General features: G+C 42.8%; 1 long non-coding RNA gene across 1 annotated transcript; it reads left to right on the forward strand.

Annotated features, from left to right (window-relative positions):
- The first annotated feature begins 14,850 nt into the window (after positions 1-14,850).
- Positions 14,851-58,989, forward strand: LOC142050366 (uncharacterized). The gene is made up of 5 exons (XR_012658002.1): positions 14,851-15,046; positions 40,864-41,423; positions 44,151-44,371; positions 54,196-54,263; positions 57,480-58,989. It is a non-coding gene; the product is annotated as an uncharacterized LOC142050366 (long non-coding RNA).
- Positions 58,990-72,089: the final 13,100 nt, after the last annotated feature.

Consider the following 72,089-nt stretch of genomic DNA (forward strand, 5'->3'; position numbering starts at 1 on the left):
CTCCTTAACCCTCCCTAGCTGAAATATTGCTGTTGTTGCTCCTCAACTCAATTGGCTGAGAGCAGAGCTCACAAGGCTGGATTTCCATATCTCTGCCCAGGCTGTTATTCATTAATCCAGGCTGCTGTTGAAGGACCTCTGGGAAGTTTTCTCTGTCATAACTGCTATGCAGAACAGTGTGAAACACCATAGCACCAAAAGGAGTTATTATGGACCCCTTCCCATCCCTCAGGGTGGACCCTCGATTGGTTTGTTATTTGAGCAGTCTGGGGAGCAGCCGATCTCTGCAGGGTTCACAGTGCCCTGTGGGCCTTCCCAGACATGATGTAAAAGGCAAGAACTTCCAGAGCAGGTCCTCTGTCCTCAGAATAGATCAGGAAATAAAAATCCTTTGTAGACAGGATCCCATTTTACACTTCTTTTTCCTGAGCTTAGGAAACAGAGGTGCCTTCTGGAGGCTGAGTTGGTAGCTTGCAATAGCTTTGAGAAGAAGGACTCTTACTCCGTCCTGTGGGGAATGAGCACGGCCCATTTCAGCATATTCCCATAGTTCTAATCTGTCTGTGAATGGAAAAAACAAAAATAAAACAAAATTTAACAGATTAAATTGCTGGCAGCAGTGGTAGGCAGTCTTGGCAGGAGGCAATGGGAAGATGAGCAGGGAATTGTGGGGACAGTTTACCTGTCATAAGTACGGTCTTCCATGCATTTCCATTTGCACTGCAAAAAGCAAAATGTGAATTTCCAGTTTCTACTTGAAATGTGACCATTTATTTTTTATGTTTATATTTGAGATCACAGAAACAAGATCTGAAATGAAATCATGTTTCTCCACACCCCTGTAGGGTGCTCCCAGGCAAATACCCTAACCCAGTCTGGAGTGAAGCCAGGAGCATCCTAATGTATGAGTTGTTCAGGACAGGGGGTCTGTACTAATAAACTAAATAGGGCCAGACACAAACCTGAGCAGCAGCTTGCAACTGTCCATAATATTTAGCCATTAGCAGAACCCTGGTAGTATTTTGGCCCTTGAGAGCCCAGGCTGCAGCAGACGAGGGGCAGGAGCAGTTCAGGGTTAGCCTGTGCCAGCCACTTTCTTAGGAAACACCTTGAACATGGCCACTTACCTATGGAGGCAAGCGGGGTGAAGTTGTATTAGTGCATGTTGTGCCATGCTAGCTGCCCTCAGGGCTACAGAAACCATTTTCTTCACTAGAATAAATATAGCCTCGTGGTTTGTCTTAGGTGTGTTCTGGTATGCATAAAAAATCATGCTCTTCAGGGGATTTAGGCACAGGGGCATTTAATTTCTGAAACCTAAAGAGCCATAGGCAAGGAGATAGGTACCTAGATAGTCACACCAGCCAAGAGAGCGGTGCTATTGGGCATGCAAGATAGCACAGTTACTGTTGCCTAAGGATGTTTTTGCCAGAAAATGTAAGTGCTTTTGGTACTTCAAGTGCCTCCGCAGGTTAGACAGGTTTTTTGGAAAATTGTTCTCTTGCAGATAGGCACCTGAAACTGGTGTATGCAGCACTGAGCCCCCTCAGCACTATTTTGGGTCTGCTTTGGGTATATTTGGTGAGTGGACTGATCAGTTCACATTTAGATCTAGCTGGAAATTCTGCTTGCAGTATATTTCCTGCACAGTGCACATCTGGGATGATGGCAGCTTGTCTCTCATGGTAGCATTAAACTGGGGCCTGTTTTGACCCTTGCAAGACCCTTGTAGAGTGGCTCTGCATGCTGCAGAAATAGGTGGTAATTGGGATTTCCCAAAACGTCCAAAGCAAGTTTTGCAACAGCCTCTGGTCCTGATCTGTCCCCTCTCTGCACTAATGTGGCCATATTTGCAGGACAGAGCTCACTGGGCATCCCCACATGCAGATTCATAAAGCAATTTCTCTGTTGCAGTTTACACCACTTCATCCACTTGCTGGTTGTGACTGGACGGAGCTTATCAATTTTCACACGGTCAAAGTCAAATAAATCTCAGAAATCTTGTGAACTGTAGGCATAACATGCTATTCTACCTATATGCAAACTTTTTCACCACAGTTGATTCTTGACCTACCCAGTTACCATGAATACTGGAGTCCTTTGTAAAATGTCTGATTGGTTTGCACATTGTCAACATCTAACTTCATGATGTGTGGTTGTTTTAAAGACAGTATTATATGCTGTGGAGGATTTTGTTCAGATAATTTTTTCCCCCAGTTTTCTTGGGGGAATTTGAAACCAATAGTCATGTCTCATTTAGGAGAGATGTTTAAAATCTCACAGACTGAAACTCAGACGAACCCTTCATTATCTTACACAGACTTCATGAGAAAAGGGAAGCCCTGCCATACAGACAGAAACTGGAGACGGAGAAAAGCCAGCATTTCTGCCAAAAGTGTTGATTCTGCCCCACTTAGGCTAACAGAAGTTTTTCCACTGCCTGAAGGGGGATTGAGATCAGCTCCTAGATGAGAGATAGTACGTTTTTTATGTTTAGGTTTTCTAATAGCACTTTTCAAAAAACAGCATGTTATTTAAAGTGTACTTTATCTTCATGTTGAGCAACATTGGTGAAAACCAAACAGGAGACCTTTCTTTGTTGATAATGCCCTTGTGGGTAAGTGCGCAGAATACAGACCTTCTCTATGTATTTAGGCTGCAGACAATTAGTCAGGGGGAAAAGGAGGAGACACACTGGATTATCCTGGGAAAGCAGAGAGAATTGGAATTGGTATTTGTGAACAACCCATAAATTAAATATTTAGATAATTTAAATATTTATCTAGTTCATTTGTAAGCCTGTCGCAGACAGCATCTCACACATACGTGAAAATGGTTTATGAAAAATGCCCTGATATAGTCTGACACCATGGCAGAGCATATTAGTGGTTTAAAGAAATACTCTTTTTTCAGGGAAGCAAATGATCAGGTTCCTACTCCAGACATGTCTACCCTACCCATGTCAGGTAAGTGTCATAAGGTAGAAGTTGCCACTGTTTTTTCCATGGTAACATAGCGGTCTTGCATTCCCAGATATCCAAATCTGAATGAGATTGCACTGTACAGGATAGGGCAAATTATTATCTGAACATATTCATATACCTCTGCCTTTCTCACCTCAAATCGAAAAGGTCTATGCAGGGTTAAAGCAGAGGAGAATTTAGCTTTCTGAATTTCCTATTTTTATCTTACCTCATCTTTGTATGCTACCACCTTTTTAAGTGCGAGCAGCTGAAGAGGACAATGGCTCTTGTTTACCTCCCTAAACATTGCTAATTCTCTTATGGGAGAGAGGAAACAGTGCAGTGTGTTACTACAAAGCAATTTAAGCTATGCATTTCAATGTGGACATCTAACAAGCATTCAGGAGCATGACGAATGATCTGTGGAATTGTGTTGCCCAAGTTCAGCCTTTCGTTTGGATATTGGATAATGTATCAGGTGCAATATAAATATTCTCCCCTTGCAAAAAGAAGTGCTGTAACAGTCAAGGGAAAAGACATTTTCTGTGTTTTTATGGAGGAGGCAAGGGGTGGTAAGTAATCCTCTCTAAACCACAACAATTATACAGCAGGTGAAAGATGAGGAGCAGAGCTGGTTAAATGAGATCTTCGGTGGTGTAATATTATAGAAATAACAGAGTAATATGTTATTTATTAAGGGAAGCAGAATTCTGCACCCCACAGACCTCTTCAGAGTTGTTAGTAATAAGTACAATATTTTCTCCTTAGCGATGTTCTGCTTTATTATTAATAGACAATCTCATGAATAAACCATATCTGTAAGTGCATGCAACACAACTGCCTTTAGGATGTTACTTCCTTATTCACAGAATTGGAGAGCCGTGAGGCTGGAAGGACCCTGGGAGGTCATCTGCTCTCTCTGTCTGCTACAGACATGTCAACATTTTCAAAGGGTCACACTTTACCACCAATGGCAAAAAAAAAAAAAAAAAAAATTGACTTAAAATGGCTGTGATACACCAGCTATGACTGATGGCAAAGTGTTTTTATTTTCCTCTACCTCGATTATACAGCTATAATAACTAAAACATCTGAAAAGGAGTGCAGGTTTGCAAGAAACACAAGCAGCAAAACCAAAAGCTTGTTAACCTTACCATAAACTATATCCAGGGCATATTAAGCTGCCAGCTCTTGTTGGTGCCTCTTTGTGGGTGAAATTAATTGCCCATACATGCTTAACTACCATGTGGAGGTTGTCTGAAAGCTAGGGAAATGCAACAATAGGGCTAGAGGAGAAAACACGTTCAAGAGAGGTTTTTTGAGCAACCTAATGGTGAGTTCACATAGGGCAAAATGTTTGCACCTACCGCTTGGCACTTCCCTAGCCAGCAGGCTGGCTTCAACGTGGGATATGCTTGTACTAAAGGCAAATTTTGCACACCCACAACTAGTGAACCACTTGAAAACACTGTTTTGCTGTTCCCCTGGTTCTTGTGAGATCTTTGATTTGCAACAGCATCTGAGGTGAAGCACCCGCACAGCAGATGGGGGTCTTTGAGACTAGACTTTGCATTAATGTACTGTGCAAGCATAGGAGACCCCTGCGGTACAGGGAGGCTCAGGCTCCAGCCCACAAGGATTTCAGCAGTTCCACATTGCAACTTTGAAAAGCAGCCACTCCTCTGTCCAGAAGCTGTCTTTCCAAGGTAAGTCTCTAGCACGTCTGCTGCAGGGTGCTCACTTTTTATGCAGACACAGAGCCAGCTGCAATTTGCCTTGTGGCTAAGAGCAAGCAGCCTGCAGAAACCAGGTTCCATGGGCTGGGCAACTGCCTGCAAAAGAATAAACCAAATTGAAAAGACATTATTGACTCAGCTGCAATGTTCAGGTCTTCAGCAGAGGCAGGGCGGCATTTAGCCTTAATGTGGTATCCAAAAACAGCTTGCTCCATTGTTTTCTCTAGGTGTGTCTTTCTCCTTTGTTAGCAGGGATGGACTGGGGGAGCTGGATTTGTCTAGCACTAGCAGCCAAACATGGAAATGTGATAACTGCATTTTGCATGTTATAAGCTGCTCTGTACCTACCACATTAAGGCTGTAACCTCAGCACTGTTGTCAGATGGTAGATTTTTGGAGTAGACCCTGATCCACCAGTGCCTCCACCAGTTGTTAAATCAGTGCAAAACAGGAGTCAGATTCTGCCACCCAGACATTTTACACTTACTTTCAAAAGGAGAAAGGCAAGAGGATAGTTTTAGCTGGATTTTAGGGCATCTGGATGCAGGCACAAACCACATGAGCACTACAAGCGGGAAAGGACTCTACTGACATACTGCCTTTCTCTGCATGTGCCTCTGTCACCAGTGGAAGTTCCTCTGTCTGTACACATGTATAATTCCTGCACTTGTGAAGATGGACTAGTTAGTTGGTAGAGCATGTGCCCTGGTGCCAGCAGTGGACTCCAGTTCCAACATTTCTATGATTTATGACCATGTCTCTGTGACGCAAAGTGCAGCCAGTGGGAGCAATAAGGCTTTCAGAAATGGGACTGGACTGGGAAGATTAACTTGGGCTCCTGTTTTCGATAATGTGAAGCTTCACCTGCTGCTGCTAAAGACGCCAGGGTTATTGTGCTGTTTGCACTCACATAGGGCTGGATAAGCCTGAGCCTCAGCATTGAAGTGGGGCATGGACATGGACAACATTTTGCTCCCTGTCCAGCCCTGGTACCCAGCCCCTGGGTGAATGGGGCACCCAACAACCCCCACTCCCTGCCCTGGGATGCAGAACTGGAGGATTCTTCCTCCCTCTGGGAGTGTGGGCTGTTTCCTGCAGTAACCTCTATAGAAATTAATGATGCTATTATGACAAGTCTGTTTTGGGACCAGTCCAGTCATAGCTCCCAAAAGGGCACCTTGCAAGGCAGCTGTGCCAGGCTGAGCCATAATGCAAATGCATTGGCATGAGAGAGGCTGCTGCCCTGAGAGTGAGGGATGAGCCACAAGGTTTTGTTGTAAGGGGGTGGAGATGGGAGTCTCGACACCTAAACACCATGTGGGAGTCTGAAAGGGGTTAAAGACACAGCTAGCCCTGGAAGGGGGCCAGTCTGAATCTAGGGCATGTTATATTTAAAATTCATTGGAACACCCTCACATTCACAAAAACGAACTTAAATATTATGGGACTGTGGAAGTAACAGCCACCACAGTACAAGAGCATTGCAATTAAGTACACAAACAGTAATGAATTACTTCAACTGTTTATTTGTACCTTTCTTTAAGGGTAAAATATGATGAAAATACAACGAAAGTAGTCCTTGTTTTCAACATGGCAATAGGTGTTACTTTAAAGAAGTATTATTGTGTGTTCTTCGTCCCATACCAATATAACTTTCTTTGCCATGATGAACAAATTAAGGACATATGATGTGTATTAAGTTTGATTCCTAATTAGTGAAAAAAGTTGTATTCAGAAAGGTGACATCAATAATTTGATGTTCTGTTGATGCCTACAATGGTCTGTGCTTGAGTACTCTCTATGTTCAGTATTTTCAGTTATAATTTTGATGAGGGAATAAAGGATGTACCTACAAAATTGGCTGAAGAAGATTGCCTGGATTTTGGAGGACAGGATAGGAAAAAAGGAAGGCCTTTCTAGATGGGGAAAAGGACTAAAAATGATCAAGTGACATTTAATAAAGACAGATGATATACTATAGTTAGGTAAAAGAGGTCAGTGTAAAATGCAATATGCGAGGGCAGCGGTCCTGCTACAGGGTGTCAGCCGTGCAGTGGAGTGAACAGGGCAAGGCTATTGCAAAAATGACAAATGTTATGCTGTTGAATATTAGCAGCACCATCATGTGAAAGTCATGGGAGGTAACCCTGCTGTATTTGCTTGGGTGAGGCCTCTCAGCTGGAGTGAATTTTCTGTACTTGGACTCAGCACTTAAAGTTGTGAACAAATAAGAGAAAGTCCAAAGAAACTCAGAGATAACAATGAGAGAAAATGCAGCTTGTGAGGAGCTGGATTTACCCTGACTCGAAAAAGAGGACTGATAATGGACATACGAGCTGTGCCTAGAACAAACAACAAGAATACATTGCTTGCCAAATTCAGAAAAAGTGCGATAAGATGTAATTAAGTTAATTAAAGGTCAGCACACTTAGATAGGAGGAAAATTTTTCTAACAGCGGAGGTAGTTAGTGTCTTAATATTGCTTAGGATCATGTGGCAACTCTGTCTTCCCTATCCCTATGTCCCTGTTCCCACACAAATACTGTCTGGGATGCCCTGATTATGCTTTATATGGCTTTATAGCAGGGGAGTGTAACTGAAGTCCTTTCCAGCTCTACTTCTCTATGATTTTATGTCAATTGAAGTGTTACTGTGCAAAACCTCCTCTGTCATGTGATCCAGAACACTTCATCCACTAAAGCTTTTATTCAGAAAATTTCCTTCCCACATCTATTGCAACTGGTTTTGGTTTTTTGTTTTTTCTTTTTAGTAATAACAATGGTAATCTATAGGATGAAGATAACACCTTTTACCCATCACTCTCCAAACTCCTTACAAAGCTGAAGTTATTACTGGCCTTATTCATAAATCAGAAGACAGAGGCACAGGAATGTTATGGGATTGCTGTGTTCATAAAGTGCACTGGTAGCAAAAATGGGCATGTAAACCAGGAGACATGTCTCCCAGGCCTTTCCTTAGCTGCCAGACCACATTATTTATCCAACAAATTATGCTGATGAAGTTGGAGTACCAAATTCACAGCTCTAACACAGCTTGTTTTCTTTTGTAACATGAAGAAACCATAATTCTCTGAATGCAGAGGAAGTCGTGGCTGGTGGAGGTCCAAGGTAAGATCCATTCCATGAATCTCTCACAGAATACAGGTTGATACAACCTGAGAACTGGGGTCACAATGTTAAAATATAATTACCTATTTTTTCCTCTGGTGAAAAACATGTTGTTCAGATTGTGAAACTGTCTATGGTTTGATTTGGTGAAGTAAGAATACTTGATGTCATTAGAAACTAATATTATTTAATTAATTAAACCACCTCATCTTGCAATATGTAATAGAATATGTTTTCTCATAGTGTTATGTTTTCACAGGGCTCTCACTCACTGTAAAGGTTACTATCTTTCTTTTCTTTTCAGTACAAAAGCTAACTGTAAAATTTGAAACCTTTCTGGGAAATTGCTTGAATACACAAGGAACATATGAGTCTGTTTTTCAATTTTCAGTGCTTTCTGAACTTCATGTAAAGAGGTTTTTTGTCAGCTCCCTTCAGTTAGATGTGCAGCACCAGGTCCTCCAGGGTTGCAGTTTATTTTGCAGCTTTCTCACAGCCTTTATAATTGTAGATGAACATTAAGATAAAGTGTCAGTTCTTTTGCAAGAGTCTGTTACAATTTGTAGATTCCTGTGGTGCTCACTTTGCTGTTTTATAAAGAATGCTGTATGTTCAAGAGCAAACCAGGTGAATGCCATGAAAGTGTTGCCTTTCAATGTGTTCTTGCTGTGTTTTTTACAAAGTGCTGTGTAAACAGCTATCTCTCACTTTCTAAATGAGTAAGCTTGGCTACCTTCATTAATTATTTTTGGTTTGTTTTGTCTATCAGTGTTTGTACTGGAAGAACACCTGAAATTCACACGAAGAGATGAATGCCTCATCATGCTGTATATTCTTTCACATATCCAAAAGCTCATTTGGTGCCCCAGTGACCTTACCATGCTGTTTTTCCTTCCTTCTATCTGCTTCTTTTTCTTCCTTTCTTTCTGTATCAATTGCAAGCAGACTGTGCTTGGCAATATTAAAAAATAATCATACATGACAGTCCAGACAAAACAATTGCAGAGACTTCAAAGAATAATTTCTTCAGTCTTCAATTCAATCTGCAACTGCAGCCTTCAGCCTGCAATTAGATGCCCAACGCTTCAGGGAAAACATCTGTAAGAGAAGATAGTAATCCAGTATGCTATTGAGCAATCTGGTAGTATCGCCTGCACCTGGGACACTGCCTTCCCAGAAGTGTTAGAGCAGACAGTGACAGCTAAACCCAAATGCCTCATTCAGGATAAACAGACTCTGGAATGGCCACACAGCTGTGTTCACACCTCTTAGTAGTGTCAACCAGCTAATAGCAAGATTAGCATAAACATGGATCAATATAATATGGAGGGAAAGAGAAGCATAAGTATCAGCACCGTTTAGACTGATTCGACAGCTTTCAGTGTGTTTATGGCAGCAGGAGACGATGTGCCATGCAGGATGTGCAGGGCAGTCATGCGTGTTTGACAGCCATGAACATGCCCACAGCAGAAGAGCTTCAGTGCTAGGCATAAATATGTTTAAGAAATAAGTGACACATTTGTGTACTGTTTAACTGTGATCAAATAATATCCATAATTTGTCACTCAAATTGTTTGAGTAATAACGTTTCATGTTATAGATCCACCTCTATGAATTAGTCAAGGAGTATTTGTTTAATAGTTTAAATGCCTCAATGTTTCAGGGAATCGCCAGTTAAATTTTTGATGGTTGTTTCTGCATTATTCACTCAGCTTTAATAAAGCACCTGAGGTGTTGGTCTGACTAACTTTGCTCCAACTGGTACTGTAGCAGTGTACTTACTCATGCCTCAGTCCTGTTCGATGCACCTTTCTGACAGTATTTGGATTCACAACATACCCAACGATGGCCTTGTCACCAAGTGCGCTTCTTCTTAGACTTCCCCTTCCCTGCTTTGTAATTAGTGCCTTGTGAGCAACTGTTGTTTTCTGCACTCATTAATGAAGTTTTACACATGATCTAAATATTAGCAAGAACTAAATGTGATACAAGTGTGAAATCACCCATGGTACATATAAAGCTTGATCACGAGACAGTCTAATCAGAGGCCAGTTTAAAGTGTGAAACTGCCTGCCACTGCTTAAATCAGCTTGATTATTTAGTGAAGGGAAATGTCCCTGTGTTTTGATAGGCTTCTGTCTGCATTTATCCATTAGTCATCCTCCTGCAGGTCACCCCATTGCTTCCTAAACACTGCAGCCCATGACTTGGGAGAAGCTGGGGGATGTCAGGAAGCAGAAGAGGGTTCGGGGCTGGGGCAGGGTAGTCCTATGGAAGGTGCTGCTGGGTCAGGACACAGCGAGGGCACAGCTGGGTCCAAAGCACAGGAGGACATTCCAGGTCCAGCTGTGCCTGGGCACACATGTCCTGGCAGACACAGTCCCGCCAGCCCTGCTGCTGGATCTGGGAGGGTGGATCTGCTTGGAGACAGTGTGCAGGGGAGGGACCCTGAGGGTAAGTGAGATGCTTTTATCGAAGTCTCACACAGACAGGTCTCACCCCCTCCTCCATGTAGGCCAGGCTCTCATACAGGACTCAGCAGAGGTACTGGGCAGACAGTGGTTTTACCATCTGTGCCTCTTCTCAGCATCAGTAGCCAGCTGCATCTGTTTTTCTGCTGCTAGGCAGCTGCAGGAGGACGTGGTCACAATTTGCATTGCTGTCTGATCTCTTGCAGTTTCTGTAAGCCACCGGGAAAGGAACCAGAACAGGAAATATTTTCTTGAGTGCAAGGTGCGTTTTAGCAGCAGAACTGAAACCACCAATGTCAAGTCTGAAAAACAGATGGCTGATAAAAGTAAAATATAGTTCATTCAGGAAGCACATAAATTGATGCAGCATGTTAATATTTCAGAGGCTCAGGCAGCTGCACTATTTCTGATACAGTAAGACCACCCCTTTCCTCCAGTGCACAAGCTAAGCTGCAGCTCTTGTGAGCCTGGAGAGGGTAGGATTATTCCTCTCAGCCTCTTCGTCTGTAATCTGTAGGTACCTTGGGAGGCTGTGGGCTGGCCAGCACTGGGAAAGGAAGCAAAGAATATTGTAAGGAAAACTGGTTTTGACACAGGGATCTTTATATAGCCAGCAGTACGAATGGGACCTATTTGGCCTCATCCTGATAACATCACTTATGTGAGCAATTGCATTAAAATCAGTGACACTCTGTCTACTTGCATGGGCCTGGTAAAGGGTGGCTCCAGGGTGCCCTGGAGCAAGATGCCTTCTTGGTCTTCTTGCTGCGGTGCAGGGGCTGTCTCAGCCACTCTGGGTAAACTGGCCCTATGGTACACCTCGGGGGAGGCTGCAAACCCATGCACCCTAGAGGGCATCATCCGGCCTCACCAGCAGGCTCACAGCACTGAAGAAGCAAGATGAACGTAATCTCAAAGTCTGTCTTGAATTTGCCCTTTCTGCAGAATATCCACCTAAGCTGTGACTCCCTTACCTCTAAGCTTTATGCAGAGACTTGCTCTTCAGATTTTTCCAGCAAAAACCTGACCAATTTTTGACAAAACAGCTCTTTAAAAAGTCATTTGTTCTTCAGTTAGAGGAAATTTTCTCTTAAGGAAAATATCAATTCCTGATTTGTTCTGCTAAGCAGCAGAGATATGCAGAGCACAGCAGAGATCTGCAGAGCAGGAGTGTGGTCAGCAGCTTCCTGCAGTGAAGTCAAAGCACCAATAGTTCAAATGTGGGAACTAGGCTAGGAAGCCAAAAGTATATTCCCGTATCCATGTGAAAAATCCTCCTATCACATAACAGGACCTATTAAAAAACATCTACAGGGAATCACAAATTTAATGCGGCTTCTGTAATTAGGAGTTGCATGGGTATAAAACATCTCAGATTTAAAGGATGAGTAATATTCCAAATTCTTGCAAGTAACTACAAGTCCAAATTCCTCAGCAATCTCTGAGCAGTTGCAGCCTGCTTTGAACGTGCCTTGCTTAGGATGATGAAACCAAAGAGGGTTACAGCATATTTGACTTAAAAAAAAAAAAAAAAAGTACTTTTCTTCAAAACAGTAAATGTGAGCAAACACCACAGTTGTTTGGATCTGCTTTTAGACACGAGGGTTTCAGAGTTTGGGGAAGAACGTGGCCCGTTGGGGTTCACTGCTGACAAATGCTCTCCAAGGCCTGCACCGAGGTTTGGCTCCCAGGCACCTAGGGGCAGGCAGTGCACAGAGGCAGGGGCTGGTGCTCTGCGCTGCACCTCTCTGCGGGGTGACTGCTCCAGCCCCCCCGCCGGCTTCTCGAGGCTTGTTTGGTTTGGTTTTGCTAAGCACTGCTGCTTTCGGTTCCTCTACAATAGCGGAGCTTGTGTACAGAAGGGTCAACCTCAGGTCAAGCCAAGATCTTTTATCCTTTTTTAAACCTGGTATGCAGACAAGTGTTATCCTGTAGAGATAGAGCAAATTTAGGCATTTTGAAAAAGATGCTGGAAAATGTTAGAAATAATTATTGGGTCATAGCATTTGGATCCCTTATTTTCATGTGAGCATCATTATCGTGTTGTAAATGCAGACTAAATGCCCAGCATCCCCGAAAAGAACACAATAACATACCACATCTGGATCAGAGTGGGTTTATAAAAAGCATTATTAAAATGAGCTGACAGGATTAACCACTGTAACTGAAGAAAATAAAACCCACATTTTCCCACTGAATGTGAGCTGCACTTTTACCATATAGGGCAGTATGTGTCTCTCTTCAGTTGCTAGCAAGAATCGATCCAAACATTTTTTTTTTCCTGATTTTAACTTCAAGGCTAATCAGTGCAATCATCTCCTGTGATGATCCACAGAGCTCTGTGGTGGTGATGGTTGTTGTTTTGTTGAACACTTCCCTGAGAAATAGATTTCAGCTGGGGGCAATGTCATGTGTTGTCCCCCCTCCTGTGTCTCGTTGTTGTGTATCTAAATTCTGTGCCCAAGGGCAACTTCTTTCTCCCTGGGTATATGGGTATTTCTCTGTGTCTTTCATGCTGGGCAAAAAGTATTAAATAATTCTGACTTTGCTGCTGCTATGCTCTGATTAGGCAGCTAAAAAGGGGGGTAGCAATGACATGGAGGATTTGCTTCAGCTGCCTGCATGCTTGCTGGGAAGCTCTCTTGGTCAGTCTGCTCAAGTGCATTCAGGAAACCTCTGTAGATTCATTCCCATCATGGTGGGCACCATGCAAACACGCAATGAGAAAGGGTGCTTGTTCTGAAGATCTTTGGTTCTGCAGAGAAAAAAACAGATATGGACTGAAGTGTGCTCAAATACATGCTGCTTTAAGTGAATTCACCCCAATAGTGGGTCTCAGAATGGCAGTCCCAGATGGCATTGGGTTTGCCAGGCCATGTTGGGCTGCTCTAAGGAGACCGCCCACTGGGGCGGGAGGTTAAGACAAAGACCCCAGATACAGAAATGGTGGTTCCAGCAGGGTACACAGTTTGATGTCCAGCTTACTGTGCTCAAGCTCATCAGCTGAGAGGAGGTTCTCCATGAGCAAGGGACACATATGAGAGGTGATTTGTGACAATAGCCCAAGCCCACAAGCCCCTCTCCGGCTTCGCCCCAGCCCCCTGGTCACACTGTCCCAGTGATGCCTCTATCTCCTGGTAGGGTTTAGTGACAGAGGGGGAAATCTTGTGGAAAGCCCCACTGCCTGCCCCACTCCTCCCGGCATCCAGCTTGGAGATGGCAAAGCAACCACGCTGCAACCCAGGTCCACCATGGCAAAACAAAGGGACACTCTCAGCTGTAGGAGGAGATGGTGTGGTGCTCCAGGAATGCAGCCATCAGATAACCTGCAGGGACTCTTGGTTCAGCAGCGTAAAAAAGGTAAATTATTTCACTGGTTTACCACCACACTTTATTTTTTCCCAGTAATCATTGGTTTAAAAAATGTCCTAGCTTGCTGAGGTTAAACTTTTGTGGCAGGTATCTTTTGTTGTGAGAAATGGAAGCAGCCTGCACTGGTACCCAGTGAAAAGATGGAAGTCTGTTGTGGACTTCCATGCAAGCTGGGATGAACCTTAAGGCTGCAGCCCATCTGTCCGTTTTGTCTTAATTTACCCAAAACTGGGGGTAGTATGACCAGTCCTGGGGTGGCCTGCTGAATACAAAGGCATTTTGAGGGCCATAGAGGACCTCAGATATGACAGGATCAGGCCCTACAGCTGCAATAGCTGATGACCAAGTATAGAGAAATTTGCATGGCTCAAATAGGTGAGAAAGGAAAGGGGACTCTAGCAACATGATACCAGGAGCTGTGTAATTTGAGTGAAGGTAGAGAGAGAGGGAAGGTGGCTCACTGGCTATGATAACTGAGTAACTCCTCTCTTTCTGCAGCTGAACTCATAGGGGACAAGGCACCCATAGCTCATCATCTTTTGAAGATGGCAGTGAAGCATCCTCTGCTGACCAGAAAAAATAGCAACTTGCATGTCAGATCTGACTTACCTGCTGGGGAGGATCAATGGGATACTGTCAGAGGGAGGAGGTAAGTACTGATTGTGAATATCATACAACCACCCTGGCCATGCAGTCTCCCCAACCAGCCCCACAACAGTGGACAATTTCTGAGTTGTGGTCAGAGCCTGGCAGGCCCCAGCATTTAACTGCAAGGTAGAAAAGGCAGCTGGCTGCACTGCCAGGCAGAATAGGGAACCTTTGTTCCCTACCCATGATGTCCTCAGCCTCAAAATATGGGTGGTTTTCTGGGGAAGGAAAATGGCAGGGTGCTACACATTTACCCCGGCCAACTCCCCCACTGCCTTTGCTCTGCCCAGATCCTGCGCGCTCTTTCAATGGGGCAGTATTTGTCTCCTGCAATAAGCATGAGCACACCCATGGAAGTGCAGTGAGTCAAACCACTATCCACCTTCTTTTGTAATTACCTTGATTTTCTGGATCTCCAGCATGCCTGAGCACCTGCTTATACACTGCCAGAATTCGTCATGGGAGTGTAAAATGATGGATCCCTTCTATATCTCTGGGCTTCTTTACAAAGTGCAGGGAATCTCTGCAAAATGAGATCATTCAGCCAGAGACAGTGTGAGAGACAGCTGAAGTAAAGGATGTACACCTGCACTAGGCAGTTCAGCAGCAAATAATGAATAATTAGCTCTCTGCCTGCTGATTATCTGCCTCTGGCATGATGCCCAAGAGGGACAAGGGGAATATTTCCTTCTGCAGGTTGTTGGTAGCCTCTGAAGACTGCAGATAAGGTAAGAAGCAAAGAAAAATGTTGCTTTCCTAGACATCAGAAACGTTTCCCTTGGATCAGCCTTCTTTGTAAAAACACTGTTGTGCCTTTGATTTGCTAAATTGCAGACACCAACAAACCTGTAAAGTAGGTTTGTAATGTAAAACATTGAAAAAAAATTATGTGAGCCAAAAGTCTAGCTGTCTCTGGTGTAACTCAGCTGAATTAAGTGGAGTTACATGGGCAGAGGGTGGAGGCTGTGAATTTCATCAGTCTGAGAGATCTCTTTGAATCTCTCACATTTTCATAATAGAAAAAAGGAACATCTGGACATATTGTGCAAGGGCCACATTCTGCTTTCAGTTGTGTTGAGGCAAACCCAGTTGTCCCAATGGGACTAATCAAGATTTACCCCAGGACAAACAAGAGCAGGAACTGCCACCATAGATTTGGCTTTGCTGCTTTGCTGTCTAACCTTAACCTGTTTGTGTCCAGCTTACACTAATTTTCTGTATTTTCCTCTTCCTGAATGAGGCACAGGAGGAGGGAAGGCAGAACTTAAGAAACCTCCAGTTTTTCCTTTGAGTGAGTTTTTAATCGTTCTTAACATTCTCCAAAAACCTCTGTCCTGTATGTACTCTTTCAAAACGTCTTTTCTCTCTCTGGCAACCTGTAAATTACTCCTGCTACCTTCCTCCCCCTCAACATTGCTTATTCTTCTTTACTTTTCACTTCCAGTAAAGAAGAGTGAGCAACTGAGAGTTTTGTTGTTGTTTTTCTTTTCCCACTGTCTCCAAAGGTCTCAGCTAAGAAAACAAAACAAGGCAGCTCACTCAGGGTCGTGCTGGGAATTGTACTTTTCAACTGTCTCCACTGTATGCCTCTGACACTCTTCAGACTATGAAGAGTTTAGGGAACAGGAAGAGGCTGTCAAATGCAGCAGTCTTACACTTGTTTGATTTATCTCTTATTCCTTTCCTTACTCTGTAACTACACCTTCAATTCTGTCTTCTTCTGGTCAGAGCCAAATCCAAAGCTGTGATTTTTTGAGAGTAACGAGTGAATTCAGGTGCCCAAGCGAGACTCGCAGGCAGGGCATGATTTCTGGAGATGTGCTCTGAAGACATAAGCTCAAACTCCTTCAGCAGGGCAGCTCAAACACTTTGTGAAGGCAGGGCCTCAGTGTAAGCATCCCAAAAAGAAGGCACCAAAAAGCCCTGTGGTACAGCTTTGCATCTGGAGATGCTTGGCAGTCAGAGCCAGCCTCACTCTTTGCTGGGTGCTGCACACGGGTGCTGCCTTCTACATTTTGCTGTGACACACGAGGGCTCAGATTGTGCCTGCTCTGCTTTTCCTTCTGGAACGACTATCACAAGTCCCCTGACACCTTTTTGCTGCTGCTTATATTTATAATGGGGAAAAGCGGGTATTTGCTGCTGAAGTCCCTAGAAAAGTGTCTGCAAAGAATACAGGCAGCAGCCTTTCCTACTTGCTGTTGCCTTTCCTCCAGCTCCCTGTGCTGCTTTCCCCGGAGGCACCTGGGAGCTTGTGACATGTTGTGCTTGATGCCACTGCAATTTTAAAATAATTGTATTTGTTCCTGAGAAAGAAATGTTCTTGCCCTGGTAGACATGAAAAAGCATCTCCACACAGACATTTCTTGATACTTTTTGCCAAAACTAGACCAGTGAAGCAGGAGTTGATGCTCGAATAGCCTTGGCATAAGGACAGGCTGATGCATGTAATGCATATCATTAAAAATAGTTAGCACAAAGAAATGGTTGTTATTTCGCTCAAATTGAGCTGGACTCAGTAGCTAATTAAGTACAGACTTTTTCCATGGTTATATGCAGTTTTCAAATTCCTATAACACAAACTGTTTTAGAGGATAAGTTAAATACAGAATGCATTGAGTTTGGTAGAGAAAGTTTAAAGGTCTGCATTTTCCCACCAAAGCTATTTGATATCAGCTACATAGTGGGTGTGTGTGTGTGTGGAGGGGTTATGACCTCTTGTATTTTTACAACCATTGCCATGATTTCATAATACTGGCAACGGTCACTTCAAGTGAGGGACTAGACTTTATTACTATAATTATATGCTAGTATGTGGGCATAAAACAGAAAAACTTTTCTGTAGATAAATGCCAGTAGCAAAATCCTTTTGTCCAAAAAATATTCCTTTAGTAGTGTTATGAATATTATATTAACCTCAATAAAAGCTATGCCAGAAACGTCTAGTGTACATGGCACAAGTTCTGTGTTCTTTTCAGCAGCTGTGTTCTAAGAAATGAATATACTCAGTGCTGAGAGCATGCAGCACCTTTCCTTCACAAAGCATGTCAGAGATGTTCAATCATTACTTATAATGGCCTATTGTGGGAGATAGTAACACCATTTTAAATGGGGGAAACTGAGGCAGGGAGGGTAGAGTTGCATGTAGTGAATGAAATTTTGGGTGCCCCCACTGCAATGTTGTGGGTATGTCTGGATAGCGTGGTGCAGGTGCAGGGTGACACAGGGCGAACCACAGGGATCCAGCCAGACCAACGCTGTTTGAGTTTCTGGGGAGGTGCAAAAGGGAAGGATGAATCCTGCAGAAGAGATGTGGCGCTGAGGTCCATCCCCACTGCCCCCAGACAAACCCCTTCTGCTGCAGGGCAGGTCATTGCCCTTGGATCCCATCCATGTGGGAGCTCCATCAGCAAAGATGAAGGAGGGGATGAGAAATCAAAGAAGACAGGAGAGTTTTGTTGAGATCCATCACTCTTCAAATATACTTGTAAGGCCTTTCGCCCAGCTATAAAAGCTGCAAAGCCACCAATGAAAGCTGCCTGCTAGTCAGCTAAGCCTGACTTGCCTGAAGCCTGGTCTTTGGGTGATGCATGAGAATAAAATGCAGACTGGGTAGTTAACAGTCTGAGTTGAGAGATCAGCACCCAGGTAGAATGGCTTCTGCATCACAAAGAGAGCTGGAAGTGGTGGGGGCAGCTGATCTCCAAATTTGAGAAGACTATGGGGTGGGGTGGTGGGGTGGGGTGGAGAGAAGTTTTGCATTTTTAGCCTAAGCAAGAGGTGGCTTTGCCATCAGAAGTTATTTCACTTGACATTTCTCCCCTCCTGAACCCGCACCAATCTCAGGCAGAGTGGGGGCTGACAGCCGGTGAGGCAGGGGCCTCAGCATGGGACTGCTCCTCTCAGCAATGGCTGAGCAAGACTATACTTCTCTTGGCAGAGTTAGTTTTCTCCATAGTAGCTAGTATGGGGTTATGTTCTGGATTTGTGCTGGAAACAGTGTAGATAATTCAGGGACATTTTAGTTACTGCTGAGCAGGGCTTACAGAGTCAAGGCCCTTTCTGCTTTCTGCACCAGACCACCAGTGAGCAGGCTAGGGGTGCACAAGAAGTTGGGAGGGGGCACAGCCGGGACAGCTGACCCCAGCTGGCCAAAGGGACATTCTATACCATATGGCATCATGCTCAGCATATAAAGCTGGGGGAAGAAGGAGGGAAGGAGGGAAGGAGTGATGTTCGGAGTGATGGCATTGGTCTTCCTTACTGACCATTATGCATGATGGAGCCCTGCTTTCCTGGAGATGGCTGAACACCTGCCTGCCCATGGGAAATAGTGAAGGAATTCTTTGTTTGCTTTGCTTGTGTGTGTGGCTTTTGCTTTGCCTATTAAACTGTCTTTATCTCAACCCACAAGTTTTCTCACTTTTACCCTTCCAATTCTCTCCCCCATCCCACCGGGGCAGAGTGAGTGAGCAGCTGTGTGGGGCTTCATTGCTGGCTGGGGTTAAACCATGACAACTCACTAGCAATTTAGCTAATAGAATTATATGTCTAATAAAAGGGGTATAAAAACCAATGAACTATTGATCTTGATTTTTTTTAACATTTATTTCCCTGTCCCTGTTTTCAAATAAGGTGATGGAGTAATACAGAGTAGTATACTCATCTCTGCAGACATTCAGTGTTTTTCTCCGCTGTCTTTTATTCCAATTGTATTAAATTTTCCATCAGGAAAGAAAAATGTCCAATTATATAAATAGCATATTATGCTGGAAAAGGAAATTGATTCAACTTTGTCTCAGTTAACATGTTAGCATGGAATCAGTAAAATTACTTTTTGTGAATATTTCACAATGTCATTTTGAGTACTTTTCCCTATTTGTTAGTGATCTTATTTTGACAGGTAAAATTAGTTCTAGTTAATTGCCTGATAGCATATGGAAGCAATGTTGACATACGGCTGAATAACAAGCTATTATTATTAACCATTTGCTATCAGCCCTATAAGCCATGCAGTATCCGGTGTGTTCTGTGTTTCTGCTTGACTGAAACTTTTATAAAGAAAGAATGTTATATAATCAATAAGGTGCTTTTTGATATGTTTTCAGTATAACTCTTTGTTTTGCTATAAGCTAAGAAACAGAGTTCTATTCACAGATTTAAAAAATGTGAAATGACCACTAATAATGAATTATATGATTTTGTTACCCCAGACTGCACTCATTATTTATAGCCATGTAAATATTCACAGAACAAATCTAAATAAATGAGGATATTGCATATTTCTAATGACAAATGCTTGCAACAACTCATATTTCAAAAAAATTCATACATGTAAACATGCAGCAGTGGTCAGGCCTGCCATAACATAACTTTTTCAATATTTGAAGAGCAGGAACCACTAATAATTCCAACCAGCATGAACATACATTTTAGCTGGCTGTACTTAAAATGAAAGGTCAGGAGGAATACAAGCACAGCTACAGGAAATAGGGATGGTTGAAATGGCAAAAGATATCTGAGATTAAAAACAGAGACTCATCCAAAGCAAGGGATGCCATCTTTTGACTGTTGACGAAGAACGTCCTGTAGGCAATTCAGACATGAAGCCTCAGTTCTTTGTATTTTATTTACTGTACTCTGAGTAATAGCACAAGGCCCTTGTACTTCTGAAATAAACCCACATCTTTGACAGGAAACTCTTACATAGAGAGGCTGCAGCCTGTGTGGGCGTTCGATCAGGATGCAGCAGAAAGAGGCCTTGTGGGCTCCTCTGTCCCCTCTGCAGAACACCTGTCAGAGGGGGAAAGCCAGGAAGGTGCCTGTCCCCTGCAATATGTGCAGATGTTGCTGCTCCTCAGCTGCCTTTGGACACACTGGTAGGATGGAGGTTAGAAGCTGCGGCTGGCTTGTGGCTGCCATGACAGGGATGTTTTATATCAACATTTATTTATGTCAGAATTTTATGGTGATGACAACAAACTGGGTGGTGCACCACTGCCAGTGAAGTCCATTGCCTCTTCTCACTGAGAGCGCAAATTATTTTGGTTATAGGATTCCTTTCCTCGTTATTATTTCCATGGTACAAATAGAGTGATGTGCAAGACAAGGTGATAGACTGGAAGAATTTACACCCGAAGGCCTGATTCTGCCATGCTCATTTTCAGAGCCGTACTTGCTCTGTTTTCAGTATGGTTGTTCTGGTATTGACAGGTATTTACAACCCTATAACAATTTTGAAATTTGAATCAAAAGGAAAACTACTACATGCGAATGTCAGCCTGATGCTTGAATGAGTAAGGATGACCAAAGCTAATCTGTCTCACTCCTGGCACCAGGTACAGTTTTAAGAAGTAGGTGGAGTGTGTAGCATGTTCGTGATTGAAAACAAGGAGGCAGCTATTAAGAGTACCAAAAGTGATGGCTGAATACAATGTTGTTCAATCCAATGCTCAGGCAAGGGCACTGAATTCCCCTTCTACTCACCTAACAAATATTTTTGTCACCGTTTCCCTCAGCTGACACAGTCTTTTCCAGGCACAGTGTTCATCCTCGCAAAAAACAATGTTAAGCTTTACTCAATGACTGTAACAGATCTTCACTTCTTATTCAGCAAGATTAATGAGCAAAGACTGCCAATAGTCTGGGAGATCACATCTGGAATGTTAGTTGGAAATACTCAACATGAAACTTCAAAGTTCACTAAGGATAAAAGGTATAAGATAATTCTATTGTATTCATGTTTTAATAATTATTATTCTCAAACTCCCACCCAACTTCTCTGTCTCATGGCATACAGATAAAAGAACAGAAACCAGTTTGGTCTCTCTTTTGGTGCTTGGGACCACAACAAGATGGAGAGAACACTACCAGGGCAGGATAGGGCTGATCTGAGGATCTGTATAGCCATCCCATACTGTCTAGCCCCTGGCTAGAAAATGAAAACATATTTGGGGGAAGACGAGACCTCAGAGTAAGTCCCTGAATAAGCAAACATTAAGACATTTGCTGTGTAATCTTGAGATTATGAAACTACATTGCTCATTTTGTTCTGTTGAAAGAATAGGAAAGAATAACCCAAGTCAGAGACCTTGTTCAGTAACTAAAACATCTGAGTTGGCTGAGCAAAAAAGATATCTGCCTCTAAATTTATTTCACAGTGTGTGCAGAGCAGCAAAGAGCATGCCTGGGAAGGAGCAGCTTGCTGTATCAGCAAGGGGAATAAAAGTGCTTTCCCCTTCCCGATGGAGGTATAGTGACTGAAGAATGGACGCAAGCTTCTTGTCTCAGTTTTCTTGGCTTGGTTTTGGTGTAGCACTCAACTGATGTGTGTGAAACCCTGGCAGGCCACGAACCATGTACTGACACGGGCAGGAGCCAAACTTGCACTGGTCCTTGTGTGCCAGGTGGGTGCTAGGGCTGCAGGAGGAGTTGGGTGCTGAGGCCAGCCACAGGCAGGGGAGCAGGAAAGCCAGCAGGGAAAACAAACTATATATGTCAAATGTATCAAAATATATCAAAATCCCAGTGATATATCAATTCCCCCAGACAGTTCAGTGGTTTTCCTAAAAACTGTCTTAAACATGGCAGACCAGTACTTGCTGATATAAATTTAATATTTTCCATCAGTTTATTACTATCTCTACCTGCCTTTTCTGGATCATACCTTTTTTCCTCCTAGATGGTTCATTTCCTTTCCCCAGAAACAAACACACCATTATGTGAAAATACCACTCATTGTGGGAAGTCTGCTTTTCTGCCCATTTCTGTGCTTCCAGTAAACTTCAGTCTCCAGGTCTAATGTTGCAGCTCAGGGACAAAGTCCTTTGTTTTCCAATTCTGCAAGGAAATATTTGTGTGTGAACTTTACAACTAGTGTCCAGCATTTATCAGAAAAATACATAAAATTGTGCAATACAGTTTGTCATAATATCATACTTTGCAGAAACTGTTTATTACTTGTCTATTTTTAAAGTTATGCAGAGAGGGGGAACCCAGCATACCTCACATGGGCCACTTCTCTGCTCAGGCACACTGGATACCAAATGGGACCATTTACATTTGCAGCTGCTGGTACATATGCTAAAATTAGACCAAATAAAAAATAGCAGCTGCATGGGTAGAAACAAACCAAAGCTGATTCACAGATGAAAGGCAGCTTAGGAAACTCAGGCATTGCAGCTAGATTTGACACAAAGGCTGGTCTGGTGTAAAAGCCCCGTGCTTATGAAGATACAATAGCCCATAATGGTAAGCCAAAACTATGTTCTGCTCAAGCCCCTTGCTGGGGAAATCCTTTCAACGTCCTGGACTTTTTCTTTTTCCTTTTCTTTTTTTTTTTTAACATATGTTACAATGTCTTATTATGTAGGAACACACTTCCCTTTAACATGTCTGTCTTCTTCTATCCCCTCAGCCACCCCCACAAACTTTCCTTGGACAACCACACTCATTGTGGCCAATGCCAAGAAAAGCCCACTCTCTGCTTGTGTCCAGTCCCATAATGCCTGCTAACTCCATGCCAAGACATTGACAGAGTGCAGGATCTTTCTTTGCAACCGTGTCATGGGCTATGTTTTTTTATAGGATTCCCTCTCAAAATGCTAGTGCAGTGGAACTTTATGACCTCTTCCACCAGCATCTCCATCTCATGTTGCTGCATGCATTATATTCAGATAAAAGGATATAGTGTGGATTTTAAGGCGCAGTCTGTGTTACAGAGAGGAGGGTGCTGAAGGGGCAGACCAACACAGTCCACACTCTCTAAACAGTCAAACTGGACTTTCCTGGGGCAGAAAGTACAAAAAATTCCAACTGGTTTTCATATGAAGTCTCCGCAAAATTCCTTCCAGCAGCATTTAATTTAAAATATGCAGTTTTGTTACAAAGGCTCGTGGCTGGGACCCTCCTGGTCATAGCAATGCAAGATAATATGGGACGTGCAGGATTTCTGGGTGGTGTGTTGCAGAGATCCCTGTGACTTAGCACAGAGTCAGTGAATGTTTGTTACCCTTGCGTCAGGCTCTGCATTCCCCATTACCCTTGTTTCCAGGCAGGTTTCTTGGCTCAGACTCCTCGCAAGTGCAGTGCTTTAGGTCCTGGGAGCAGTCAGCACTCCCGAAGTGCAAAGCAGATCTTTTATCCCCAGGTACCAGAGAGAACATGGCACACAGTCTGGTGTCAAGTTTCCAGGCAGCTTTACTTCCACACCTGCGCAAAGTGGAGGAGAGGCTTCACCACCTTGCAAGGGTTCAGATACCTTCTTCTCTCTAGCTCTTCCCTGTCTCCAGTCCCAGGCCCTACCAGGATACTGCCTGGCAGCAACATCACCTCTGCTAGGCTGCTTCAGCAGCAGTCTCTTATCACTTGCCTGTGCAGGACTGTGCCAGTTATAGACAAACATGAATCCAAGTGCTTCAGCCCCAATTCCTCCTTGGACCATATGGATGAAAAAGTGAGGCAAAGGTTTTGCTCTGGCACAGGTTACCAACAAGTTAACTTGCACTCAACCTCAAGTGGCTTCTCTGAGCATGTCCATCCATTGCTGGGGAAGCAGAGGTGTTGGGGTGCCTCCATGGCACATTCCCGCACACCCGCTCCCTGTCCCAGGGGTAAATTCCAGCAGAGCCTTGTGGCTGCCTGGCAGGCACTCTGCATCTGCAGCACTGCCAGGGCTCTAACATAAGCACAAGCCTTAGAGGACAAATTGAGGACTTTTCCTGGTAAATGGCCTGCCTCCATCGCTGAGGTAGCAGCACTCAGACCCAGGCTGAATTCCTTCTTCACTCTGTAAAGCCTTATTTAAGCCTTTTCTCCTAAGCCTACAGACCCACCCTCTCCCTTCTATAAAATTCTTGGACTTACTTTTATTTTCAGGACTTGGATCCAGATTCAGCCAGGAGGTGGGACAATGTCTTCCTATCCTCCATGCTCTGGTGCTTGGAGCACTCCGTGGGAAAATATGAAACAGACAGTAAGCCTCTTCGGGCTGAAGATGGAACTAAACCTGTTTCTTCTATTTTGAGAGCTATTAAATTAGAGAAGGGACTGCTCAGTAAGCATCAGATCTGGACACCTGAATGAGCAGAATTTGATATACCTTGGGAGTGCTCAGCCAAACAACAGGAGCAGCTGTATTCAAGAACAGGAACTTTTTGAATTGCAATTTTTTTCCAAGGCATCGCAATTCTGCTTAAGCCTTCCTATAGGTGATTCCTCCCCTTACTGAGGCTTAAGCACACTCCTTAATGGTAGATGACCTTGGATGCCATAGCAGCAGACAGTGGGTGGGTCTGAAAGCTCTCATCCTGGGCCAGTTGTGAACCATGCCACAAACCCTATTGGTAGCCCTCCTGTGAATTGGGCCTTTGTTAGCGACTGATGAGTAGGATGTTCAGAGAACTTGGGAAAGTATGCTTGGCAAGTAAACTCACCTAACTAATAATAAAAATGGTCTTCAAATTTGCCAGGCTTCTTTGCCTGAGGCGAGCACAATTAAAGTCAATGAGTTGTTTAATGTGAGGAAATAACAAGAGAGGGGAAAAAAAAAGCACACTGTTCCCTGATGCTGTTTTGGAATTTCTCTTGTGTAGATCCTCCTCTGGATTGTCCATAAAAGCCTTTGGCATGCACCCTGCAGAGAAATCAAGAAGCATAACAGAGATATGTGAGTCTGCTGAGAGCTATATCCTACCTTAGCATGGGGATGGAATCTCTCATCTAAGGCACGTTTCATCTCTATCTGGCAGGGACATATTTGATTATGGGTGTTTTAACAAGCCAGAATGCTTTCGGGGAGCACTCCCAATAACATGGAGAGCTGTTTCAAATACACTGGCAAACTGCAATCCTCCTCCACAAAAGGCCCAGAGCAGGTGCTAATTATGGGATGGGTGTAGCACATACCTGCCTCCGGTGGGGAAGAACCAAGCCTGAGAACTGCATCTCCATAGATCCAACCAATGCAATCTCCTGTGTTAAAGCAGGAGGCAGAAAATACTTTTAATACTCAAGAAGAGACACACTCCCTGCAGATAAGGCAGGAACTAGATTTAGAAACTGTCCTCCTTCTGACCTGGACCTTTTCACCATTTTTCCAACACTTTTCACTGTCACCTCTCATCTTAAGGTGTAGCAGCCCTGAGCATTTTTAAGAGGCAGACACGTACAGAGAGCTTGCAGGTTAAATTAAGCGCTAAATTTGTAAAATAAATATGGTGCTAATCCCGGGCTTTGTGAAGACTTATTTAATTCTTTGAGTTCTGCATCTTAATTGACTCCTTACATAACTTACTGTGGATTTTGTGTCCTTTCCTAGATAATGTATTGGTTATCTTGGCTTGAATGAGAAGAACAAATTTCTAGGTGGTAGTTTCTGTTACTCTGCAGTTCCTAGTTCACTACCAATGGATTTTTGTTTTTTCTAATAGCAAAGAAATAGATGAAGGAGAGAGTTTGCTAGCTATGCCTAACCTGTACCTTTGTATTGTGATAGAAGAATCACAAAGGTGAAATTTCCTTATTCTTTTCTTATACTATAAGCTGTTCATTGGGATTCAGGAAGAATTCTCCAAAGTATAAGGGTGCACTATGATGTCAAACCATTACAATGTAGAGTAAGGACACATTGCTTCATGCTGGAACATGCCAGGGACAGAGTTATGCCCTGGTCTTTCCTTTGCTGCTGGTTATTTCTGAGACCAAAGATCTCAGTAACACTTTGGTCTGGACAGTGCTAAAGGTGCAAGAGCACAAGATGAGAGGCAACATTGTATTGGCCAGAGCCTTGAGGTATGGCTGTCACACAGCTGAGCATGCCGGAACCTACCACAGGTTTCCAGTCTCTTGGATTAGTTTTATCAGAACATCACATTTTAATCCAAAGGAAGATGGTCTTTAAATGGGAAGACTCAGACCTGCTGTGTGAGATAGATTAAAACACATCTCCACTCTTTGCGGAGTCAAGCCCCACTTCAGGTGCAGCACTTTTCAGTGGCTTCCTGGGCTGCAGCAAAGTCCACACTGTCCTCTCCCCATCCTTAGAAAAGGCAGGTTTTCTCCACCATCTTAAAGGCTCAAGTGTGGGTCCACTGAAGCAAGGCCTCTGCTCTCCAGGTCCCTCCATAACTGTTGTTCAAGGTTTCTCTGCTCTGTCCTATCATGCCTCCCAGGGCCACCCTGGCTACATGTGCTCAGAAGCTGGGCCAGATGGCAGCATCCCACACGAGGCCCACTGCCAGCTCCCCCTTCCTCCCAGATAGCCTTTCCACCATGTGGGATGACATTGTGCGCTGCAGGTGGTAGCTTTACTCACCCCTGGGGTTGCCGAGAGGGCAGCTGAAGCCTGAGCGTTGAAGGCCCTGGCAAGTCTGGGGCTGTGGTTTGCAATCCCAAGGGAGAATTAGCTGTAAGAGCAATGTGGTGGCAAGCTTGGTCCAAAAGTCCCTCCTCCCTCTCCGCTGCCACTACACTGGGAGGATGGCTGGTGCAAGCAGTAATGTCCCAGTAAAGCCGCAGCTGGTACCTCCATGTATGAGGCAGGCTGCAAGTTCCTTGGCTCCATGATCGCCATCAATAAAGCATTCACAAGAGAGATGGAAGAGCTGGGCAGCTAACAGTGCTCTCAGGACTGCTCAATGGCACCACTGTCTCTCTGCTTGCTGATGATGCCTCTGTGTGTGCGGAGGGTCGTACATTCCCAGTGAAGACATGCCAGTAGAGCTGGCAGGCTATGTCCTAAGCACAAGGCAGACTCAGCCCAGATTGTCAGAGCTGCTGAGAACAAAAAAAATCACATTTCTTCCTGCCTTGCCCCTCCTGCCCCTTACTTAAATAGCCTCCTCTATAGCTTAAGGAAGAGGCCCAGATGGCAAACAAACTGTAGCTGTGCTGCCTGGGGAGGAGTGTGAGGAAATGCCAAGTCTGCATAGCAGGAGTAACTCATGGACCTGTCGGAACTTGTGGAGAGTAGGACTCCTTTAATCACCCTTTCTCAAGGTAAACTGCCTACTGTGCTCTGGTTTCACTCTTTGTGTCCCCCTTTTTTCCCTCCCATTTGATATCACTAGTGCAGCTCTGGTCTTAGGTCCTATGCAACGCTTCCCATTCTCAGAGACTCCATTTGCACAGGGAAGATATTATCAGGCATTTTCCCTTCCCTACAATGTCTTCAGACACTCTTTCTAGGCCAGGTACTACCTGACCATCAGTTTGAGTCTAAGTATTTAGCCCTCAAAATCTGTTGAAACCCCATTTCATGTGGATATCCCTTAACTCAGATATTGACTTTGCCCCACTTCATGGGGACTATTCACACGAGTCAAGATGTGGGAGATCCACCCTGATCTCTCTCCATCCCTTTTCTGCTTCTGACATATGTGTACCTAATTATAATGTCCAGTTCATAGTCTAAAGCTAGTCCCTCTTTCTTTTTAGTGTTCTCAGTCTTCTAAAAGCTTTCTTTAGAAGCAGAGCAGGAAAGAAGAAAAGGACTTTCAGAGTAAGTGGTGATGGTGTGTTGGGGGTGCCCTGAGCAGCAGCCATGGAACCAAATCTTCCTCCAGACATCCACCATGGGTTAATTAAAGGGAAAAGATGAAAGTAAAACAACATAATTTTACCATTTTGTGATGTACAGAAGTCTTCTTGCCATGGAGACAATCAGGAACAAGGTGGGATATGACAGAAATATGTGAGTTAAAGCCATATAACTGGGAGTATGGTTTTGGACAGCTTTTTGTTTTGTTTTCATAAGGAGAGATGGGTTTTGAAATGCAATAGGTTTGATGTTGTTTCAGGGAAGCAGGTTCAGTGCTTAAGGACAGGACAGGTGTGGGTGCAGTTCTCCTCTCTTTGCCTCCCGTGTTCATGGGCCAGGACCTCGGCAATGGTGCAAAGGCAGGATGTGTGCAATGAGCAAGTTGGGGCATTTCTCAAAGGTGATAGAGCTAAGCTGCTCAGCACATGTCCTGGTTTTCAGAAATTTTAGGTTTTGCTGAGCTCAGTACTCTAAAGTGCACAATCTTGGCACTGCATTAATGCATACCTTTGCCAGTAAATTTCTTAGTGATTAAAAGAAACAATTTTCTCCTTAATATGCGTTTAGGCAGCTGCCATTACTCCCAGGCTGTGCAGGTGGCATGTTTTTGTGCCTAGTTGTAGGTAAAGGATCTGCTGAAATTCTGTGGACATCTTCCAGTTTTGCTTTCTACTTCCCAGGACTGAAAAAAATGATACTTACAGGGCACAGCTGCTGGCAGAGAAACAGCTGGAAGTAGGGTTTCTAACCATAAACCCTTGACAGCTCCGTCCTTGCTTGTCACAGTGTCTCTCATATAATGGTAAGACACAGCCCTCTCTCCCTCTCCCTCTCCCTCTCCCTCTCCCTCCCTCATCAGTCCTGCCCACAGCACACCTCAATATATATCGACTACCATACTTCTCATTTTAACTCCTCCATAAGCCATTAACTCTTTAGAAGCCACAGTATATACAAGTCTGCTTGCGTGCTTTTACTTATATGTGTACAAGTGGTAGTTGGAGGGAAACTTCTTTCTTTTCCTTGGCTGAAGTGTTCACTGGGTCAAATATGCTCCTCTTGCACCTCCAGCCAAGTTTTTCCAGCCATATCCATGGTCCATCTACTCTCCCTTCACCACAGGCCAGCATGTTCTCCATGCCAGTGCAGCCATCCCCTGGTTCCCCACCACTTGGAGGTGCTGTATGTCCTACCTTCATATTTCCTGCTTACCCAGAATTGAAATTTGTGTTATCTTAATTCATCACTTCCAGATTTTTTGAGATTTAGGACTGTATTTTCATCACCTCTCCTCCAAGATTCTGCCTTTCCTCATGAATATCAGGAAGAGGGACTTCCACCCCAGCCACAGTCACAACTCTTCTCCCAGTCCCAGCACAGACATGTCTGCGCAAGGGTAAGGGCTTTAGCCTGATGGCATTTCCCCTGCCAGAGTGCAGCCCCCAGAAGGCTCATGTGGGTTCAGGAGGGGACATGCAGGGCTGGCTCCTTGCTACAACAGAGTTCCCACCAGTGGTCTACAAACGTTGACAACTTGGTAATTCTGTGAGCTGTAAAACTTGCTGGTCCTGTTTGACCCTAAAACCTTGATCAAGAAATTCCTGTTGAGACCTATGAAAACATAACAAACTCTACATTTAAATGGAAGCTTGGCAGCCAAAAATATAGATAGTCTAAGGCTTATTAAATTAACAAACGCAATGACGCAGCTCTGTTTTGTAAACACAGTGGATGCAGCTAAGCTCCCATGAAAAGTCACAAGGCTGTGAAAACTGAAATGTTTATTCTTCCATTACATTCAAGGACACTCATCAAAATAAAATAAAGTAAATAGATGCTGAGACTAGAGGATTCCCAAATATCAAGTAAGGGAGCAAGTCTACAGTGGGAAAGAGAAAGAAATAGGGGTTGGTGATTGGAGCTGTTTTTATTTGCAATACATATTTCCCCTCCTGCTATTTGTCAGGACATCAAAACTGCACGTTTCAAGGAAGATTTTTGCGCTGGAAAACCTCAAGTGGAGTGTCTAAAGAAAAAACCTGTTGCCAATGGCAATGCACATTTTCCTTAGTCATGCTGGCTGCAGAAGAGATGCAGTGTGTTTTGAGGGAGGACTTTTTCCCTTGCAGGCTGCCCTAATGACTACTTGCCACATGTTTACTAGATGAATTGTGCACAGAAGCACTAAGGGGACCAAGGACCTTCCCTGGCAGATATGCAGCCACATCTGCATATGTTCCTCAGTTGGCTAAACACGGCCAGGTATGAGTCTATAAACAGGCATATTCAGGCATCCCTTCAGGCCATACATGATGCAGGAGTACCCAGCACCCTCACACTCCATCTTCCATTTTGAGAAGTAAGGGGAAGGAGGAGTGCAGATGCAAGGTTACAAGCAGGCTGAGCAGTGGCTCTGATGGCTTCACAACCTCCTTTGCTTTTCAGCTTCTTGCAGACTCATGCTCTCAAATTTTCAAGCATCTTCCAAGCCTTGTGCAAACCTTCTCCCACCAAATCTTGTCTTCCATACTTTTTTCTCAAAACCTTCCTACTCCCTTTCTTGACCCTCATTCTGCTTTCTTGTTTTTAAAGTCCAGCAGTTAAGGCTTTCTGTGTAATGGTGGGGAATGCGCCCCTTCAGAAACCTCCCTTCTCCTGGCAAACCCTCCTGCCTTCTCATCCTCCATAATCCCTACTTTTCTCATGACATGGATTATTATCCTTATAATTTGTCTTCGTTTTGTTTGACTTGTCTACCTTTGTGGCAAGCAGTTTAGAGCAGGGAATGGGGCTTGCTCTGTCTCTGGAAGTTTGCTACTATCTGAGTCCTCTTTAAACAACAATAAATCTTGAATGTGCCTCTGAGACTGCTTCAAACTTTTTTCAGTGTGGGTCTGATGGAAAAACCCTCTGGACCATTTGGATTGCAGAACAGGTCTCCCAGAAGCCCCAAAGGACTTGTGCTGGACTTTCCCTGGCTGTACAGCTCTTCCAGCCTGCACCAAGGCTCAGGAACATGAAGGGTGCTCAACGAACCCCAAGGGAGGGTCATTTTCCCTGCTCAAAACTGGAACGAAAGAAAGGAGAAAAATTGGGGAAAAATATTACTATAAATGGAGAGAATCCCATTCCCTGCTGGCAGGGGTATTTTGTGAGTCATGGTTATTTTCTTCTGAATACAGATCTTCTCTGAGCTGATTAAGTGGAATTAACAACACGGTCAGGAATCCTCACAGTTCCCTGTTGCTCTGATCCCTGTGGCTCTTGTTTTACCTCTCCTGCCTTTGGGAACACTTGAGGAATTTATTAATGAGGCCCAATTACAGAAAATTGTGGGTTTATAATCAACATTCTGACTAATGCTGGAATGGCTTTTTTAACTCATTGGGAAGTTTAAACAGACACCAGAAGCCATCTTCCCAGGCATTTTTGTTCCCCAAACACCCAGAATGAAATTTGTCCTCAGAGCTTGCCTGTTATCCCCACCGGGGCACTGCAGCTGCATCGCCAGTTCAGTGGAGGCTCCTGGGCAGCAGTGTGTTGCAGGCTCCAAATACCTCTCAACAGGTTCTAGATGTTGGGGAGGGCATGGGCAGGAAAGAGTTTCAATTAACTGTCCAGTTATTGTCCAACATTGCATTTATTTGATCAAATGATTTGTACTGTGTGCAAGGCAGGGACTCCTGGGAATACTTGATGCTAATTCTAAATTAGGGGTTGAGCTGAAAGACACCCAGCAGATCTTGGCATATCTTCTTGGGTTCGGAGGGGCTCCTTCAACATTGACTTGATTTCAGCATTTGGGTTGAAGATTCTAGCTCTTTCCAAAGACAGTAAACCTTGAAAATGGCCAGCAGCTGCTAACAATGCTGAGAGTCCAAGATTGGCAAGAGGTTTGTCTACCATGAAAGTAAACTTCCTCAGGGTAACGTGAAGGTCTTCTGAAAAAACAAAACCAATGACTCCCATGAGCAGCAGAGTTAATGGGGCTGGGTCCTGAGGGCAAGTAAAGCAAAGTGACTCGCTCTATACCACCAGCTGCTTCTGGACCAGAATTGTCATGCCAGCATAGCATGGGGTCCCTAAGAAATAATTACCATTCTTAGTGTGTTGTGATTTTTTTTCTTTAAGGTGTTTGAAAGTAAAGGCCAGACTTTGCTGCAGCCCACATAAATGGGGTTTTTATAGTATAAAACTGAGTATATCTGTTGCATGCCCTAGGGTAGAGCATGTAGCCAGTGACAGTTCAACAGCTTTGGGATACTGTTGGAGACCTCGTAGGCTGGGAGGAACCATGACTAGTGAGAAAAGCTCATTCATGCCAGCTCCTGGGAACAGGCCATGGCCAAACTATTTCCCAAGTCAAGGCTGGGTGTTGTATTGGAGAAAGCTGGCTGGGGCCATGTAAAGCAAAGCTAAGGGGCGAACAAAGAAATAAGCTGTGTGGATGGACAGGTATACAGAGGCTAAGCTCCCTTCATGGATATCTTTTAGCAATATGGATGCAGTGAGCATGTGTCTCTCATGAAGCTTTCTAGATATCTCATAAAAGCTCAGTGAGGGTACTAATAAGCCTTTCCCCTCTCTACCCAAAGACAATTTCACAAAACTTGCAGGGCTTTTTGGATACATTCACTGTTTTATCAAGATTGGTTCAAAAGTTACTGAGGTAGACTGAGAAGCATCTCCAGAGAAGTGTGAATATGGGGGTGCTATGAACACATATGCCTCCTTTTGCTGGGAAATGTGGCTAAAATCAGATCACACCAACTCCACTTTCTGTTTTTCACAAGAGTGCTATAATTTCTCAGCACTTCCGGGCAGAATAAAATTATATCAATGTATCCTACAGCTCAAGGAGAGTGCAAATCTCAAAACTGTAGGATTTCCTTGATTCCAACCTATCAGCTGAGGCTGCACACTGGCTTGTAGTTTTCTACCACTCCAGAATTGGGGCTGTAGCTATTCTGTATTTCAAAAGGAGAAATATTCCCCTTTCTAGAAGTCATTGCCCACCTTATGGCATGTACCACAAATTGGCCCTCTTCCAAGAACCCAGCCCAGTTTCACGTAGGTCCATCAGTAACTTGCTGATGTTTGGTGCTTGCTAGTACATACATATAATTCTGCTTTCCTTACTGAGAAGCTTCAGTCAAAGATATAGCTCCAGCAAAATCTGAAGAGGCTGGTATAGTCCCAGAATGTCACTCCTTATTATCTAGCATCATCCACAATGACAATGACAAACACACTCCTGCCCATATTTGACAAGGAGCTGGAAGCATTCCATGCCATGCAGACCAGATTTCTTAAGCAGACAGATCATCTTCAAACTGGCTTTGTAGTCAGTGTCCCAGCTGCTGTCACAGCCTTAAGGAGAATTATGGAGTTGGAGTATGGGAACCAGTGACATCAAGCCTCCTGTACAGTCATACGAAGGAAGCTCCAGCACAGGTTGTGGTCTTGGGCAGCTCTGCAACTGCTTGCCAGTAAACCACTGGTCACCTAGGGCAAGTAGGGATGGGGAGGGTTGGGCTGGGCTGGCAATGAGGAGCTGACATCTGTTGCCCTGCACAGTCTGCACAGCTCACAAGGCTGCAGTTACTTTCAGCTACATGAGGCCCTTTGGGATTTATGGGATTATTAGCATTATTGAGAGTTATGTCTGTTCACAGGGGAGAATATACCCTTTAGACTACATTACTCACTGTGTGAGTCACCATGTTGAATAACATATGTTCCCTATATTTGGTAGATGACCTCATACATTGAACTTCATCTAGAATTATATTCCATATTGACACCACCATCTTTATTTTTCCTACTATAAAAGCCCAAAAACATAAACCTAGGTGTACTGCAAATTAATTGAACATGTTTGCATTTTTATTTTTTGCATACTCAGTTACAGGACTTGTATTATTAAACCAGATTAACCATATGCTCACTGACAGTATCTAGATTATACCAAGTTTGTATGTATTCCAATGGACGACATGTTCACTTGACAGAGGAGAATTCCAGGGGTTGGCTAGATTAAAACAAACAAAAAGAGCATTTAACTTCAAGAGTTTATATAATTCCACTGGAACCAATAAGACTATTCAGGTGCTTACAGATAAGGACATGCATATTTGTTGGCATGGTTGCTAAATTATTGTTCTTGCAAGGAAGGAATAGTGATCCATCATCATCAAATGTAATGCAATGCTAGGGGCTACTTTCATTAGAGACAATGGCAAAACTCCCATTGATTTGAATGGAAGCAGGAGCAGGCTCTGACACTGAAGTAGTAAGTTTGCGTAAACAGAAGATACAGTGAAAGCTCCCCATTACAAGTATTTATGATGATTGTGGAGCCTGGGAGTCTTTTGGGTGTGGAGCCTCGAGGCAAATTGGTATGGTGTGCCGGGATTTCTAAAGTTAACTAATTTAGTGCATGCCACAGGAGTTAGACTTGTGGGTGGCTAGAAAGATTCTCTGTGGTCTCCTTAAGCACAGAAATTGTGCAGAGAATATGTTTATGTTTTAAACCATAGTGCTAGCTGTTGATGGCGAACTTTGTGTAGTCTTATGGATCTTCCTGAGTAATGATGAAGAATTACTCTCTTATCTTTGAATTTTGGCATAGCCCATATACATGGGTGTTTCAATCCGTCTTGCCTTGGCAACCTGTGAAACTCCACTGGTATGACAGTGTTTTGGATTGGACTCAGATCAGGAGCAGCAGGAAAGAGATGGCTTGGTTCTGCAGAACACTGGCCTTCTGGGCTTGGGTCAGCCCAGGGCTTGTCAATGGGCTTGGTAAGATGCAAATGAGCAGCCAATTTCATAGCCAGCCTCTCCTCTCTACCTCTTTCCTCACTAGCACAAACTGGGAGGAAAACAGTTCAACCCTAAATTAACTTATGAAAGACCAGTCTTTTGAATTCAGCTTTGCTACAGTAGAAGACAATGGTTTAGCTCTTATTAGTTCAGTTTTCTCTAGTGGAATTAAAACCATCAGAATCACTGAGGCTGAGTAAGGTCCATCAATATCAACACACTAATTTTGAATATTAGGGTATTGACTGCTAAAAATGAAATTACCTCACGTGAGCGGTTTCTGAGGAAACATAAACTGCATTAAACCACATTTCCATCTCTACAGTACTGTTAAATTCTTGACTTTCTGCTACAGTGAAATTGGTTTTATTTTGTTTTAGTTTTGCTACCCTGGTGTTTCTAGAACAGTGGGTAACACCTTCCTCAGGGTGGGAAACTTCATTTTTTTCTGACACAGTCCTGAACCCCATTACAAATGTCACATAGACCATCGCTGTCAAACAGTTAAGAGAATTTGCCTTTTCTGTCCCTTTTCTCATGGACCTTCAAGCAGTCAGCAGACCCCTTACCACAGACAGGCTTCCAGTTGAAAATTACTCTCATAGTCAATTCTGGGGTTTTGTGCCATGAAGAAATACTAGTTTACAAAGAAATGTTCAGATCTAAACTATGCCCCCTACTTTTATTGAAAAGTAAATAACTGATGTTCTATGATGCTACATCAAGACACCAAAAGCAGCACAACCAAATAAGGGACAAATTAACCAAAAATCATTTGAGAATATGTGAATTTCAGACAGGTTTCAACTGAGGACCCAAATCCCAAAAAGTATCAGGGTTGCCTCCCGTCTGCAGAGGTTAAATCAATGAAGTTATTGATATGCATCATAAATATGTTGCAATTATAAATTTCTACATCTTTTTCACTATTAGATCATAAATACGAAATTGATATAAGACTTATTTCTCAATTTGGAACATAGCAATTATTGCCTTGGATCCCAGCTATGCCTTTGATCCAGATCTAGTAGAGATCAACAGTAGAGAAATCAGAAGGTACAAGAAACACAATGGAAGAATGTTATCTAGCGATCTGCCACAGCTATATTTCCATTCCAAGTGTTCCCTCATTCACTTTTGACTCAAAGTATAAATGTTTACACTGCTAATGTGTTTACTCAGTATGTTTTATGATATATAATGGAACTGAGGGTATTCACACTATACAGAGGAGTGCATTTAATGCTTTTGAATCCTTTAAGCTTTTGACTTCTAGGTATAGAAGCAACTTCTATTGTGTAAATAAATAACTTGTTTTACATTTGTATCCCTATACTTGAACTAAGTTTTTCATTATTCCCAGCATCCCTTTTTTTTTTTTCATTACAGCATTTTGTATGCCTTTCCTCTGATGTGACAGAAAGACCAGAATACCAGCATTTTCTTTAATGTCATAGGTTTATACCTGCTCTTATTGCGGTGCCTTCTTTTGTGTGTGTTTTACAGTATCTCTCAACCTTTAAAACTGAGATGTAGGTGTGGGAGAAGTAAGAATTCTGCCAGCCAAGGATTAAAGATTTTAATTCCCCAAGTCTCGATACGAAGCTTTTTTTTTTTTTTACTAAATTTCTTATAATACTGAAGTGTGATTTCTCAATGCTAGTTTTGATCTGATCCTCCCTGGGTGTTGTGAAATTTATTTATATTTTGGTCAATATTATCTCAGTAAGAGATATAGCTGCTGCTTGAACTAATTGCTATATGTTGCTCAGGCTTGAAAAGCTGATCACACAATAAAAGAAAGCCATGCACTCAGTGTAATGGAAAGTTGCCAGCTGTTTTAGTAGTAGTTTATTTGTAGATATTTTCTAACCTAGCACTTGGCCATTTAATAACTATGTTAGCAGTGAAGAAATCTGAAATTTGTTGAGATTAATGGTTTTTCATAAGAAGACCATCATGTCTCGGCTGTCCAGTCATAAAGGCTTAGGGTTTTTTTCACCTTTCTCACTTCAGAAAAATTCTTTCCTTGAATATTGTTGAATCAGGTTGAATCAAGTTGTGTGATCTGTTAATCTTCTACAACACAATTTTCGCGATGTGGAAGGCAGGCTCAAATTTCCTGAAAATAAGGGATCTCTTCCTGGAGGGAAATAAAAATAAGACAAATACAAACAATAAAAATTTCTGCATTTTCTTCGCCCAGGGTTCTTCCATGTGAGAAAGGCAGATTCTGTATGCGTCTGCTTGAGATGTTATACTGCAATGTACGTACCTGAAAGACATGATCAGACTCGAAGAGAAGCCACTAAATCTAAAAACCTTTTGTGTAGATCCTGCCTCAAACATCATAATCTGTTTGTTCATCTGATAATGGGAGAGGCTACACCATTAAGAGAAAAGAGGTTTTTTACATACAAGCCTTGACTTGAATCCTGACAGCTTTTTACAAACTTAGTGAAATATAAAACTTACTGCTATCTTTCATGAACATGAGATATTCTGGAGTTTGCAGAAGACATAGCATGTCAAGCGTGTCTTTCTCCTCCTTTCCTTTCAGGCTTTTTTCTCTGCAGCGAGGATGGGCTTTTGATGAACGTTGTGAAAAGTTCCTTGGATGACCTTCAACAAGTCACTGGGAAGGATTGTCTTTGAGTCAATGATCTCTGGGTTAGAAGCCAAATCTCCCAGTCGCTGCTTGCAAAATGGAAGATAAAATACTCCTTCCCCTCTCCCATTTTATTTTAAATTTATTTCCAGAGAAGGGACTGATTCCAAAGCAGATATGTCGACAGTGAAATTATGGTGTGTTTTTATATTTTTTGGTAGGGCATAATAGGCCAACTGAGTGACATAATATTACAGATGATTATGATACCTCAGTACTTAAACTTCTGAGACCCTAAATATGGCTGTGGCATCATAGAGATGAAGAAACCCTATGTTTTCGTACAGTTTCACAGACTTTATTTTCAAGCAAACTGATCCTCCTGTAATGTAAGTTTTAGGAGTAATACACAATAACAGTGTCTTTCTCTTTTAAGAGAAATGTTTCATTTTATAAAACACTGAAAAACAGCTGAAATTATATGCAGAATAAATATATGTGATATCTTCGTGTGCCTGCTTTGAGTGGCTCTTATTGAGGTGGTACTTGGCAGTACTGAAAGTTTATTATGACTTGTTTTTGTGACAGCAATCATACACCAGGTAAAAATGCTCACTAAAAGCAACTCACCAAAAGGAGAGATCTTTGCATTCCTATAGTTTTGTAAGCTGCCTATTAATTGGAGCTGTGCATAAATACCCCTGTGCTAACTCTCTTTCACTGCAAATCAGAGGTTCTAAATGGTGCAAGTTCCTCCTGGTTTTGCCATTTGCTTGCATAGCCTGTCAGAGTTTAGATGTGCAAAGCATTTTTTTAATGTTATCCTATCTTCTTGCCAAGCTACTCAGAGGACTTCAGTTATAAAATTATAACGTAGAGATAAATGTTATCCCCATTTTACAAATCGGGTAAAAAAATTGAACAACAGAGTATAAAAATGAAGAATTTTTATGAAAGCAGGTAACACAACTTTAGTTTCTGTGACCGCTTCTCATTATGTGTAGCTATGTCTGAACTCTTCAGAGCCAGTGTGTCATCTTGTGTCTATCTTTACATTGAAATGCCCCTTTTTAGGGTGTTTGATTAAGCAGTCCAGCAAATAGAGTTCATATTTGCAGCATTCCTGTGATACATAGTTTAAATGAGCAGTTTGAACTGTTTTTCATTTCCAGTTAATCATTGTCTGTAGATGATGTTAGGATCCTACATCTGGCTTGGGACTCTGGACTCAGAATAATTTCAAGGCTTAGATTCAGTTCTGATGGCACCAAAATATTAGAGAAATCCCTATGACAGTTCAACTCCAATAATTGAGAAGATGGTGGGTTGTCCTTCTCTCCTGAGACTGCTATGGTCTCAGTCACACCAAACCCAGTTCATGAAGGAAAAGCCACTCCAGCCTCGACCCAAAGCAGCACTGGGAAGGAAGGGGATGGAGGCTTTCAAGTGTGAAGGGAAGGGTGGGGGACTGACAGGGGTTTCTGGTTCAGATCTGCGTCAAATAATAATTCACATGACTACACTGGCCCAATAATTATTATACAGTTTTTCTTGCCTACTGTTACATGTCTATATTTGTATTTTGACACTTCTAAGTACACCTTGAATTTTGGATATACTGGGAAGCTAGAGCTCTGAGTGACTTTTCTGAGACTTCAGGTGCACCCTTGAGAAATCTGGAGCATTTTTATTTGCGGTTTGTATTTTTGTTTTTTAAGTCAACTGTGACTGAAAAATGTTCTTCTTTGAGTACTCAAAAGCACAACAGTGCTTAGATAAATTGGCCTCAGTATCTGTTTCATCATAATGAAAGCATTCACATCTCTGCAGAGGATTATTTCCCTGCATCGGCCGTGTTCTCCAAGTGTGTTGGCCTTTCTAGGTTATTTTAATTTATGATTCTCTACGTAGCTACAAGCGTTCTGCTGCTGGAACAGAGGGTGGTTTTGCAAAGAAAACATCTGTGGGGGTTTCCAGATGTAGGAAGAATATGGAAATGGGTGTTATCTCTCAATGGGAAGGGAGGAATGTGGATAGCAGAAGCAAATACTTGGATATAACAACGCTGTGAGCAATATGTATCTATACTGTGCCCTTTAGAACAAAATTAAAAGAGGAAGGTAAAGTAAAAATACCAAACATTGAGGCTCTATTTCTGTAATATACAGTAGGATTTGCTATAACTGGTCATACTAACAATATACCTACTCTGTTCTGCCTTGGGCTTTTGTCTGCACCAGATGCATCTTTGTGTATGCTCATGTCCTACAGAAGTCAATGAACCTAAAGCCTGTGACTTCAGGTGAAATTAAATATGTGTCGAAAGTTTTTCTTTATTAAATCCCACATGAAGGGTGAACCTAAGGAAGAAAGTATTAGAAAAATTTAAATCTGCGTGAAAGGGAAAATTTTCTGTTTTTATTTTTACATGCCAGTTGTCTACAACCTGGGACTGTTCAAAGCACAAGCACAAGAACAGACTTTTCCCAGGAACTTCCCACATCAATACAGCTGGAAATGTCAGAGGCAGACAAGACTCATAGATGCCACAGAGATAATGCAGGAATCAGTCCTTGTTAGCAAAGGGAATTAGAAATTTGTCCATCTAGGACTAACTAAAAGAAATTCTGCTTCCCTTCTAGCTTCCCTTGACTAACTGAGTTAATGTTTTGCTGCTGCATCTTAGGCCACATGGAGCATCATCTGCCAATTTCAGCTACAGACAAGAACCTCCCTCCTACTCATCACGTAGTGGGTGTCAAAGGGAGTCTGGCTAAAAGCCTTTTGACAAATAATTAATCTTAATATGTATTTTCTCTCAGGTTGCACTTGATGTGAAACTGCCTGAGAGAGGTGTTTATATATTACAGCACACGTGAGAAGAGAATCAAAACAGCAGAAATGGGTAGCTGGGATGAAACATGTGCGAGGAACTTCTCGAAGCTGGGCTGAAGATCAGACAAGCTTATAAAAATTGCAAGGAATGCTCATTATAGACTGAGTCAGCCCAGCAGCTGTGAGGCTCCTCCTTCCCTGCTTCAGTGGTTTTATTGTTGTCCAGAGCTGCTGGCAGGCACTGGGGAGAATTCGTCTTGGCCCTGCGTCTGCCTCTCTGCTGGATGTAATCAAGCCTGGGCACTTTGTGCTTCTGTTGTCCTTGTGAGGTCTTGCTTGATGTGACCTTTCCTGACGGGGTGCAAAGTGGAAGGGAAGCCACAAGCTCAGTGCAGGCCTGACACATGCACCATCCTGGGAAGATCAAGGCTGAGCTAAAGTGAAAGAAATAACAAATGCTACCAGAGTACTAGATGAAAACTGACTTGAACTGCAAACTTCAGATGCTTAGATTAGATCCCCCTTTGGTTGCACGTGTAGACTTCCCCCATACAGCTAATATTAGTTCAGACTGGTATGTTTTTCAGATGTTACCTCTCAGGTCCACTTTGGGTTGGGCATCCACCATAATTCTGCCACTCACTGCTTCCTCAACTGCTGGATGCATAAATCTATTTCCACCAGCATGAAATCTGCTCATTTTGAATTGCAATTTTTCTCCCTTGTTGCTTCTTTTAAAGGTCATTTTGAGGAAAGAAGACCTGGAATGTCAGGAAAAAGGCAATAGCTTTCTTTTCTTTCTCTTTTCTTTGCCATTTTGGAGAGAAGATTTGTTGGTCAGAGATGAGCATCATGTCCCAATCTCCAAGGACAGCCCTAGTCCTCTCTGAAGCAACCGTTTTTCCCTACATGTTCTACATGTTCTAGTCCAAGCCATAACAGCACTGAAAAAAGTAACAGTTGCTGGGATCCATGTTAAAAAGAAAAAAAAAAAAAAAAAAAGGAATTCTAGGCATCAAAAAGCCTTACAACCCAAAAGATGATCAAAGAAAAGTTCTGCTCTGATCTTCCCTCACTGCTATGAAAGAAACTGAACCTTGGCTGGCGGGAACATAGAAGGTTCACCTGTCTGGCACCAGAACCAGCCAGGAGGATGCAGCCACTGATAGGCTACATGCTTTACCTATGAAAATCCAAGCCTTGGGTGTATACATTCATCTGCCCATAATCTGTTGAAGCACAGTTTCCGGTCATTGGAGCACTGGCTGGTCACAAGTGTGCAAGGAGATCACTTCTTAAGGTATTGTTTGTCTGTCTACCCACAGGTAGCTGTCCTCTATGCCACAGCATCTGACTGCCTTGCAATATTTTGCCTTTTATCTGCTGTGAAGCACTGAGGTGCTGCCACACCATTTTATTTGCTACCTGCTTTGCCAATAACTTTGCTTTCATTTTCGTAGCATTTTAGTAATATTTTGTTCTTCCCAAGGTGCTGGAAGCTGAGACCCTCATGGTGCAAAGAAAGAAACTAAGTTATAAGAGTCCTAAAACTCTCACCCAAGTGGCAGGAAAAGATCATCTGAGACAGGGGTGCAACTTATAAATCCCTAGCTGGTCGCTTTGGTCTCAGAAAGCCAGACATTGGTTCCATCAGAGCAAAGAATCATAACATACTTACTGGTTAATATGTCCTTCCCCTAACAAGCTTCACAGTGTAGACAGTTCATTAGAAACAGAGATCAGCTATCCAGCACATGCGTGTTAATAAGCTGCCTCTTCCCTAGGTATCCGCTGGGTTTACTGGGTTGCTAAAAGGATACAGCTCTCTTCCTCATGCTCCAATGACTTGCCTCGTGTCATACATATGCACAAAACTGTTACAGAAAAGCAGTAACAAAGCACATTTCTGTTTTGTTAGGAATCAAATCCTGTCTCCTTCATTTTGATTTGAAATCTGTTGTATTAAGTCAGTGTGTGTTTATGGTCATCCTTAAGGGTGAGGCACCACTGCTCTCACTATGAAGTGTAGTTCTGCTAAAGGTTGTGAGCACTGACTAATTGCACTGCAGAGGGGAGATGACAAGTATGCTAGCAATAATCTGTTGCAGATTTCCCCCCCACCCCCAAAACGAAACTACATCCATGGTACAGTACAACTGACTTTTGCAGCCAGACAGGAGAAACAGGAAACATCAGGAAATGACCAGACAAACCCACCAAGAGGGACATCCAGAGGTGATTTACAACAGTAGGTAGAAATTCCAAACCTGAAAGGCAATGATAACATGGCTTATGCCAGAGAATCTTGAGTCTGCAATTTTGTGTGACTGTGTGATGTGATTGCATGTACATCTTGTGTATATACTGCAACGGTACAGCCATAGGAAAGCCTCAGTTCACCTTTCCAAACAGCCCAGCAGAACACAATAGCACCATTTTAATCTGCACCAAGATTAAATCTGAGCACTCCAAATCAGACTTTTCCTTTCATTGAATGTAAACAATCAAATCTCACTGTGAAGCCCTTTCCTGCTTTACTCAGCAATGGGGTCTTATATTTCGCCTTTCTTCTATTTACTGAACATGCTCTAATTTAAAAGATGCTTTAAATAAAAACGTGGTTTCATATTTAACAGGATGTATCTGAAAATCTGTTTTATCCTGGCAGTATAGAGCTGGAGGAAATCTGACCTGAACAACCCTCAGAAAAAGCTTTTTAAGCACCAGGGTCAGATTGTTATCTCCTTTACTCCTGTCTAAATCCAGAATGTATCTACTGATTTCTGCAGAGCCGGTCCAGAGTTACATAACAGAAAATAAGATAAAAGTGGATATTTTGCTTTTGCAAGACTCTCATCACAAATCTCACCCTTGCAGTGCTCTGCTCCAAGTATCTTGCTCTACCTCCTGCTACCTCCAAGTGCCCTTCCGCAAAAACCCTCTTGCCCACTTGGAATTAGGATTTGAAAGTGCAGCAAGAGCCTCTGCAGTGTAAGGCTGGCTCCCTGGCCTCTGCCTTCAACAGGCACTGCCTGTGAAAGCCTCCAACCCACTTCTGCAGGAAGCAGCCCTTCCCTGCACACTTGCAGGGTGAGGCAAGAACACCCAAGTGCCAAAAGGCAGCTTTAACCCTCTGCAGCCAAAACGGGAGGTCAGTGGGAGGCCGCTTGTAACGTGACATCCCATGTGCACTGCCTAGCTCTGTTGTTTGGCAAGCAACTTTCTTTCTGCAAGGAACTTTAGATAGTGTTAGTCATCTGAGAAATCCCAGTTCACTTTCTAATCACACCATGGAGAGGGAGGGGAGACCAAGAAAAAGAGGAGAAACTGGCAGGGAAGGCAATCGCTCTGATCTGTAAATAATGAAATGTTGAGCAGTGCTCAAATGTATATGTTGAGAAAGCTTCATTAGCCCTCCCCCTCCTTGGAGTCCAATTTAGAACATATCACAGTTTTTGCAAAGGCATTCCTAATACTATTGTGCTGCAAATCCTGTCTGATCCAACCTCCAAATATTTATGTAAACTGAAATATGTCTGGAAAGAAATCAAAACAAAACAAATATGCCACACAATCTCATTCCCACATATCCCTCCCTCTTCAGTTACATTCATGATAAAACCTTTCTAACTGGTTGCCAACTGCTAGGTGGTGGTTAATGAGTGATAATTGCAGAGCCCATTTCTTTGAGTGCACTGATGGCCTTATGTCTTGCCAAACAGTTTAGTCTGGAGTTTTCAGTAGTTGCAAAATGCTTTTGCAGCAAATTTTATTTTGTCTCTACAAATAAGTACAGTAGTTTGGAGATTTTTATTATTTTGTTATTGATAATGTTTAGAAAGAGGTAGCTGTTTTAAAAAAAATTGAAGTGGAAGTCTTTGTACTCTAGGGTCCAGTGTATGCTTACATACCATATCCTTCGTAGTTGACAGATGCCAGTAGACCCTGGGCAGATATGTTTAAAATGCAGCTACTTGTAAAACTCTTCTGTATCATTTGCAAATTACAGCTGTCTCTCTGTTTGCAGAGATGTGGTTGACACATGCTGCTGGTTTGCTTCCCAGAGGATCAGCAACGCTGAGCAGTGCTAAGGATGTGTGTGAAACGTGCCACAATCTCAGCTGACTCCTATATGTGACCATCCCCCTGGAGGTGATCAAAGCCTGCAATTTTATTGACCAGCAGTGGAGAATGCTGCCAGGACTGGAGGGCTCAGGGTGAGAAAAGCAGCTTTTGCCAAGGGACAAGGTAGGATGACAGATTGCATCTCTAGTGTGCAATGTCAAGGCAGCTAGGGACCCCTGCTCAGGAAGTACCTGAAATTATTTGTCCCTGAACATTCAGTGTCTTGTGGAACAGGTCCTTGTGGGGAAGATGGTGTTACTCCCTTCAATCCAGCACCTCTGCCTCATATGGAGCATTTTAAAGTGTGCTTTTACCCATATACAGCTATTTCAAACCCTTCATTTGGAAAGCAGATAGCATCTGCTGCTGCTGTGGAAGGTCTAGATGACCCTGCCATGCTGAGCAGCCTCAGGTCAGCCATAAATCTGAAGAAGCAGAAAATCCCAAAGCCACAGAGATGGCCACATCCTCCTGCTCTTCAGTAGCAGGAGGAAAACGCAGAGCAGAAAACAGAGCCACTCCCATGATGTTGTAATTATGATGGAGTGGTAGTGGTGACTTCAGAAGCATGAGGAAAAAATACCTTTCCAAGAGGATTATTTTTAAGGGTCAGATGTGCTGATCTGCTGTTATGGGAATATTTGCAAGCAAGAATGAGATGAACTAAATCTGGAATCTATATAGCTTTGGGACATATTTGGGAGGGGGAAACTAAGTATGTTACCAAGTTGATAGCACAATATTGAGAAGAAAAGGTTGTGTCTCACTCTGTTTTATGTTTTCATTTTTGTAAGGGTTTGAATATGCAACATAGATCCTGGCGGGACTAAAAGGTGTGACACCAGACACGGGCCCCCTAACCCCCTTTCTTTTACTTTTTTTCTCTTTTCTTTCTGTCTTTAAAAGCAAAGCTTTGGCTGTATTCAGTTTTTCTGAGTTTTCCCTCCTGACAGTTTGCATCAGTTATCAGTTCCCCTTCCAGCTATCTGAGGGATAGGATATTCATGTAGTCATGTTCTCCATTTTTTTTCTGAGACTGCCAAGACAAGCACCTCGCCAGTCCTTTCCTGCTGCTTGGTGGCCTTGTGAGTGGGAATCTCACCTGGGAGAGCATCCAGACCCTCCAGAAACAGACCTCAGGGAAACATGCTGTGTCCAAGCTGGTCCCATAATTGCAAGTCAGTCCTGCCAAACCAGAGAAATTTTGGGTTTGGGTTAAATGTTGTTCTTTCCTACAAATGTCCCCCAGTGAGTGTGATTCACCTGATTTCTTCTCCTGCTTTTAACAGAACATTTTGCAAATCTTTTTCACCTCTGAAATCTCTCTTGTCATGTCTTTGTGATCTGTTAAATGAGCACTGCACAGGGATTCTAGTTATTTTTCTCAAGAGATTGCATTATGAAGGAACACCTTTAATCTCTCATGAAAAACAAGGGTTTATGTAAGAATGTGTTTCTGTTAATTAGTAGCCCAAAATTACTAGTATCAAAACTTAAACCCCTGTCTTTCATGATGGTAGTTATTTTCAATTACACTTGTTCTGCAGTTTCTCTAAGATAATATAGCAATAGGAAACTGCAGCTAGGCTTAGTGGAAGCCAATCAGCTCCAACCTGATGAAATACTGGAAATGGCTGGATTTGTCTAGGGAAAAATTCTGCACCCTGAATATGGTTAGTCAGAACAAATTAGGAAAAAGAGGGAGAAAAGGATTTCTATATTAACTATGCGTCGATTATTTGTCAAAGCAAGACCCAAAGTGGGAATCTGAGTCTGTGTAAGGTAAAGGAATATGTGTGCATTATTCCTTTTACATGTGATTATTAAATCATGTCTTTTTTAGACATCTAACTTTTTAGTCCTTCCCTTTTGGCACTAAAACTGCATTACTGAAGGGGGAGTAGGCAGATTTTAAAATAACAGCTTGTAATTTTAACCCTCTTTTAAATATAGAAAGTTTTGTTGCCAGGTGTGTCTTCTCACTCTGGAATTATTCTGATATTTATCAACTGACTTAATAGAAATCCTTTGGTGGACACTAGGCAGCTGGGAAACTAGTTCATGAAATGCAAAATCTTCTGTATTTTCTTGTATAGGCATTACCCTGATATAACTTCATGACCTGCAGAAAGGCTTATTTTTCAAAAAAAAAAAAAAAAGGACTTTTAGAAACTACAGACAGATCATAGGTAATGCATATAGGTTTCATTCTGCCTTGGAAGATAGCATTTAAAGCATTCATAAGGTCTAATGTTTCTAAAGCTGGAAACGGTTTATGCCTCTAAACAAAGGGTCATAGTGAGAAGTCCTAGCCATCTGCTCTGAGAGAGCTCCACTGTTCCAAAGCACCAAATTGACGCACCTTTTAAAATTAAGATAATCTACTTAGTTCTGTCATGTGCAGTCTGCCCTAATAATAGAATCAAAGTACTTCTGTTACACAGGTCACCAGATTATAGGACCAGAAATATTAAGAATCTCATTCTATTTTGGACTGAAGAAAATCTTCTGTTCTTTGAAGAAGTCTGGGGCTCTGAATTTGAAGAAGTACAATAGACCAGAGAAAGTCTAAATGAACAAAACTTGCCCTCAGCCACTGACACTAAATATTGATAACTCCCTTAAATATTCCTGAGGGACCCCACAAACACACCCTCTGGGATCTCTGGGATCAAGATGACTTGCATCCAGTTCAAGAAATAATCTTTTAATCTCTTTCTTTCAACAGTGAAAGATGCAAAGGTGCTAAGCAATTTTAACAGGAAGCGGAATCTATCAATAGTCAAGGGTCATTTGTACAGGTTTCAGCTCATTTTATAGAGCCATAGAATGGCTGAAGGTGCCTCTGGAGATCATCTAGTCCAATGCCCCGCTCAAACAAGAGGGCAGTCTTGTTTGGTCAATAGAGGACCATGTCCAGCCAGGTTTTAATACCTTCAAGGATAAAGGCAGCCTCTTTGGGCAACCTCTTCCAATGCTTGATCACTCTTAGATAAAAACAAGTTTTTTCTTATGTTTAGCTGGAAGGTCTTATATTTTAGTTTGTGCCCATTGCCTCTCATTCTTTCACTGGATACCAGTGATAAGAGCCTGGGCCTCTGTTCTTTACTCCCTGCTTTTAAGTATTTATACACACTGATAAGTTTCTCTGAGGCTTCTCTTCCTCCAGCTGACCAGTCCCAGCTCTCTCAGCTTCTTGTATGCCAGATGCTCCAATTTCAGGCATCTTCATGGCCCTTTACTGGACACACTCCAGTATGTCCACATGTGTCTTGTAGTAGACTGGGCACAGGACTCCATATGTGTCTCACCAGTGTTCAGTAGATGGGAGGTATCACCTCCCTTGATGGGCTGGCAAGGCTCTTTCTAATGCAGCTAAGGATGCTGTTTGCTGTCTTTGCCACAAAGGCTCATTGCTGGTTCATGTTCTGCTTGTTATTCACCAGGATTCCCAGGTTCTCTTCTGCCAACTTCTTTCCAGAAAGTTGACCCCCATTCTGTACTGGAGCACAGGGGTTTTTCCTTTCTAGGTGCAGGACTTGGCATTTCACTTGTCAAATTTCGTGAGGTTGCCTTCTGTTCATTTCTCCAGTCTGCTGAGGCCCACTCAATGGCAGCAAAACCATGTGGTGTATCAATCACTTCTCCCAGTTTTGTACCTTCTGCAAACTTGCTGAGGGTGCATTCTGCCCAATTGTCCAGGTCATTGATGGAGATGTTAAAGAGTATTAGCCCAAGTATTGATTGCTGGGGTCCCCCACCACTGACTGGCCCTCAGCTACATTTTGTACTGCTGAGTACAATCCTTTGAACCTGGCAGTTCAGCCAGGTTTTGGTCCACTTCACAGTCCACTTACTCATCCTGTGCTTTCTCAGTTTCTTTATGAGGATGTTACAGGAGAAGGTATCAAAGGCCTTACTAAAGTCGAGGTAAACAACATCTGCTGTTCTTCCCTCATCCACCAAGCTAGATACCTCATTGTAGAAGGATGTCATATTGGCCAGGCAAGTTTTCCACTTCATAAGTCCATGGTGACTACTCACAATCACCTTCTTGTCCTTCATACGTCTGGAAATGGTTTATAGGTTTATTTGCTCCATCAGTTTCACAGTGATGGAAGTGAGGCTGACTGGCCTCTATTTCTCCAGATCTTCCTTCCTTCCCTTCCTGAAGACAGGAGTGATATTTGCTTTCTCTCAGCCCAGAGGAACTTCTCCCAGTCATCATGACCTTTCTGCGATAAGCAAGAGAGGCCTTGGAATTACATCGGCCCTCAGCAGTTCTGAGTGCATCCCACCAGGCACCATGGACTTGTATATGTCCAGTTTGTGTAACAGTTCCCTAACCTGACCCTCCTCCACCAAGAGTATGTCTTTCTTGCTCTGGACTTCCCCACTGGTCGCAGGGACCTGCAATTGATGAAGGCAGGTTTAACCAATGAAGACCAAGGTGAAGAAGGCCTTGAACACCTTGGCCTTTTCTGTGTTCATTCTCCCCAGGTCCCCGGCCTCATTCTGCAGTGGGCTTATATTTTCCCTAGACTTTCTTTTGCTACTGAATCTGCAGAATCCTTTCATGTTACCCTTCACCTCACTCATAAGTTTCAAATCCAGGTGGGTTTTGTCTTTCTTAACTCCACCTCTGCAACTTCAGACAGTGGGTCTATATTTCTCCTGGGTCAGTTTACAGAGTTTCTCCTAACTACCCATTCCATGGAATGGTCTGCAATGTGGTACAGTCCCAGAAGCACCAGGCTACTTTAGCTGTTATGCTTTTTACTATAGAAAAGGGACAGCTGAAGTAGGGCCTTGATACCTTCTGCTGAATCCTGTGAAAAAGAGCCTGTCTTGGCCTGCACATCATCCAGAGATCAAAGGGAAGAGGAGAGCAGAACATGCAGGTGACTTTTCATTTAAACTCTCCCTTGTTTTTCATTTGGCTCAGACAAGCTATTCATTATATGCTCCTGGCTCTCTGACCACCTGGATGCAAACTGTTCTTGTGTTCATAGCGTTTTGGCTGCTCCTGGCACAGGGATTATGGGCAGCAAGGCTGGCTTGAAGAGAACTCAATTTCATCAAGGATTTCAAAATTTCTTCATACAGTTTTTCATTCTGTTTTGGGATAAAACCGAGACCTCATGCATTAAAGGCTCAAACTTGCCTTAATATACCATTTTCCCTTCCAACACAACGTGTTATGATTTTCTTTACCTTATCTACCATGTGAAGAGAAAATAGTAGAAACATAACACATGAGATCAGTGAGGTGACAGTTTGCTCTGTCACTGAGCCTGTATTTCCTATGTATTTTTACAGTACTTATTAGCTGGAAATCCTTTTAGTCCTTCCCGTTTATTCATTTCTTATTCTCAGTAAGGTAATTTTTGAGGAATTTCCCTGAACTCTGTCCATTGCTGCACTTCTTGTGATGAACATTCAAAAGGTGGTGCTGCCAATGCACTCAAGATCCTGTAACATCTGTAGCGTATATCCTACTGGTAGTACATCCTTAATATTGCCTTACTTCTTAGGCAGGTACTGCACACTGATGCTTTGGCTTCACTGATCTGACCATGCTAAGAAGTAAATCTTGTTCATATGAAAAGTTACAGGAGATAGCAGTGCAATCCCAAGCTTTGTATGCTTCATGAGCTCCCTCCACCTGTTTGAAGTGCGACAGTAACACGCCTTTTGGATCAGATTGTGTAGCAGTTCAAATGCAATACCCATGCTCTGCTAAAAGAACAGGGCTTGCTTCCCCTCAAGGCCTCGACCACTGCTGCAACTTTTACTCCTTTAGATGATGGGAGGGAGATTACATTCCCCAAACCTCTTCTCATTCCAGGCCCCCACATGAAATGTCAATCACAGAAGAATGTGCAGATACTCACAATGAGATCACTTCCCATACAAGTTTTAATCAAATTAGTAAATGGCACTGACATTTAAATAATCATTGTTAGGACATTGTTATAAACTTTCTTTTGACATGAATAAAGGCAGTTCACTCATTTCTACATCACTGTTTCTGGTTATCTGCAAGTCCATAAATACAACTTTCTGTTGTTTTAACCTTTAACATTTGAAGACTTACTTTGGAATTGGATTTATGAATGGTTATTTTGCTGCTCACCTCAAATACCCTTAGTAGGAACATACACTTTGGGATCTCCAAGATACCTTTCAACCAGCTTTCAATGTGTAATTCATTCCATGGCAAGCTTCAACTGACAAGTTGTAGGTGTGCGAAGTATATTTGAAACTGAGATGACATTAAAACTGTTTTCTTGTCTTGTAGCAGCAAAATCATTAGTCTCCATTAGTCATCAAGTAATTGCTCTCTGTATTTCATGTTTCCACTTCTAATTTGAAGGTGTGCACAGCAGTAGATGAATCATTATGCATTTAAGCTTTGGTTTTGCATATATATATAACCTAACAATTCTTTTATGGACTTAAATTTAGTAGAAAGTTTTACCATTCATGTTAGAAAATCCTTTGAAGAAATGTCATGGTTTTAGCTGGGATACAGTTAATTTTCTTCACGGTAGCTGGCATAGTGCTGTGTTTTGGACTTAGTATGAGAATAATGTTGATAACACACAGGTGTTTTAGTTGTTGCTGGGCAGTGCTTGTACTAGTCAAGGACTTTTCTAGCTTCCCATGCTCTGCCGGGTGCACATAAAGCAGGAGGGGAGGGGGCACAGCTAAGAGAGTGGATCCAAATTGGCCAGAGGGATAATCCGTATCATATGACATCATGCCCTGTGTATTAATTGGAGGAAGCTGGGCGGGGAGAGGCAGCAATCATGGCTCGGGGACCAGCAGTGTTGATCAGTGGGTGGTGAGTGGTTGCATTGCCTGTGGGTTGTTTTTGTTTTGTTTTGTTTTGTTTTTTCCCAGGCTTTATTTCTCTCTCTTGTTATTTTCAATTTATTTTTATTATTTATTAATTAATTATTATTAATAGTAATGTATATTCTTTTTTATTATTATCATCACCATTACTATTTTATTTTAATTATGAAACTGTTCTTATCTCAACCCACGAGTTTTCTTGCTTTTGCTCTTCTGATTCAGTCTCCCATCCCACAGGGGTGGGGGGAGTGAGTGAGCAGCTGTGTGGTGTTTAGTTGCTGACTGGGGCTAAACCATGACAAGAAAAAACTGCACTTTGACAAGAGTAATAGCACATGGAGACTAAAGTGGATAGAAAGGGCAAAGGAGAAGTCAGAACACTGTGAACGAATAGAAAATAGAAAGTTATCCTCTAGACTTCATAAGAAAATAATCTATCTCATCCTGTCTCCTGAGCAGGTGAGATTTTGGAAGGTAGGCAGATTCTCTACCAGGACAGGACACAACTTCATCAGATTAGGACACATGGTAACCTATCAAATTTCCAAGCATTTACAGCCTGTGTATTTCCTAAGGACTTACTTGGTCCAGTGCTGGGATGTATGTACTCACCCAGAACAAGTGAAGTTCTCCTGGTAGAGGACTTGTGGTTGTCTGGTCCTGTAGAGACACACCAGCACTTTATTCTTTCCCTCAAGAATTGTCCTCATCTGAGCTCAAACTGCTGGTTTGGGGTATGACACTCCCCACTGACACTGAAGTTCAGTCAGCAGTGGCAGCAACAACTTTCATCTCCATGTTTATTTCTCTGGGTTTAAGAACTCCCAGCAGCACTCAGGGCCATAACGTACACAGCCAAATGAGTAACGTGAAACTGTCCCAGACTTGGGAAGCTCGCAATCTAAGACCATGGGAACACACGCCAGGTAAGCAGCTTGATAAGTAAACTTGGAAAAATTGTATTTGCATGTTGCGTTCAGGCAGTACCTGCTTACCCTACATGTTGATATTAGCATACACCAGAACACACAAGAAGTTCTACATGTAGGACCATCATTTAGAAGGAAATGGTGGTCCATCCCAAATATGTGGAATGTTATTGATAGGGATATTTAGATAGAAATGTTATGCATGTCTGAAATGTATTATAAGAGTGGTGATCTTTTCTTTCAAGGAAGTGGGAAGCAGAAAGTAAATTAATTTTCTTGTAACATTTTTGCCAAGAGAAAGGACTATACCATATTCGTTGATAAGCCACAGTTTCCAGGATTATAGCAAAATACTGCTTTAATATAGTATGGCTAAAGCCATCTCCCTGAGCCCTTTATGGTTGTGCATGTGGGTTTTTTTCTTGTTTAGTCAGCCTTTTTGCTAGCAGTGGACCAAATCACTTCTGCATCTTGTTTGTAATCAGATGGAAGTGCTTTGGAGCACAGAAGATGAGCAATGAGCACATCCAACTCCCACATTGGGGCACCTCTATTCACTACCATAATACAAACATATAATGCCCACAATATCCTTTATGGTCACAGAAGTTGTTGGAGGCATAGATTCCTTTATGAAAAAATACCATTTAGACTGGGTCAAAGTAAATAGTCTCCTCTGCTCCCCACCTCAGCCTTGTGAAGGGCTGTTTACGTGGTACATCAGTAAAAAATAGTTCATATAGTGCTGTTCTTATATCAATAGGTTCACTTTTGGCATAATAGGAAATGATAGGAAGTACTGTCCTGTTCTGACATGCCTGGATGGTATTGTAAAACATGAGTCCAAAAGCTGACTACAAAAAATAATCCTCTCAAAATATATTGTCTGCTGTGCACTGCTAATCTTATAACAGGGAATTTATAAACAGAGCTTAGAAAGTGGCTGGGCCAGTACATTAACTAGGATCCAACAAGAGAGCTCCAGTGAGGTCTGGAGCTCTGCAATTCTTTCATAGCTGAGGGGGCAGCATTACTGGAAATATCTTCAGTTTACAACCCTGTAAGCAGCTTTCTGTGCTAAGTGTAAACAAACTGGGAGCCACACTTTCCTCCATGGCTCTTTGGCCAATATAAATCCACTTCTTCTTCTGTGGGGCATTTGTGAAATAGGGACCACAGAAGCATTTCCGTGAAAGTCAGTGATTGCCTAATCCCTTGCAAGTGTACTGTTCAGAAGTTGCACTAATGTCAGCTTTTCTTTAGTTTGTGAACATTACAGCATATCTTCCTTTTTCATTTTGGTCTCCAGCCCACTCTTATTGCAGTGACTCATATTGTGGAGAACACAGGTTATGTGACAGGCTTGTTGACAGCTAATGTTGGTCTTACCAATTTAAAGACAAAAGGACGCTTGAGTCTGCTTTGCATGATATACCTTGGAGACCCAAACTCCTGAGGTGTTTGTTGCATGAGGACTGAATGAACACAGGCACAACATGAGTAGACTGACATGGGAGCAGAGAGGATGCGCTTTTACATTGGCTTATATGACCAGGAGGAAGCACAGAAATAGGGCAAAGGGAAGAAGGGAAGGGGTGTGGGATCTGTTTAGGTTTCCCTCAGCTTCCCTTTGCTATTAAATCTACATATACGGTGAAATGATGACATGATTTAGAGACAGTGCATTTGCTAGGTGACAATTCAGGGCACCGACCATTTGATTCTGGAAGTGGTTTTAGTTGGATATTCATAGAAATGTGCCTTTTCCTCACTCATGGAGGCAGAGCTATGATGAGCAAGGGTCTGTTCAAGAGACACTAACTACAGTAAATGGGATCTCAAGAAACATATGAAGCTAGAAAGGTCAAACCATAACTGAAGACATGATACCAACTCCTCTCATTTCCCCCTCCCCATCTTTAATTATTTGTTTTTCCAAACAATCTGTAATAAAGGACAGTCCAAGGGGAGGACAGATCTGTTCTGAAGAAGAAAGCAATGAAGTGAATCTCACAAAATAAAAAATATCTAGAAATTAAAGAAGAGTTTAAAATACTTGCTAAGCAAACAGAAAACCTGATTTGGAATACTGAAATGTTTTTGTTTAAATGCTATGCAATTTAGAAAAACTAATCTTCTTTTCAACCTATAAATCAGTCTCTCCATGAAACGTGGAAAGAAGATTCCACCCAACTATGAAGAGATTGTATATGAGCACAGAAAAGGTTTGCACAGCTAACACAACATCCTGCTTGCTAAGATCATCTTGCTCTAAATCTCATCAGCAAAGTCACTTCATAGAACTATTAACTCACAATTTATTTACTTGATTTTTTTTCTTCCTACCAATGTCATCATTCTAATATTCTTTGGGCTTTTTTCCAGTCGTAAAGCACTAAAATTCAGTTGAGAACACAATAAACCAAAACAAATCAATGCATGTGAATGGCCACAAATGTCACATTGCTTATATTGCTCTGTGAAACACTAAGCAGCTGCTGGCTTTTAAGGAGGAGAAAAAACAAAGCTCTGTTAGTATTCCTGTGCACGCATTGTTATTTCACTTAGCAGCTGATTTTGGGAAAAGAAAGAAACAGAACTGATCTGATGTCTTTACTCTCAAGATCAACCCACATCCTTCCTAGGGCAGGAAGAACAGGTGAATAGGACACACGATATTTGCCACTTCTATGGCTTCAGTTATCTAGTTTACTTCATGGCTTCCCCAAAACCAACAGTAACAGACTCCAGCAATGTATTTAGTTCAGCAGAGAAGTAAAGAGGAGAGAATCTGCTAAGGCATTTTGGCATAGGCACACCAAGTTTTGAAAAATCCCTTCTGCAAAGGACTGTTTTCCTGGCAGTGCGAGTAAATCTGTAGGGAGCAATTGTCTCCTCAGATGTGTGGTTTGTCCTCACATGGAGAACGGCAACTTGCATCTGGCTTGGTAAAAAAATGCAAGACAGAGGGGAAGGGGTGCTGGAGAGAGCACTAGCAAAGCAGGGGAAGCACGGTCTGAAAAGGCAGGCATGCCACAGGCACTGGGAGCCAGAATCCTGTACATCAAAAGGGCACATCAGGGAAATGGTTTTTATGCCAGGCTGACATTGGAGCCCCTCCACTTGCCCCCCATTTTGCAATTCCCTCAGCAGCTGCATGGTAGTTCCGGAGAGGCTTCAATTTTCTATCCTGCAGTCCAATGCTGAATCATCTAAGCTGTTCTGTCCCGCATACCTGGACCCAGCTCCCATATATCAACAGAGGAAGGGTCATATGGTGAGGACCTGGGAACCTGCCTCTGACCCCTCAAAAATGAGCACTGTGGTGCAGATTGTCTTAGGCACATTGCAGCCTCAGCCTTGAGGTGCACCTAGTTATGAGTGGGAGGAAGCAGCCGGTGTTTCTGTAAAAGGTTGCTGTAAACGTCATTCCATGTAATAAGCTGAGATAGGGTGCTATAAACCAGGGACAAGGAGTTGTTAAGCCATAGACAAACACCTTGGAAGTAAAGCACTGATATCTGACCATTGCCAGGCATATTTTGGAAGTTTGAATAAGAAAGGAAGGATGTAGGTGACAACCATAAGTGCATACATGAACTCTGCAGTCTTCTGCCACCAATATCTAACCCCCAGATGAAGGAAATTATGTGGTTGAGTGGCCAACATGAAAGTGAGGGTTTACCAGAAATGTGGGCTCTCCAGACTCTGTTCCTCGCCCTGCCAACCCGGTCCAGTCCCTTTAGCTCCTTATGCCTGGATACATATGATGCTGCTGCATTCCTAAGACCTACTGATGAAAAGTTTTTTCATTATGATTATTATGAGGTGCAATGATGCTTGCCTATGGACAATGACATGCTGCCACGGCATTTGTGTCTCTAGGGACTCATCACATGGGGACACCCCTATTTCTCCCCACGGTGTAGAATTGCTTTGTTGAACTTGCATTTCAAGAGTGACATTCAACACAAGCTACTGCAGATGTCACCCACTTCTGCCCAGCTTTCAGCTCACTGGAGGTGCCTACAAATCCCACACCTGCAGCAGCGGTGGGTGTGCCCAAGCCATCTGCTTCAAGGGAAGGTGTGTTTGTAGGACTAGCTCATTAAATCACCCGAGACAAGCAACTAAGTTCAGATGCTTCTGTGTGATCTACGTTAGTCACAGAACAATGTTTCTTATTGCCTGGTCAATTTTTTGTAGGTATCTTTCCCTTTAACCCCTTTTGTTCAGCAAAGAACAGTGGAACTGCAGTAACACAATATTAAGAAACTGACTATCCCTTTCATTCAGAATGCTCAGCTCTCACAGAAACTGCTTTCTGGAGGGGCTCCTAGAGTCAGGAAGCTTGTATTTACCTTCATATCAAATAACAGTTATTAATATGGCACAGTGGCTACACTTAAATTTTTAGAGATCAGAAGTTTCTGTGGTGTGGACCTGTTAATTTGCCCCATACACAGAAGTCAGTCAAGTCAGCTTTCACCACTTCAAAACCTTACCAAGGCAGGGATGGAAGTGCTTGTTTTGGGCATTTCCCAAAATACAAAAATAGTAGTAATAAAAACATAGAAGGCATATGATGGGCTTGTGTCTGGGGATACAGCTGAGGCTGAGCAATAGGTACATATTTCATTTCTCTTTCAGAGGGAAATATGTTTATTCTATGAGGTTGTAAGAAAACTAGTGGTTTCTTGCTCTGAGCCAGAGTTCAGGTAATTGTGTTGTAATAAAATATGCGTTATCCTGTATCTAATAAAAAGAATATCCTAGGCCACATAAGGTTTAGAAGGGAGTTAACTATTAATTCTTCTGCTTTGAAGTGCTTGGGGTTCGCAAACGACTGAGAAATAGTTACACTGTTGGCATTAGAAATCTTACCTGTGTCTGAAATGGAATTAGAATAAGTTAGAACTAAATCCCGAGGTACTAAAGAGGTTTAATTAGCATGCATTTGAAATGGTCATGAAGGGAGAAAGGGGGATACTAATTACACCACAACACCAGAGTTTTGAAGGTTAATTGCTTTTCCCATCCCCCATCAGACAGGTTTAGAACAAGATATTGCTCAGATATAATGAAGGAAGGAGGTAGTGGAATTTGAACAAAAGCAGCATGGCATTTGCTTGCAACTGTTCATATGCTTCTGCCATGGCTGCGTAAGATGAAGACAGCCAGCTGACATAGTGTCAACCAGAGTTTGTTTTCCCTGATGCACTGGAAAAATTGTTCAATACTGGTTCATCTCAGCAAAGCTATTACCCTTTGAATGCTAGAAAGGTCAGCTAGGGTTATCTGCTACATATAAGTACTGGCTGCACAAATTCCTGGGAGGGAGATTAGGTTTTGCACTGTTCCTTCTGAAACAATTATATTTGGGTCTTTGTTTATGAATCTGCCTCCTATAAGTCAGTCCTTTTTCTCTGTCCTCCTTTCAGATGCCCTGTAAACAACTTTCCAGATGGGCTGACATCCCACTGTTGATGGAGAGTTTGGTCGTGTTACTCCAATAGAAGAGGTGTGTTGTACAACTTCTCTACTTGCATAGCACTGGATAGGAAATTAAAGTTGTATCTGGACCAAGCTGATAACACTGACTGGAATCCAAATGGAAGTCAGCATATTCTACTTTTCTTTTTGTGTTGCTGTAATTGAATACTTCTGGAGGGTTGTAGGTGAGAAGGACACATAAAGAATAATAAATACTGTCAGCAAGAAATATAAATCCACTTACCTTATCACTAGGCTGAAACAAGGGAACATTTCTGGATGGCATATCCTATATCTGACAGCGAATTGGTACAGTCATTTACATCATGCTTGAGTTTCCTCATTAATAAGATGTTTGTAACAATAATAAACTGCCCTTCTTGGCATTTTATATTCTGGAAGCTACTTTTTTATTTCTAAAGGTACCCTGTTTATGGATTGTTAGGTAAAATGGTGTTTGTGCAAGATACAGTGAGATATTACATCTGGCACCCTGTTAACAGCTTTTAAATCAGGTTCTATCTATGTGACAAAATGCTGCTGATCTGAACTTTTCACTGTTGGTCAAGTTTTGGAAATAAATATTTGTTAAATTAGTCCAGTTTACATGGGTAACATTGCCAGTATCCAGCCCTCATTGCATTTAACTGTAAACTGCAGCAGTAATTAATAATATGGATTGCTCCTTAATGTTGATAACTCATTCAGTTTGAACTGTTATAAGAGTGGCTTTGGCATTTTGATTATTTTTTGATTTGTAAGAAGCCAGAGGGAGATGGTACTGATGATTAAAAATAGTGTATTACTAATTGCTGTAGACTAAACAAAAAATGGCTTTTGATTGCTAGAAAATTAAGTCCTAGCTGGTTTATTCTGATCCTCAAGTATCATTAAATGGGTGTAGTTGAAATCTGAGCTTTTCTGAAGGTTAAGTAACATACCTACCGGTAGACCTTATTGTTCTCCTTTTTGGGTGAGAACAGAGCAATACTGATGAAGAAATTTTTTGAAATGCAAACACAAGTGTTTCTTTTTAATTAGAATTCAGCCTTTCCAGCAATATTATTTTTTCTTGGCAAATATTTACCTTAATCATAGATCTCAAGGACCTTAGATGACATTTTAAAAAATCAGCTTTACAGTGATAAAATTTATTCTTTCCTTGCCAGGTCAAATATGTGTATTCTGGTAGATAAATATCTATGTCCTGAACTTACAATCCCAATTGACATCGCTGTTGTCAGATACAGGAGAGATCTTAAGATATAAATGGATTCTGAATTGAAAGAATTTACCTGTTTGGAGCTGGTCTGAGACATATAAAAATGCAGCATGATCAGTTTTCCTCTTTCCGTTTCTGCGTGAAGCCTCGCAGTGTCCAGTGCTGATATTCCGGTTTTCCACCTCAAGATGTGCTGGAGGAGTGGAAGTAAATAAAACAGAAGCATCTAGAAATATTTATTATAGTTTACCAGTAGATTAATACAACATGCTTTTTCTCACTTGAAACTGTAGGCTTTTTGACAGGGAGCAATCATCATCCAAAACATGTTCATCAAGGAAGCTGTTGTTCAGTGGAAAAACTGATTTTGGAAAAAAAGGTTTTGATGTTTGGATGAACTCTTCTTAATCAACACTGAGATTCAAAGAGGCATTCTTGAGCTGTGTGAGCTTATATTGAATTGTTTTCAGTTCAAGGTGTGCAGAAAGTGTCCATGCTATCAATAATAGCAGTATGTGAGCCAATTCCCTGTATGCCATTATTTGTGATCTGTACTACAGCATCTGAGCAGTCAACCTTTAATTGCTTGGGTGTATTTTAAATTTCAGTAAGAGTTCATAATTAGGCAGCTCCTGATCATTAATTGGTGCTCTTCAATTCTGTGTCACTGAAATAAGATGAGTGAAGAGCAATCTGTGAAATGATGTTTTAAAGAGAGGTAAATTTGGCTTAAGCTTCTATTACTTGTCAGCTGAAATCAAAGCTGTGCTCCTCACCAGACTTTTGCGCCATTGCAGAGTTGCTGGAGCTCCAAATATAAAATCACGGGCATCCTGTGAGAAATTTTTTTTGACTGGGTTTCACAGCATGCAGAACCTTTAATACACTGACATATGCACAGCTGTTACTTCATTGCACAGGGAGCTCAGAATAGACCTTTTGGGAGAACCTCAGCTGATGCCAGAAATCTGGATGCGCCTGACTCGCATTAAGAAACAGCACAGTGTTATTATACACTGCAAGCAGGATCACGTTTTCCCACAGCACTGGGATGGGCCTGCAGAATGCCACCATATCTTAACATGAACTAGCTGTGGCTAAAAGCAAATTTGTGCTGTTGCTGGGGTTGCTGTCAACCACCTCTTCTTCTGACTGCAAGTCATTACTTCCTCCTGGAGCAGCTACTTTTCTCCATGTCAGCAGAACAGTGACAGGTCATGGGTTGAAATTATTGCAAATTTTGCATCTATTTTTGCCACTTTCCAGCCTGAGTTGTTTCAACACCTTTGACTTGGTTTACAAGGCGTTGTGTGAAACAGTAGATGTGATGGGATCCTCAGGATAAAGGTCCCTGCAGCAATAAAAAGTTGAAATATACACCAGGTGTCAGTTTAAATAAACAGTGCACTTGCCTTCTTTTTCTCCTCAGTTATTTCTGCACAGCCTAAATGACTTCTGAGGATTCATTATGGATTTGCAACAGATTAATGATCATCCAAAATTTAAAAAGCTGAATACAATATGTTTTCTTTTTTGTGGACTCAGTGTAGCCACCTTGCTTGTCCTGAAGTGCAGAGCACCCACTGAAAGTCCCACCATTTTAAAGTATCTGATATTTGGTCTCCATAATCTTTGGTCTTTCCTGGAAATCCTGGCCTGGATGAGAAGCATCCGACTTCCTAACTGCTCACAGGCTCAAAGGTTAATAAGGAAAAAAAATTGTAGTCTTGAGGGAGAAGTAGTGATAGGGTGATTTGGTGGTACAAATTGCCTCTGAGCAACAAATCATGGACTTAGGCTCTTCTGTGTACATTTGTGAAAGTGTATTAAGCCCAAAAAAGTCTTGGAGTCAGAGAGTCCTTAATCAACAGGAGATATCTATGATTAGCTACAGCTGAAAATTTTCTGGGAGTGATTTTCCATCTGTTTTTCCATCTATTTAAGCAACACTTAACTGAGATGCTCAACAAGAATGTGTGACTGCTGACAGTCCCAGGAGACCACAGAAATGTTTTGGTTTGAAGAAGCCAGGACATTTCATGCCAATGCTAGCATAACAACTTCAATTTTTCTGCAATATGTTGTGTAACAGATGCAAACAGTAAAGTCAAAGGTAGCCATTTCTATACCACTTTTAGAAACAAATATTCTCTTTCATGAGGAGGGTATCAGAGAATATAATTTTTTGTCCCAGTTTGGGGAAATAATGAAGTCTCCAAAACTCAGCACCTCTCACTTGGCAGTGTTTTCCTTTTTTGCTCAGCCCTATGAAATTACCACATTGACTTTCTGCTCCACTACCCCTGTATTGCAGTTTGCTGGAGATACCTCAAAGTTCTCAAGGAGGAATTTGAGGGCAATTAAAGGCACTACATTCAGATCAGCACACCAGCATATTTCCTGCTTAAAGGACAGGTCTGAGAAGACTTTAAAGGCAATGGCAATACAGTACTAAAAAATGGTGTTTCAGCAGGAACCACTTTAAGGGCAGGACTAACACTGCCTCAGGAAATTTCAAGAACATGACCATAAGAGCAATGTACCACAGGAATGGACAGCAGCCTTGCAGAAACCTGTGACATAAAAGGGCCCCTGAGGCTGTGCTCAGTACCAACATTAGTAGCTCAGAATGCATGAAAATGTAAGCGTACTGAAGACAGCCCAGGCCCCCACGGGCTCTTATGGGTGTTCCTTGCACCAGTGCAGCAATACAGAGGCAGAAGCATGTCAGGAAATATGCCTGCCCCCCCCCCATCATTCTGGAGCTTCTCCTGATTAAAGTTATGCTGCAGCTTACACTGCATAAACTACAGATTAAGTGGCAGAAATAATTAAGGAGGCAGGCATATCTGTGTCCTGGATATAGTAATAGGGCTAGTTTAGATACTGCACTTTAACATCCCAAAGCACGGTCAGACACACCTCTGAACTCTGAAACTGGTAGTTTCTAGCCACACATTTTTGTGTGAGCTTTTAGCACAGTAATACACGTGTGGTAACAAGACATCTAGAATTGTACTTGTGAAGACAATATTTCTTCTTTCCTTCCTGTGAAAAAGACTGAGACAGGGGGAAATCTGCTTACTTACACATGTCCAGCTGATAAATTTTCCTTGCTTTTTATGGGAAGTAAGCACACAAGAAATTCCCTCTGAGGGAGTGGGAATGGCAAGAAGGACAAATCTGATTATTTTAAAATATGTAGTGCTAGTGCATTTGCAGTTCTGTTAAGACTGATTTTTGCCTGGATAATTGTGGGTTTCTGAAAGATTGCTGCCAGGCAAAGATACTATTCAGTGTGAGGACTATGGACATATTCTGTTTTCTTGCATTTTTGCTTTTGTTGTTGTTTCTTCTTTTTCCAGATGCTAAATACAAATACTAAGTGTCATTTTATCATTCTCCCAAGTCTGTTATTCTCTTTTTGAGTAAATGTGATCTTTTTCCTTTTCTTCACCTTTTTTCTGCCTCAGTTTCATGTAGAAATTGAAGGCAACATTTATCTGCACTACTGAAGTTATTATGGGAAGGTAAGAATCTGTCTTCTTCCAAAAGACCTTGAATTCTTCCACATTTGCTAAATAGCAGCATGAACTACTTGAACAGAACAGTTCACACCCAATAGTTCAATATCACCACAAGCAAGCACTAATAAAGTCCTATCTCAGGCAGAGGAATGTATTATTTCTTGATTGTAACTTCACAGTAATAGCCCTCCAGAAAACAATAATATGATTGAGAAACAAAAAAAGAACAGTAACGTCATGGCTTTGGGAAATTATTTATCTTTTACACCTATATCATAAGTAGAGCTGGAAGAATAATGATAAATTATAATGAACATTTGAGAGATATCTTAATGGAAGTTTTCTCAGCTGTGTCCATACCTCTCTTTACCTTTTTACAGACATCACTTTGAGTGACCCTTGGCTCATTACTGAAAATCAAATTGCAGGCTCATTAGCAGGATAACCTTAACCACAAAACAAAATGACTGTGACAATGGAATAAAATTCATTTGGAGCAAAGAGAATCAAATAGTTCAATAAATCCTTCACATTTAGTGAATTAAAGCTACAACAAACTGCCTATTATTTTATCCCCCGTTTTTGTCTTTCTTTAGTATTTCTTTTTTCGCCAAGGTTCAGGAAATTGAAATTCCTGCTTTGCTTACTGCCACAGAAACTGTTATGGTGCTTGTCCCTTTTATGCAGTGTCCAAATGTCCCTCATAAAACGACTTCTCCAGAATTTCCAGAACAGTTTCTTGTAAAGACAGTATTTATAAATTATTTTTAAATTTATTTTTGGGACGAGGCCATATGGAGCAGTATTAATTTTCACCTCTCCAAATTACCAGGGACATTTGGGACTTTCTGTCAAAACATTGGAAAATGAAGCCAGTGCAGGTGTTCACCCAAACATCCCTGACACCTCATTCCACAGACCCTGTGCTCACCCAGGGATGGTGAGCACACACTTGGGCACAATCATGGCTCTCTGAAATGCCTGTTGTCATTGCTGATGCTAGGACTCACATAGAAGCTCACACCTGAATATTCATGTCACTTGAATAAGCCTGTAAAGGCATAAAATATTTTCGTCAGCCTTGCTATTCTCTCATATATAAAGTTTTCAGAAAAGAAAAAGGTATCTGGAAATGGCTAATTACAATTGGAGGGCTAAACATATTTTGGTATTAATCTCTTATTAACTATTCAAAGCCATGTGGATGAATGAATTTGTATCAACCTAAATATGATCAGTTAGACCAGTTGCTAGTACAAACAACTGAAACACTTTAGCTGAATTTCTAGATCTGTGTCCCACAAATCTGTCTAGACTCATCATTGCTTGGATGTTCTCTCTAGAAGTTAAGTGTCTTGTCCTGAGGATAGCAGCTGCTTTAAAAAAAACAGATGAGGGATTATCTTATCTAATGTGAATCTCTAAACTTGTTTTGGTCTCCTCTGTTGTTTGAAAATCAAAATTACAATTTGGAATCCAGTTTGAGTCTCTGAAATGTAAATAACTGAGGCCTATGGGCAACACAGCAAATAGTCCTACATGATTAAAGATTATAGCAAAATCAGTCTGGCTGCAATATTGTAAATTATGCTACAGTGACATCAGAAAGTAGCTGGCTTGTGGTGCTTGATGCCATATATCTAAAATGTGTTAGGAAAAACAAGGATGCAAGTTCACTGTGTCTCTGAACAGGAACATTTTTTTCTTAGGCACGGTAATAGGCAAGACCACCCAGGCATTTAGAAAGTCAGATTAAAAGTCACTTTGCAACTGAACAGTAAAGCCTCTGCAGCCTCGCTCATGTTGGCAGTTCTTCATCCTTGAGCACTTTCTTTAATATTCGCCCATGAGATGGAAAAGATGAATCCTGGTGGTTGCCTTGCTGCAGAGGAAGGTGAGGTACAAGGACATGCTGTAAAAGCAGTTAAGTCCTACACACTGAATTAACCAAAACAAGTCTTCAAAGTGACTACTTCATAACCTCTAGATCAAGTCTTTTAAATCTTGATACCTCTGAAAATTCTCGGCATCGTCTTCTTCCAGTTAAGAGGGTGGCAGCTGTTTAACCTTCTGGGTTACAGAGTGAGACCATTTCACACATTTACATTATTAAGAGCTAATAATGCATCACGTTTAATTCTGCAGTTAGAAGAAAAATCTGAGCCTAAGAGCTGAATGAAATATGATGTGCACAGAACTCAAATGTCTTCACAGCACAGCTCAGAAAAGTGGTTGTCCAGTGGTTGGTTGTTAACAGTAAATTCAGGAGCCTCATCTGTATGCGTCACTAGCGATTTGATCAACCTCCTGTTTTGGCAAGCACACAACAGGTACCATTTTCGCTACAAAGATTCAATACCTAGAATCATAGAATCACAGAATACTTTGGGTTGGAAGGGAGCTTTAGAGGTCATCTAGTCCAACCCCCTTGTCATGAGCAGGGACATCTTCAGCTAGATCAGGTGGCTCAGAGCCCTGTCTGGCCTTACCTTGAATCTTTCCAGGGATAGGGCATCTACCATCTTTCTGCGCAATCTGTCCCAGTGGTTCACCACCCTCATTGTGAAACATTTCTTCCTGATATCTAGCCTGAATCTACCCTCTTTTATTTTAAAACCATTACCCCTTGTCCCATCACTACAGGCCCTACCAAAAAGCCTGTCCCCATCTTTCTTATCAACCTCCTTTAAGTATGGAAAAGCCACAATAAGGTCTCTGCCGCAGCCTTCTCTTCTCCAGGCTGAACAACCCCAACTCACTCAGCCTGTCCTCATAGCAGAGGTGCTCCAGCCCTCTGATCATTTTTATGACCGTCCTCTGGACACGCTCCAACAGGTCCATGTCTTTCCTGTGCTGAGGGCTCCAGAGCTGGATGCAGCACTGCAGGTGGGGTCTCACCAGAGCGGAGTAGAGGGGCAGAATCACCTCCCTCAACCTGCTGGCCACACTTCTTTTGATGCAGTCCAGGATACAATTGGCTTTCTGACCTGTGAGTGCACATTGCTTGCTCATCTCCAGATTTTCATCCACTGGTACCCCAAAGTCCTCCTTGGCAGGGCTGTTCTCAATCCCTTCATCCCCCAGCCTGTATTGATAGTGGGGGCTGCCCTGACTCAGGTGCAGGGCATTGCACTTGGCCTTGTTGAACCTCCTGAGGTTCATCTGGGCCCAATTCTTGAGCTTTTCCAGGTCCCTCTGATTGTCATCCCATCCCTCAGGTATGTCAACTGCACCACTCAGCTTGGTGTCATCTGCAAATTTGCTGAGGGTGCACGCAATCTCACTGTCTATGTCACTGATGAAGATATTGAACAGTACTGGTCCCCGTACGGATCGCTTGAGGGACACCACTTGTCACTGGTCTCCATCTGGACATTAAGCCATTGACCACTAGCCTCTGGATATGACCATCCAGCCAATTCCCCATACACCAAACACTCCACCCATCAAATCCATCTGTCTCCAATTTAGAGAGAAGGATGCTGTCGGGGACTATGTTAAAGGCCTTACAGAAGTCCAGATAGATGACATCTGTAGTTCTTCCATTGTCCACTGGTGTAGTCACTCCATCATAGAAGGCCACTAAATTTGTCAGGCAAGACTTGCCCTTGGTGAAGCCTTGCTGGCTCTCGCAAATCACCTTCCCATCCTCCATGTGCCTCGATGTGCATAGCTTCTAGGAGAGTCTGGTCTTCCCAGGCACAAAAGTGAGTGATGGGTCAGTAGTTCCCAGGGTCTTCCTTTCTACCCTTCTTAAAAATGGGTGCCATATTTCCCTTTTTTTCAGTCCCCAGGGACTTCACCTGATTGCCATGACTTTTCAGATATCATGGAGAGTGGCTTGGCAACTACATCAGTCAATTCCCTTAGGACTCCGGGATGGATCTTGTCAGGATTTACATATGTTCAGGTCCCTCAAGTGGTCATGAACCTGATCTTCTTGTACAGTAGGAGGGACTTTGCTCCCTCAGTCCCTGTGCTGAGGTCCATTGACTCTAGGGGTATGGGAAGAGGGGCTGCCAGTGAGGACTGAGGCAAAGAGGTTGTTGAGTACCTCAGCCTTCTCCTTTGTTACTAGTTTGCCAGTCTTGCTCATCGAGGGGGAACACTTTCTTTGACCTTATTATTCTGGCTGACATACCTGTAGAAGCCCTTCCTATTATTCTTTGCATCCCTTGCCAAGTTCAGCTCCACCTGTGATTTGGCCTTCCTGATCCCATCCCTATACAATCTGGCAGCATCCTTATACTCTTTCCCAGAACACCTGTGTCCCTGCTTCCACTGCCTGTGTATTTCTTTCTTGCCCTTTAGTTCGACCAGCAGGTCTCAACTCATCCATGCTGGTCTCTTGCCTTCCTTTACTGATTTCTTACACCTGGGGACTGAGAGCTGTTGTGCTCTATGGAAAGCATCCTTAAAGAACTGCCAGCTGTGTTCTACTCCCCTGTCCCTGAGGGCAGGTTCCCATGGGGTCCTATTGACTAAATCCTTGAACAGCTGGGTGTTTGCTTTCCTAAAATTCAGAGTCCTGACTTTACTCTTTGCCTGACCCACATCCCTCAGGACTGCAATCTCCACCACTGCATGATCACTGCAGCCCAGGCTGCCTCGAATCTTGATGTCATCAATTAGCTCACTTGTGTTGGTAACCAACAGGTCCAGTATCGCATCCCCTCTGGTAGGTCTGTCTATTACCTGTCTTAAGAACTTATCCTCAATGCACTCCAGGAGTCTCCTGGATTGCCTACAGCTTGCTGTGCTACTTTTCCAGCAGATGTCGGGGTAGTTGAAGTCCCCCAGCAGGACGAGAGCCTGTGAGCACAATGCTTCCTGTAGCTGGAGTAAGAAGGCTTTGTCAACAGGTTCCGCTTGATCAGATGGCCTGTAGTAGACACCAACCAGAAGGTTCCCTTTGTTGCCTCAGTCTCTAATTCTTACCCACAAGCTTTCAACCTGCTCATAGCTATTCTTCAGAGACAGCTCTTCATACTCTATCCTTTTCTTGGTGCAGAGGGCAACCCACCACCCCTCCCGCCTCACCTGTCCCTTCTGAACAGCCTGTAGCCATCGATAGCCACACTCCCATCATGGAATTCATCCCACCAAGTTCAGTAATGGCAACCAGGTCCTAGCTTTCTGGCAGCACGGTGGCTTCCAATTCCTTCTGTTTGTTGCTCATGCTGCATGCAGAGGCACTTCAGCTGGGCTACTGGCCATGTCACCTTCTTAGAGGAACACCCCATAATTCCTCTGAGGTGTTTCTGAGATATTTGACTGATGCTCTCCTGTTGGCTCCTAGTGTCTCAGGAGAACCTGGCTTATCTCCATAAAACTTCAAGTGTACTCCAGTGTACCCAACATGTCTCACAGCAACAGGCTGAGGGCCCTCACCGGCACCCTGTCCCTCTAACCTTGACATGTCATCCCACAGCTTGTCACTCTGCCCCTTCAAGTCTAGTTTAAAGGTCTGTCAATGAACCCCGTTAGCTCATCAGCAAAGACCCCCTTCCCCCTTTAAGGAAGATGAATTCCATCTGACGCCAGAAGGTCTGGTGCCGTGTAGGTCATCCCATTTGTGCAAAACCTCGAATTGTATCAGTGACGCCAATTAACAGACTGTGTCCATCTGTTTCTTCCAATGTCGTTGCCCACAACTGGAAGGATGAAGGAAAAAAAAATACCTGTGCTCTGGATTCCCTACACTTCTGATGTTGATAGACCATCATCCACATCATCCATTGACCAGCCTTTCACATCCCGAGCCTCATACCTGTTGTACAGAGGCACCTGGGAAGGTGAGGTGTGCAAGGAGGGGGTTTGCCTGCCACCCTGAGCATGGACTTGCCTCCATTCACTCCTTTCCTTTAAGCTACTGTCTTCAGCCTGGTGGGGGGAGGACACAGGATCCCCTTGATCTTGGTTTTTTTTTGGTAGTGGCTGTTCTTGTTTCTGTCTCAGGAGGGCAGAACATGGTTCCACCAGCCTACCTCCTTCTCAGACTCTATGATGCTCCTTAACCTTTCTTCTACCTCTCCTAGCCCTGCCAGCATGCTGAGCAGGTCGTCCACCTGGTCACACCTCACACAGCCGCTCTCACTACTGCCATCCATTACCAGCAAAAGGTTATGGCACTTCCGGCAGCCTGACACCTGGGGGCTGCACGTTTTCTATGGCAGCTCCATTTGCGTTGCCACATCCATTCTGGTGCGTGTAGAGGACGTAGCTTTCTGCTGCATGAGTACCATAGCCAAGTTCCTTCTGAGAGGGTCATGACCACCAATTGAACTCATCTCTTGGTCTGGCAGGGTGACTATGCCCTTTCTGCATGAACTGCCCAGAAATTGTCATGCCACACCCTGGCTGACGTGCCACCGCCTGTTAGCCTGCTCTGCTCTCAGCACTCCAAGATATATCCCAATGTCATGGCAGACACTGGATAGGTTACATAAAGGACAATGTTATGATATCTTGAGAGTCACCAAGGCCAAGTGCTGGATCCTGGACTTGGATCACAACAACCCCATGCATCACTATAGGCTTGGGGAGGAGTGGCTGGAGAGCTGCCTGGCAGAAAAGGACCTGGGAATCTTGGTTGACAGCTGGCTGAATATGAGCCCAGGTGGCCAAGAAGGCCAACAGCATCCTGGCTTATATCAGAAATGGTGTGGCCAGCAGGAGTGGGGAAGGGATCATGCCCCTGGACTCGGCACTGGTGAGGCTGCACCTCAAATACTGTGTTCAGGCTTGGGCCCGTCACTGCAATAAGGACATTGAGGTGCTGGAGCATGTCCAGAGAAGGGCAATTAAGCTGGTGAAGGGTCTGGAGAACAAGTCTTATGAGGAGCAGCTGAGGGAACTGGGGTTGTTTAGCCTGAAGAAAAGGGGGCTGAGGGGAGACCTTATCGCTCTCTGCAAGTACCTGAAAGGGTGTTGTAGTGAGGTGGGTGTCAGTCTCTTCTCCCAAGTAACAAGCAATAAGACAAGAGGAAATGGGCCCAGGTTGTGCCAGGGGAGGTTTAGACTGGATATTAGGAGAATTGCAGATGACATCAGATTGAGTGGGTAAGTAGACACTCCGGAAGGGAGAGCCACTCTGCAGGAAGACCTGGATAGGCTGGAGGAGTGGCCTAACAAGAACCTTATGAAATTCAATAAGGACAAGTGTAAGGTCTTGCACCTGGGAAAACATAATCCAGGAGTGCAGCACAGACTGGGATCCACCTGGCTGGAGAGCAGCTCTGTGGAAAGGGACCTGGGGGTCCTGGTGGACACGAAGCTCAACATGAGTGACCAGTGTGCTGCTGCGGCCAAGAAGGCCAAGAGGATGCTGGGCTGCATCAAAAAGGCCATCACCAGCAGAGAGAAAGAAGTCATTATCCCGCTCTGCTCAGCCCTTGTCAGGCCACACCTGGAGTACTGTGTACAGTTCTGGTCCCCGCTATAAGAAAAGACATGGACAGGCTGGAAGGGGTCCAGAGAAGGGCCACCAGGATGATCAAAGGACTGGGAAGCCTGCCATATGAGACTAGGCTGGGAGAACTGGGTTTGTTCAGCCTTGAGAAAAGGAGGCTTAGAGGGGATCTCATCACCATGTACCAGTACTTAAGGGGTAGCTACAAAGAAGATGGAGACTCCCTTTTAACACGGAGTCACATGGGGATGACGAGGGGGAATGGACACAAGTTGCTCTCGGGGAGATTCCGATTGGACACGAGAGGGAAATTTTTGACAGTGAGAACAGTCACCATTGGAATAGTCTTCCCAGGGAAGTGGTTGACTTGGCCACATTGGGCACCTTCAAGATTCAGCTGGACAGGGTGCTGGGACATCTTGTCTAGCCTGTGCTCTTCCTAGAAAGGTTGGACTAGATGATCCCTGAGGTCCTTTCCAACCTGGGATTCTGTGATTCTGTGAAATTTCTCCACCAAAAGGGTTGTCAAGCATTGGACCAGGCTGTCCAGGGAAGTGGTTGGGTCACCATCCCTGGAGATATTTAAAAGACATTTGGACGCAGTGCTTAGGGACATGCTTTAGTGGTGGACTGGCCTGTGCAACCTAAGTTAATGGTTGGACTCAATGATCTTGAGGATCTTTTCCAACCTAAATGATTCTATAATTCTATTCTATGATTTTACTGATATGTTGGCAAAGTAACTTTCTTTCAAGCTTAGCCAGAAGGTAGGTAATTGACAACAAAACATACTGAACATCTTAATACACACACACACACACACACACTGTATGATTTTCATCACATGGGAAGCCAACACAGAGCACTTACAGGTACTATCAAGGATGTCCACAAAGTGTTTTGTCCTTTACAACTCCACCACTTTTTCTGTTGAATGAGGGAGAAATTAAGCTATTGGGAACCTACTGAGCACCAGGGAGTATGGACAAGCCTGCCATACCCAGAGCCCTTTTCCTCCCTCAGAAGAAGCAGCTGTGGGGAGTGGGAAACAGAGAGCAGTCCCGCTGTACCCCTTTCCCAGTCTATGAGATTTTTTTCCCTGCTTCTTCCCTAGATGCAAGAGCTGTACCACCTGAGTACTGAGACAGTGACTTGCACAGATTTGTTCTGCTGATCTTCCAGCTGCCCAGCTCTGCTATTCCCCTGCAGCAAGGACCCCAGCTGTCCCTTCAGTGCTCTTCTGACAAAGCTGGAGGAAAACCCTGTAATTAGTACTTTACATTACACATGAAGGGCTTGCAAAATAAAGCTGCTGGGGCTTAGGCATGACCTCCGTTTCAGACACTGTGAATGTTCTCTGCCTGTGTGTGAGGGGAGAAGGGGCCTTAGGAGGAAGGGCAGCACTCTAGAGGGTTCTACAGGATGAGAGGCAGATTTGAACTTCTTACTGGAGTTGAAACTTTATATAGTATCACTTCTTCTCTCTATCCACATCTAAATGTAGAATGGAGCCAGCATGAAACCATCTTTCCCACAACCACCTGGTTTAATCAGGGAACAAGGCCAAGGGAAAGTCATCAGAGGAGATGAGCGGAGGGTCGCAGGAGGGGTTCCAGCAGCCTTTTCACAGACTATTTAAAAAGTAAATTCCCAGGATGTTAGTTTTTCTGCTCATGCATCTCCACACAAATTCATAATGAAGTTTTCCATGTGACAGAGGAAGCAGGCAGGATGGGAACCCAACTGCTCTCTGAATTGCAGCCATACCATAAATAATTACTTGCTATCTTCATTTGTTAACAAAATTATTTGAATTGATTTGAATAGCTCCCAGATGGCTGGCTTGACACATAAACCTAATATGCACCCAAGATTCATCACCTCACCGTTGATTTCTTGGTCTGTCATTTCCAAGTAGTTCCATGTCTCGGATCTATTGTGCACATTAGGTGAGTAACCACTTGAACTTCCATTGACTTGCTGTTCCTCAGGCCACGTCTTCCTGTTACTAAGGAGAAAACTAACTGTTCCTGTTCGTTAATAATAAAATGAAATAATAATGTTGCAATAGCTGCAGTGAAGAAAAATACCACTTCATGCCTTGACATTTCTGAAATACAGAGTTAATTGCCCTAGGAGAGCTGCCAGCCATTCACCCAGGACCTGGATTCTGGGATGAAACTCATGAAACTCGGCATCTCCCTGTACCATCCTATTCCTGCCTACTGAAAAAAGAAATAAAAGACAACCAACCATGTGAGTTTTGACATAGGTCTGACCCACTCACTCTGTGTGCAACAGGTAGGATTGTACAGTGGAGCCTACAAGGTCACGTCTTCTGTTCATGTAGAAGAAGAAATAACTTGCAAATATGTCGTATTCAGCTACAAACACTGCT

Source organism: Phalacrocorax aristotelis, chromosome Z (assembly GCF_949628215.1).
Source record: "Phalacrocorax aristotelis chromosome Z, bGulAri2.1, whole genome shotgun sequence".
Taxonomy (NCBI): Eukaryota; Metazoa; Chordata; class Aves; order Suliformes; family Phalacrocoracidae; genus Phalacrocorax; species Phalacrocorax aristotelis.